The sequence below is a fragment of the Protopterus annectens genome, chromosome 4.part0 (genome assembly GCF_019279795.1).
Source record: "Protopterus annectens isolate FY-2018-M chromosome 4.part0, PAN1.0, whole genome shotgun sequence".
NCBI lineage: Eukaryota > Metazoa > Chordata > Ceratodontiformes > Protopteridae > Protopterus > Protopterus annectens.
In genome coordinates this window covers 1983872794-1983944882 of record NC_056733.1, presented here as the reverse complement: position 1 = coordinate 1983944882, position 72089 = coordinate 1983872794, and positions in this window count along the sequence as shown.

Sequence of the window (72089 nt, the reverse complement as noted above, 5' to 3'; positions counted from 1 at the left end):
AGTCTAGCAACTGCCTCATGTATACAGACAATCCTCTACTACTGCCACCTAGGAACACAATTTGTGAGAGATGCAATTACATTAAGAACCTAGAGTTAATGCTCTCTCCCTCACAACCCAGGATATCTGGCATTGAAAAGGTTATCAACATAAACACCACACCTCAAACACCACCCACACCCACACAACACACACCCACATATGCGGAGGTCCTAAATAAAAACATACCCAAATAAAAGAGACCTCCGAGGCAGAAACACATGCAGACTTCACTGCCAACCAAACCAAACCACACATAGTCTACACACCTGTGTCTCACAGCCACTAAGGCCTAAATATAAACCCAACATATTAGTCATAGGAGACACCATTGTGAGACACACCGATGTGGCCCTCAAAAGGCTGGATAATGAGAAAGTCACAGTTAGTTGTTTGTCAGGTGCCAGAATCTGCCATATCACCCATGCACTCAAGTCTCTCAACAACAGGTACTGTTATGACTTTGTCATAGTCCATGTTGGCATGAATGACTTGAGATGTACCTCCCTGGCTACATGAAGAGAGATGCTTGAGCTTACTGAATATGTGTCCCAGGCCTTTGTTAGGCAATGCCATGAGGTCAAAGCTACCAACATGAAAATTTTATCAAAACGCAGACTAAAGGTCATGCTGCTAAATGCTAGGAGTTTAAACATGAAACTGAATTAATTGCAAGCATTCTTAACCCTGGAAGATGCTGACATTTGTACAGTCACAGAAACCTGGTTTAAAGCTGCAGAGAACACCCTAGCCATACCAGGTTACTCATCCTATCAAACATTCAGATCCCACAATGTGGGCAGCAAAGCAAAAGGAGGTGGAGTTGCAATATATATAAAAGACATAAACACCTCCAGGCTGGTCAAACAGTATGACACACAGGAGACACTCTGGGTGCAGTTAACCATTGACAAGACCCTTATTCAAATCATAGCTAGCTACAGGCCCCCAACTTTGACTAAAGATGCCCACTCCACCTATCTGGACCTCTTCATATCTATCAAGATTCAACCCTTTACCGTGATCCTGGGTAAATTTGACTGTCCAACCATAGATTGGAAGAACTACTCATACCAAAACACAAATGCCCAGATATTCCTTCATTTTGTGAATGCAAAAGCCTTGGACTAGCTGACCCCCCCCCCCCCAGCTAGGGTCAAACAAAAAAAAACTTCTCCAAAGCTGATTACAACCTCCTGAGGGAAGGTATAAACAGCTTCACAGCCCCCTCCCCCACTGTAGGAACTGGCACATATGTCCAAACCTACACCAAAATACTATACAAGCATTTATATAGCTGGGTGGAGTCAGGAATACCCAACAGGACAAAATCATCCTCCTCAAGGAAGAGTAACCCTATCTGGTGGACATCTGCAATAAATAAACTCTATAATAAAAGGAAATAATAGCTGTCTAGGAGTACGAAGAAGCAGGTGCCTAATTGGAAGCAATCTCTCCTTAGCCTGAACAAGCAAATAAGAGCACTAGTGAAATACTCCAAAGCAAACTTCGAGTCCAAACTGGCCACATCTACTAAAGAGTATCATAAGGCCTTCTTCACATATGTCCTCAATCTCAAAGGAAGCCCTCAGATCTGCTCAGAATTGGTGGTCAAGGACACCACATACACAAACGCTGTAGATATAGCCAACCTGCTGGCAATCAGGTTCAGTGAAAACTTCTGTTAGAAAAATATGTATTTGAACATATATAAAGTGCTAGTTTAAAAGCAAATAGTATATAATGCATTTTATTCTATTAACAACATGGCAATAAGAATGATTTTCCATGTAATTGCTTGAAGCTTTGGAACTGCAGTGTATTTGAACTCTGACCCTGGCAGTAGCCAGCTCAGCAAGCTTATGTTTTTCACTAATGATTATCTGCTGGGTCAGGAAATTAAATGTATAAAGCATTGAAAATCTTCTTCTCCTTCCTCTGGGACAATTGGCCTTGTAAATGTTACCAAGATAAGACACAGCTGCTGAGAAAATGTTGAAAGAAGAACAAAGAAGTGTATTACAAGACTGAACCAACTATTGTATTTGAGCAGGCCTGAAACCTTGAAGGAGTAACATTTACAGAAAGACATTATAACTGACCAGGTGCTTTGCAAGGCTGTATTATTCCCAAGGGAAAGCTTTTTTAAAAATATAGCATCAGCAATCCTTATGAATAGAATACTGTTAGTAAAAGTGATGTAGATGCCCTGTGACTAACCACGTCAGTAAGGTGGGCAAAACCTGAATGAAAATACTATAAAATATTCTGTACTTCCTGCATCATGTCAGACAAAACTCTGTACATGTATGTTTTTTTGCCTCCTGGTGTACACTAGTAAACTTTTGCATCTGAGCCTCCTGTGTTGTTATCTTTGTTTTTATTTAACAGTTTGGTCCTTCATGAATCGGAAACCCTCAGACAGCTACAGATCAGAGTGTACCGGTGGTCAAACACTGCGCAGGAGAAGCTACCAAAACGGTTCTTCTTGAAATACAAAGACCTCCGACTGAATTGTCGTTTTAAGAGGCTGGCCACTTTCTGATCTGCGGCCGAAGAGCGGTCTCGAACTGGTCGACTCAGGAGGCTCAGGTAGGAAAATATTTGCCTTTTTTCTGTTTTAGATCAGGGACTAGGTTGCAGTAAATACTATTGTCAGAAGATTTGTTATACAGATCAGGGACAAAAGGAAATTACTGTATATTTTGTCAGGGATCAGGGAAACAGAATAAGGTAGGCAGTTATTCTAGATAAACTGTGTAAGGAACTGAAATACCACGTGGTGAAAAGGGTTACGTAACATTTTCTTTTAGTATGGGAAATCAGTGCACTAAAACATCGCGAGATCCGGCCCTAACTGAAGACGCAAAATATATGCAATTACAACGGGCTGATAATGTAAGGTATTATACAAAATGGGTTAATAAATACGGATTTGATGGTAAATTAGATAAAATTTCATTAGTTAAACTTTTAAAACAACTTAAATCTGACGCAGAAGGTCAGGCAAAAAAACAACAACTATTAGGCATTCCTCAGGCACACAGGTGGATTGAGGAAGTAAACCGAAGGGAACAAAAAACTAAAAATGCTAAAACATTATTTTTAGATAAAGAGGATAATAATACAGTAATAGCGACGGCTCCTCCTCCCCCGCCCCCTCCGATGCCTTTTTCAGGATATGAAGCAGGAGGACAAGCTGGTCCACCTCCACGTTATCCTGATGTCACAAGAACACTAAAACCATTTGTTAGAGATCCTATAGAAACTAGGTCCCGGACACGTAAAACACTTGGGGACACAGACTTGTATCAAGTAGGGAGAAACACACTAGAGGAGAGTGAGGAAGAAATCTGTCCACTAATCGAGGTACCAAATCCTCAGGCAGGACAGGAAGGGCAGGACCCAACTATTCTAGTATACAGACCATGGACACCGGAAGATATTCGAAAGCTACAGAGGAATCCCTCATCCAAAAGTTAATTACACAAAGTTTTTACAAGATTTACAAGGTATGAGACTAAGTTACCACTTGAATGGGGAAGAAGTAGAAAAGGTAGTTAGACAAATTGTGGGTCCAGACTGGCACATGATTTGTGGCACCTGGAATCCTCGTAATGCAGAGCTTAAACCACTTCCACATAGTGACGCAGAACTAGACAACAGAGTGAAAGGTCTTACAGACCGAATTTCCGAAAAATGGAAACCTAGAGCAGATTGGACTTGCATTAACCAATGCATACAACAAGAGAATGAAACTGTAGATGGGTACTATGGTAGATTATTGGAATGTTTCAATAACCATAGTGGTATGGCTATTCCTGAAAATCAGACACATGATACCTCGTATGAACAGCAACTGAAAAATGCGTTTTTGAAAGGTTGCATTGCACCTATCAGTAGCTTTATTATGAAGCATATGATAGATCATCGAACAAGCAGGCTACAAGCCTTACTTGAATATGCTAGACATGCTGAAAGACACTTTAATAGTAAAAAGAAAAAGAAGACACAAGTCTTCACTGCTGAAGACGGAGCTGAGGTTTTTGCAGTACAGTCCGGTAAAAAGGTAAGAAAAATGCCCAGGGAAATAGACAATCTGACAAAAGGTCAGAAGATTTTGAAGAGAGAAAAAAGAAAGGTGAGTGCTTTAAGTGCGGAAAGAAAGGACATTTAGCAAGGGATTGCAGGCTAAATAAAAAGGTGCCTACAGAAAGCAAGGGTGATGAGGACTGACTATATGATAGTGATGAAAGTCAGAAATCATCAGGAAAGGCAAACAAATAAAGGACAAATGTAAATGTAGTAGAAGGAACAGAGGAAGTGCAAGCAGATGTAGAGGATGAAGAAAGTGAAATTTTAGATTTGGCATTACTGAGCTTGGAGCTCTATCTGGCAGACACAAAACCGGAAGTTACACTTCTGGTGGAGGGAAGGGAAGTAAAATTCCTGTGTGACTCAGGAGCGTCACGAACTTTGATACACCCCTCCAAGTTACCAGAATATTCCGAATCACCTGATTATATATTAGTAAAAGCAGCAAACGGACAGCTATATAGGGAACCACTCTCCCATGATTTAGCAATAACTGACCCTGTTTCAGGTATGACTCAGAAAAATAAAATTGTAGTTTCTGCAAAATGTCCAGTAAACCTACTGGGAAGAGATCTTATGCAGATATTTGGCATAGTGGTAGTTCCCACTATGCAAGGTATGGAGGCACAAAGACAAATGGATACTTTCATGGTGCGACCGGAGGGTGAGACTTTTTACTGGTACAGCCAAGACCTAGTTACGACTGGTCCAGGGGCAGTAACCGAGGAACTGATGAATGTAGCCATCAGTAAGGCCCCCTCCCTTGACACTGACCAACAGCATTTGTTACATTGTACTCTATACTACTGTAGCATGCCAGGACCTGATAAGGAATATGAGCAAGAATTATTCAAAAATCCTGCTAACAGATTAGTATTATGAACCTTGTATTGTGATACTGAGGGAAACAGTGTGGTAAGCTGTTCACTACCTCAGGAATTCATGACACTGTACAAATCTAATCGACTACCACATGTCAGCTTAACAAAAAACAAGAGTATGAAATGGGCAGACTTAGGAGAAAAAGTAACAAGATGGGAAAAACAAACTGATTTAGAATTATCAGAGCAGGGAATACAAAAACAGAAATTGAATTGGCTAACACAGACACATCCAGCTGTACACTTACAAACTAGTGAAGACAGCTGATTAGCGTTCTTATTAGAAGAAGAAGAAAAAGCCTTGTGTGACATACCAAAGATTCTTTGGTCAACAGGCAAATCAGATGTAGGACTTATTCAAACAGCAGGACCAGTTACTAGTACACCAAAATCAGCATTTAGACCACAGAAAAGACAATACCCCTTGAGGAAAGATGCAGAGCAAGGAATCAAGCCTATAATAGCAGCATTACTCAAGGAAGGAGTACTGGTAGAATCTCTTGATTCACCATGTAATACCCCTCTATTTCCTGTTAAAAAAGCAAACGGGGAATGGCGGATGGTACAGGATTTACAAGCTGTAAACAATGCAATAATACCTAGAGCACCTACGGTGCCAGACCCACACACCTTGTTGAACGATTTAAAGCCGCAACAAAAATATTTTACTGTAGTAGACATAAGCAATGCTTTCTTTTTAATACCTATACATCCTGATAGCCAGTATTGGTTTGCATTTACATTTCAGGGTAAAAGATATACCTATACTCGGCTAACGTAGGGATATTGTGAAAGTCCAACGATATTTGCACAAGAAATGGCAAGCAACCTGGCAGGGTTTACCCCACCAGGAGGTAGTCAGATTCTACTTTATGTAGATGACATTTTGCTAGCAGCCCCCACCCAGCATCAATGCAGGGAGGATACGATAGCATTATTGAAATTTTTAGCAGCACAGGGGCACAAAGTAAACAAAAGTAAGTTACAACTTTGGAGAAAACAGGTTAGATACCTAGGATATGTAATATCCAATGAAGGTAGAATATTAGACGAAGACAGAAAAACAGCAATTTTACAGGCACCTAAACCAGCAACCAAGAAGGAAATGATGTCCTTCTTGGGAACGACTAATTTTTGTCGAAGCTGGATATCAAACTATGCTTTAGAATCTGCTCCACTGGCTGATTTAATATACAAAACACCAATGGCAGCACAAGATGTATTACAATGGACACTTGAAGCAGAAACAGCTTTCTGCAGACTAAAACAATTGATAGCTTCTTCATTAGTTTTAGGACTTCCGAATTACCACAAAAGATTCTTTCAGACTGTAGATTGTAAACAGGGATACATGACGTCAGTTCTGACGCAACAGCATGGGGATAAGCAATGCCCCATAGCTTACTATTCATCACAGTTAGACCCGGTGGCACGATCGTTGCCTCACTGTGTGCAAGCAGTGGTCGCAGCTGCAATGGCAGTACAGGCTTCGGCCTCAGTGGTGTTATTCCACCCTCTCACATTGAGAGTGCCTCATGCAGTCGTGATAATTTTACTACAAGAAAAAATAGCATATCTTTCTCCTGCTAGGCATCTTTCATGTATGACCATACTGCTGAGCCAACCTCATATGGTAATTGGACGTTGTACAACACTAAACCCGTCAACATTACTTCCGACTCCTGTGGATGGCACACCGCACAGCTGCCTGCAGGAAATTGAGCAAATAACTTTGCCCAGACAAGACCTCACTGATATGCCCTTGGATGATGCCAAGGTGACATTTTACGTGGATGGCTCATGCAGAAAGGGTCCTACAGGGAAAAATCTAGTAGGGTATGCAGTAGTTACAGATACAGAGATCTTAGAAGCCCAACCTTTACAGCATAACCTATCTGCTCAAGCAGCAGAATTGATAGCCTTAACATGGGCTTGCACTCTAGCGAAAGATAAATGTGTGAACATATATACTGACAGTCAGTATGCTTTCTCTACAGTGCATGTTTTTGCGCAACAATGGAAAAATAGGGGAATGATAACATCTACTGGCAAACCGATTAATCATGCGCAACTTATTTTGAACTTATTAGATTCCATTCAGTTACCTACTAAAGTAGCTATTTGTAAATGTTTAGCTCATACAAAACAACAGGATAGAATTTCAAAAAGAAATGCAAAAGCTGATGCAGCTGCAAAGCAAGCAGCCTCAGACTCAGAAACTTTACTTTTAACCGAGGAATTACAACCCTCTGAGATTTTAGATCTAGAGATGTTAAAAACAATGCAGACACTAACTACGAAATCAGAGAAACAAAAATGGGAAAAACGAGGTGCAATCCTCGAAAATGGACTGTATGTCTCCAGAGAGAAAAAAACAATACTACCGTCTAATTTATTTAGATATGCAGCTTTGTTGAGCCATGGGGAGTGCCATGTCTCAACAGGGGGATGGTACAGTTAGTAAATCGAATATTCCAAACATACGGATTCATAAATTACACAAAAAAATTTTGTGCATCATGTCATATTTGTAACAAACATCATACACAAGGGGCATTCAAACCCAAGCAAGGGAGTTTTCCTACACCACCATATCCGTTCCACACTATTTGTATGGATTTCATAGAATTGAATAAATGTGAAGGGAAAAAATACTGTTTAGTAATTATAGATATGTTTTCCAAATGGGTAGAAGCTTTTCCAACTAAAAATCCGGATGCAGCAACCGTGGCAAAAGCCCTAGTAAAAGAAATAATTCCCAGATTTGGCATACCGGAAAGGATTTATAGTGACAATGGGACACATTTTGTTAATCAGACGATTCACCAGCTTGGGAGATTCTTTGGAATATCCTTAAAGAATCATTGTGCTTACCACCCACAGTCTGCAGGACTGGTGGAAAGGTACAATGGAATTCTAAAAAACAAATTGAGGAAGCTAGTGAGTGAGACACAGAAAAACTGGATTTGCTGTTTGCCTTTGGCACTGCTGAGCATGAGAACAGTTCCAAATGTAAAGGGTTTGACTCCCTTTGAAATGATATTTGGAAGGGCATATTATGTGCCACAGTGGAAAGCTCTCATGCCTGCAGAACTAGAGGCTGACAGCTCATTAGCTAGCTATATGAGAAAACTATTAACAAATAAAACTGTTTTGCAGTTGAACTCTTTTTCAGATAAAAGACAGACCCGACCGCTAGAAGCAGTGCTGACTCCGAGGACCTGGGTTTGGCTGAAGGTTACGAAGAGGAAGAATTGGGCGAGTCCAAAGTGGGAAGGACCTTACCAGGTACTGTTGGCAATGCCTACTGCAGTCAAAGTTGCTGAGAGGTTGTCCTGGGTCCATCTGACGCACTGTAAACCGGTAAAGAATTTTCAACTTGATAAACATTTTGGGACTGATACACAACAAAGGCAGGATGGCCGAGAGCAAAACGAGTAAAAATACAGATCAACCCCAAAGATGTTGCTTAATCATCTTGTTGACTATGCATTTATTGACTATGATTGTGATGACCTTCCTTTTGTTGTGGTTTTTCCTACATGTAACCACACAAGTGGATGTGGAGAGACGTGATGAACTGTCTATAGACTGGCATCCAAACTTTAACACGTACCTAGCTATGAAGCGTGTATATGTAGAGACTATGAACATTTCAAACTGCTGGGTTTGTACTGCTATACCAACAGCATATGGAGGACTGTTAATGTCCGCTGTCCCCTTGGGGATAAATGAGACATGGGAGAATTTACTTTTTGATACAGGATCTGTAAGATCACAAGACAAAATTGCATTGTATTTGCCTATTACACAGAAGGGAATTGTATGTTTTTATAAGAATGATACATTTCAAGTGGGTTGGAGTAACTGTAACATAACTATATCTTATAAATGCTATATTAAAGTTAAAGATAGAGGCACTGTTTGTAATAAGAATTATGATTCATATTTGAGTTTAATGAAAACAACATTAAGTGATGTGCAGAGAAATCCTGTTTTGCATAAACAACTGTCTATTATAGACAAGAAAATGTTTCATTCAGAATTAACCCGCATCAGTACTAAAGTAGAAAACTGTTATTTTGTTTATGGGAAAAAGGCATACAAATGGCTACCTGAGAATTGGTCCGGCAGTTGTTTTTTGGGTTATCTGGTTCCGGCCATAAGACATACTGCAGAATTACCTCTAGGTAAGATACAAAATGTGAGAGATGTAGCCCGGAAACCTGAAGGTCCAATCGGAAAACCTGTAAATCCAGTGGGACAAATCAAAGCTGGTTGGAAAGACCATCATTCCGTAAAAAACAAAGAAAAATTGACTCATATGGACTTGAGTGACAGTGTAATATCCTGGGCTGGAATACTTCCAGCATATGGAGCAGTCAAATCGATCTGGGAGTTGAGAAAGCTGTCGAAACTTCTCGAAGTAATGAGTAATGCAACTTTTTCTGCTCTCGAACTAGTGACTGATGAACTTAATGCAATGAGAACTGTTGTGCTACAAAATCGAATGGCTCTTGACTTCACCCTAGTGGCGAGAGGTGGTACGTGTGCGCTTATCAAAGAAGAATGCTGTGCGTTTATACCAGACAATCGACATGAAATTAATGACCACCTAGAGGTAATACAGCAGGTATCGGCCATGACTGAACCAGGCCCAAACCCACTGACGAACTTTTTCCAGAGTCTGTTTGGTGGGTGGGGTTCTATCCTAATGAACATCTTGATTGCTATTTGTGTTGGTCTGCTCCTATTAGGAGCATGTGTCTGTTGTGGGATTCCCTGCATGAAAAGATTGATCAAAGATTTTATTGATATATCTGTAACTGAAACTTTGTACCGAGACATTGAGTTAGAAAAATTAATTTCAGATGAAATTCTTTCCGAAGTATAAACTAAATGACTTACCTGGTTGAAAGTCCTTAAAGGAGAAGGCCAGGGGATGAAATGACATTGTTTATATTTCAGAATAGAAAAAAAGTATTAAAAGGGAGGAAAATGTTAGAAAAATATGTATTTGAACATATATAAAGTGCTAGTTTAAAAGCAAATAGTATATAATGCATTTTATTATATTAACAATATGGCACTAAGAATGATTTTACATGTAATTGCTTGAAGCTTTGGAACTGCAGTGTATTTGAACTCTGACCCTGGCAGTAGCCAGCTCAGCAAGCTTATGTTTTTCACTAATGATTATCTGCTGGGTCAGGAAATTAAATGTATAAAGCATTGAAAATCTTCTTCTCCTTCCTCTGGGACAATTGACCTTGTAAATGTTACCAAGATAAGACACAGCTGCTGAGAAAATGTTGAAAGAAGAACAAAGAAGTGTATTATAAGACTGAACCAACTATTGTATTTGAGCAGGCCTGAAACCTTGAAGGAGTAACATTTACAGAAAGACATTATAACTGACCAGGTGCTTTGCAAGGCTGTATTATTCCCAAGGGAAAGCTTTTTTAAAAATATAACATCAGCAATCCTTATGAATAGAATACTGTTAGTAAAAGTGATGTAGATGCCCTGTGACTAACCACGTCAGTAAGGTGGGCAAAACCTGAATGAAAATACTATAAAATATTCTGTACTTCCTGCATCATGTCAGACAAAACTCTGTACTTGTATGTTTTTTTGCCTCCTGGTGTACACTAGTAAACCTTTGCATCTGAGCCTCCTGTATTGTTATCTTTGTTTTTATTTAACAACTTCACTCCTCTGTTCCCAGCATCAGTAAATCAGGACATCCCCAGCACCTGCCCCACTCCCCTTATCTCTAGGGAGCAGGTCACCACTGCCTTCTCAAAGGCAAAAAATACAGCTTCCATGGGATGCAATAACATCCCAGGCTGCATCCTACATGAAGTCAGGCAGGAACCTCCAGCACCATTAGGCACCCTATTCAACCAAAGCCTGAGTACCAACTTTGTCCTAGCCAGGTGGAGGACAGCCACTGTCATCCCTTTACCAAGGTGGAGCATCTACTGATCCAGGAAATTATAGACCATCAGCCTAACTAGCCTGATCTATAAGGCCATGGAGCGGATTATCATGGACCTCATTAACAATGACACTGGCAACCTCCAAACACTCGATCCCACACAGTTTGGTTTCATCAAGGGGAGGTCATGCCTGTTAAATTTGGTCAACTTCTTTGAGACAGTGACCAAAGCCATGGATGAGGGGAAGATGGTGCACATCACCTACCTTGCCCTGGCCAAAGCCTTCAATACTATTCCCCACTTGGGTACAATAGATAAACTCTCTCAACTAGGGCATCAATCTATATGTTACCAGATGGGTAGCAAACTGGTTCACTGATAGAACCCACCTAGTCAAAATTAGGGACACCACCTCAAGCAGTAAACTCATAATGAGCGGTGTACCCCAGGGATTGGTCCTGGAGCCTCTGTTATTTGGGATATACTTTTCTGAGGTGGAGGCTAAAACCAGTGGGTTATGCTGACCAAATTTGCAGATGACTGCTAGCTTGGTGCTGTCAGTCATTTCCCTAGTGATGTGGACATCCTCCAAGAGGGTCTCACCCAAACAAATGACTGGTGTCAGAAACATGGCCTCAAACTGAATGACAAAAAATGCATCATCATCCCCTTTGGGGAGAGTGATGTCCCCACAAATTATCACATTAATAACAAGATCCTAAGCACACAATCAGTCGTGAGGGACTTGGGCACCCAGGTTGATAGCAAACTGACTTTTGACCACCATATTGCCTCTGTTGTACAGAAAGTTTTCTACATGGCCCACCTCATTATTAAGGGTATCTCATCCAGGGACAAGGTGGTCATAACATCCCTGTATTCCTTCCTTATAAGACCCAATTGGAGTACAATGCCCCCTTTCGGCATGTACTTTACAAAGCACATGCAGTAGCTGGAGAGACCAGAGAGGTTCCTCACCAGGGGAATCCAGGGCCTCAAACATCTACCCTACAGAGATAGGCAGAAGGCCCTGTCCCTCTACTCAGTGTCATACAGAGTCCTTAGAGGTGACCTCTGTCTGGTACACAAAGTAATCCCAAACCCCACCTTGATGGGACTGCTGCATATCCACAAGTCAAGCTCCACTCGAGTAACCTGCACTTGTAACCTCAAATTGGTCAATGACATCAATAGGACTTGTTGGTGGGACAGATTTGTTTCCCAGAGACTTCCCCTTTTGTGGGATAGACTCCCACTTCGCATCAAGCAGAGTACCTCATTAACCATTTTTAAGTAAAACCTGGATAACTGGATGGGAAACAGAAATTACACCCCTGGGATCCCACCTGTCTTCCTGCTGGACAGGGGCATCGGGTGCTGACTTGTTGGAACATGGGTTAAATTCTTGGCTAGGCTTGTAAGTGCCTTAGGGCTGATAGCTTAGTAAATTCCTATGATCCTATGATCCTATGCAGTTCTCCTAGTCACAAATAGTTAGTGCAGGCATCCAGCCACCATCCCATCAGCTCCCCCACCACCTCTGCCAGCTGGCTGTAGGTGATAAAATCACCATCCCTGACAGAGAAACCAGAGTGACAAACTATGTTGGTGAAGTACTAACAGGGGCAGAAAAGGATGGCATTTTACTTTCCTCCAAATGCTGCCATCATGGTGGCAGGCCTTGCTTTATCAGGGGCAGATGCAGGTGCTATCTGAAGTCACTGGAGCCAGTAGAACTAGGCCTAGCCACTGGCACTACTGTGGCAGCTGATGTACATAATTGCAAATTAAAGGGATAGAAATAACATAAAAATCATTGTAAAATATTTCATAAAGAAAGAATAGTGACAAGAAAAAAGGGGAGGAAGATGGAGATATTGCATTAAATAAATGTATAGACTGCATAACAGGACATAAATGACTAATTATGTGATACAAACTACAAGTGCAGCTTCAAAACAAAAAAATCCCCAAGGAACAGTGCTGCTGTCTGAGAGATGAAGGTTGCTATGCTGTGATGTGCTATCTAACAAGGTACTCACAGAATGACCTTTGAGGGTGTACTACAACCACGTCCTATTACTGACATGTTTATTTTGGCTACTCTGTCTACAAAGGACTTGAACATTATTCTGTCCATATGACCAACTGCCTTTCGGTAACTGTTATATACTTGCACCAATGGTATTTATGCTCAGGCTTGCAGGCTTACAGATAGAATGGGTTCACATACACTCTTCCTTACTAACTGGTATGGCCAGGAATTTCATAGATAGCACTTGTGACTCATAATAATCTGATTTGTTTCATGGCTATTAATCAACTTATAAGAGCCGGTCTCATTTAACAATAAAAGAACTGCTTGGCAATACTTATCTTTATCCATAATAAATGTCATGCCACCTTTATCAACACCAATATTTTCACATGTATACATTACAAGCTTCCTACATGTAGTGTTTACAGATATGAAAGCAACTATTCCAGGAGTGATAAAGTAAAACAATTACAGAAGCAAGAACATCTCAATATAAATGTTATAGACATACACACCCCCTGCACCTGGAAAGGCAGTCCATCCTCTAGCAGAATAGGATATTATTTTCCTTGATAGATTCTTTAGCTGTGGTCTGTGGAGAAAAATGTAAGCATTTACAGACTTGCCTTCAATGTATTAATCAGAAAACAATATCAACACAATTGCACAGAGATACAATACTTTCAGATGCCCTTACTCCCACCTCTTCTTCTCATTAGCCTAGATGGTGTAGTTGATGACTTTGCAGGTAGTTATATCTTCGCTGCTCACCAGAGAGAGGTATGTTGGTGATAGCAATGACAGCACAGCAAGACAGTGCCAGGTATTAACCTTATACTGGGGACCTTCAAAGATATCCTCAAGCAGGAATTTCAGGTGGTCCCTCTGCAGTAAGTGCAGGAAGAGCTTAGAATTGTGACTGCACCACCAGATTACTTTGCCAGATCCATGCTCCAGTTCTATTTCCAGTGAATAATGTCTGGTGTCTCAAGGTCATGCCCATTTTCAAATTCACTAGTTTCCATGCCGCACAAGGCATCTCAGTAGTGTGATTTATGGCAGGGTGTGAAACAATGCCGCTAGTAATGGAGATGATAATTGTCTGAGGGACCTGAGAAGTGGCAGAACACGCATGCATGCAATTCTCTATATGAAGAGTAACTTTGAGTTCACCAGTAAGCTTTAGTGCCTCCATTTGTTTCAGTTGTAAAACACGCTATACAAATCCATATTTTTTGTCATCAACCTGCTCACGCATGCTTAGTGCACTCCAATGCTGCTCATGTAGGTTCACAAGACTGTATGAGAAATTTACTGTAGTAAGACTGTGGGAAAGACAGATTCTGAAATATTCTTGAACTGATTCTGATATGCATAATCATCAAGCACATTGTCAAACATCTATGCAATGTAAACCCTGGTGGTGGCAGAGAACCTCATTGTACTATGGAATAAAATATGGGAAACCATTAAGGCAATTTGCTACAAGGTTGTTAGGAAAAAGGAGATCAGCATTGCTGGCCTTGTGAAGTAAGATCCATCTTTCCTTAACTTTTATCTTTGCTGGTCTGTCTTCAGAATAGTTGGCTTATAGAAATACCCAAAGAATATGACTTTTGAATGTATTGGTAAGATTTTAAACTACTGCTGCAGCAATGGTAAGGCTAACTAAGGTCACACTACTTGTGAAGAATGATGTCAGCATTTAATGGTGCAAGGGTCTATACAATACAATACTTGGCAATGGAAAGGTATGTAAATGCAAGTTCTTCCATGTGGAGAATGAAATCTTGCTGTAGGCCCTCCAACTCCATGGCTGACAGGATGTTCATCCTGGAGAATTCTGAATGGTCCTACCATGACAATGGATGGCAGGATGCTGTAAATAACATAAACACAGTCAGTGGCAAAGGATTAATGTGCCTGTCTATGGGAGATACCTTTTCTCAAGGTGTCACAGGCAGTAATGAGTCTTTGCATAGAGGTAGGTGCATTGTATAATCATGAGTGAGGTGCTTTACTAGAACATAGACCTGGGGCACCTACATGATAGGAGAACTGCAAAAGCATACTGCCCACGTTGCACTAGATGGTTGGGTGGCAAGGGTCTATATTATAACATTGAAGTTTTAAAACTTCAAATGTTATAATATTGAACCCTTTAGAGCAAAAGCTGACAATAGCAAAGCTCAGGACTTCGAAATGTTACCTAGGGTATGGTTTCGGTGGTCCGTTTTGTGGCTTCACTATTTACAGCACTGTGGTGCAATGGTTATGGACTGGGTTTAGAGAAGTGAGTGAACGGAGGTTACAGATTGGGTTCAGGTAAGTGTGGTGCGATGGTTACGGACCGGGTTAAGGTAAGTGAGCGAACAGTCTGGGGTAAGGTGAGTGTGTTAGTTCGGGACTTTAGGGTTAGGGCGCAGGTGAGGTGAGTGTTCGGTAGTGACAGACTTTAGGGTTAGGGGCAGGTTAAGTGAGTTAGGGTTAGGATGCGGGTCAGGTAAATGTGCGATTGTGTGGACGTAAAGGTTAGGGTGGGGTAGGTGAGTTAGGGTTAGGGAGCGGGTAAGGTGAGTGTGCGATAGTTAGGGACCTTAGGGTTAGGGTTGGGTTAAGGTAAGTGGGTAGCTAGTGGTGTATGTCTGGTTTAGTGTAGGGTTTCATGAAGTGTATGTGTGTGGATTATTTATTTGGGTGTGCTTGAGTTGTCTGTATGTTTGTCGGAACAGCAAATTTTTTCCCTGGGAAATAAATTCGCTATTCTGACTGTTCGGTTTTCTGGTGTTTCGATTGAATAGGTTCGATATTATAACATTCGATGTTTTTAGACTTCGATGTTATAATATAGACCCAGGTGGCAAGAGGTGGCTTGTCAGTCAAACCATAATTAACAGAGACAGAGGAGTTTCATGCCTATCTGCATGGGAGATAAGACTTGTCAGTACCTTATTTTGCTCTGTTGGAAATTGCTATAGAACTGTAGCATGTTTCTAAAATCTCCATTGGCGATGCCCCAGGTGTGGTAAGTGCATGTTGCTCTACTGCTTAGTTTAATGCATATGAGCAAACATTGTTTTCTCTGTTGTGTAGGAACATCAGTACTGCTAATCTCAAGAGCACCTGCACAAAGTAAGGTCTACTTTTTATGTCCTACCACTATCTGTCTGAACTTGGATTAAAGTTAAGCTGATGGGTCCTACTCATAGTGATTATTTTATTTTGGTGTTTTTCACAGGTGATATACTATATAGCCTACATAGCTCCATCACTGTGGATATCTCATTACCTAATACTGGTGATAAGTCTGAGTCTGATTCTGAAAGTGATAGTGTTAGACAGCTGGCATGGTCAGGGAGCACAGCGTCTGTGTTGGATACAGGGAATGTGGATTTCAGATCCCCTATCCAGCCAGTCAGTGGAAATGACCTCTGTTCCCATGGAATCCACACAAGATGCTCAGATTACTATGAAGGCTAGGTTGATACTGACAGATTTAAGCTGGAACTGAAGTTTTTCCCTGTGACACCGCCCTTAGCATCTGCTGCAAGTTCCAGAGGTGATGAGGAGGACAGCGTTTGTTGGTGTACTGGTGGCTGTAGATGCCATGATCCAACTTTTCTGAAACTAGCTGTCTCAATGTCTGCAACCCAGCAAATGTACTGGGCCATTGTAGAGGCAGAGGTCAATAACACCTGAGTCTTTGCAGAAATTGTAAGTGTTTTGCAGAGTATGTTTGATGAACTGGGAGAGTGCATGTTCCATATATGTGACATCCTGGACATCTTACATCATCTGCAGGCACAACTCACACTCTCTGTTGCTCAGAGGATGCATGTCAGTAATGCATCACATAACTACATCACATCCAACACTAGTACTGATAGCTGCCATGGATGTGAGAGGTCTATGTCAGGCACATGCAGTGTTACCACTTGTACCCCAACGTCTACTGTGGAGATGTGTACAGGCAGATGACAACATCCATGAGGGTGTGGTGCTTGTGCCAGTGACACATCTAATAAAGCACATCATTCATGTTTACACAACACACCTACCTCTAGGAAGAGACTCATTACTGCCTGTGACAACCTACGAAGAGGTAGCGCCCATAGGCAGGGACTGTACAGGATGCCTGCATGTCTTCCATGGGTTTCACTGGCCCTGTCCATAAGACTGTGAAAGGCACTTCACACTTGTATTCCCACTCTATTCTTGCAATTGATGTTACCTGTGCCCTGCTCTCTGTTACTTGGGTTGCCTATGTCTGCTGCATAGCATTGTCAGCCTATGCTATGGTAAGCATAGTCTGATTGTAGGTTTGCATTCATTACTTTTACTATAGTGTATATGCCTTAATTTGTCCAAAGCTATAAGACAGCCACTGTATCTTAGCCAGTGCCATTGCAGACTGTGACCACTTTTGTCTAGCATGGCCATCGTCTGCTGCTTCATCTTCACTGACTCCTCATCTGACTGGCCCTCCACTGCCTGGTGTGATGTGGGATGTTCCAACTGCATGTGCCCTCCCTGCTGCAAATTTTTCCTCAATATTATGTTGTGTAACATTACATGTACTTAAAATATCTTTGTACATGTGTAGAGGTCTTACTGCAGGGTACCATCAGATACATCCAAGCAATGTGTTTCAGCAACCAAACACATGCTTGACAATGACCCAGGTTTATAAAAGGGCATAGTTTTATCTATGTTCAGTCACACTGTGTGAATTTCTGATTGGTGTCACCAACCATGGTTTCAGTGTATATTAGACATTGCCAATAAGATGCCCCTGGGGAAAGTCACCCTTCAAAAAACATGGATACAAGTCACATGGGTGCCATATGTGGGAGTCATAAGTACTACTTGAGTGGCTGCAGACACATTTTAAATTATACCATAAGCATTACAGACCACTTAGCAGTTAATGGAATGATAATCTTTATGGTTAATGTATCTTTGTCCCAGCTCATTAAGCGGGGCCTTTATTTCAATGTAGGTGCAGTCAATAGTCCCAAGTATCTAAGGGAAATGAGCTTTATCATGAAAGTCCTGGACAGGAAGACCATTGATGCCCTGGTTAATGACATGACATATGCTTCCCCATGTTCAGTAGTATGGCATAGAGGAGCTGGGGATTTATCCCTGAGGCAGATGAGATACCATCACTGTCTACCCTATTAGTCTGAAAGATCCCTGTACGTAGTATTCTCAAAGCCATACATACTTTTGTATTCACGGGGATAGATAGTCTATGACTCCCAGAGGCCTGCAGATGAGAGCAACACATATCAGCCAGTTTCTGCATAGTAATTCTATCCATATGGTACCATTCTATAATGTCAGTGTCATAAAGTCTTTGAAATGTTAAATTTGGCTGGATGACACTGTGCCTTGGAAAGAGACAACGTGCAACATAATGACTGCTAGTGGCAAATAAAGCCCACGGCATATACACATTTTCCAAAACTAGGTATTCATAACATTGTTCCCCTATTCCCCTGCTGTAGCACCAAGATTTTGTGGTGGTCAAATTCACGGGTGGTAGTGCTTCCAGTCATGAATCACTAAGCTTTATTATTTTCCCCATATAATAATACTGTTGCTCATTACCATGTGATTATACCACCATTAGCATACATTGTAAGCACCTACGTTGCTCGCCCTCCCTTGCTCATACTCAGTCTCTCTATGAACTCTCATGAACAATTATTGATTGCATCATGGCTGATGTTTTTGTGTACCAGCCAGAATGTTATTTATATGGCACAGTGCTAATCATGTCTACCATTCTATGTAGGTACATTTAAGAGACTCCTTAAAGAAAGTATATGCAAACATTATTATTTATTTATATATTTGTTTATTTGTTTACCAGGGTAGTGCGCTGATTAGCCCTGACCATTTTCAAAGTGCAAAATACTTCACAAATGAAAAAGGCAAAAATATAAGAAACAACAGTAGCTAAGATTAATTACATAGATAAACCTGTATGTTTACATTATAGCAAGCAAGCAGAGTGGAAAGTACAATATTTACATTATTTTCTAAAGCTGCGTCATCCTTCAATAATTCTGTGAGAGGAGAAGAGAAGTGGAAAGGAAACAGGAATAGTGTGTACGGTGGTATGTCCTGTTTTGGAAGCTTGAGCATTTGGCTTGGCTGAAGGTATTCTATATGAAGCTTGGATGAAGATGTGCTGTATGATCTGCGTTTTCAATTTGGAATTGTGTTGATTTCCTTTTTGTCAGTGGAGAGAGCTTGCCAAAGAGTAGGTGCCTGAGAAGGCAGGGCACGTGCATTGCTGTGGAGTTTGGATGTAATGGTAATGAGAGTTGGTGTGGCTTGTGGGTAGTGTCTCAAATTGTATTAGGCGATTTGTTCATGACATTTAATTGCATGGAAGTAAATGTGTGGAGGTGTAGTAGTTTGTAGAGCTGAGATCCTAACAGTAAATCATATCTTTGTTTTGGCTTTCTCTAGGGTGTTACAGTAATGCTCACAGAGGGGTGAGTTTGTAAAGAATTGGCAGATGCTGTTGTCGTTTGCATGGAGTTTAGTGATGTTTTTCTAGGAGCTGAATGTGAAAATGGATAGCCTATATCCTAGCTGAGAGAGTAGAACTCCTTTCCTGATGGCTGCTCTGGCTTGCTCTGATAATATTCTTATATTAAAAAGAAGGTGGCAATAAATGCTGCGTATAAATAAGTGTCAGAATTTGGAAATGATCATGAATTTCTATTTAGTGTACTGCAGAGTGAAATGTACAATATATAGATTAGTTTCACAAAATGTTCAGAATGGAGACATAATGAATATAAGAGTTATATGAATAAATGTATCATTGAGTAGAGAGCAGTCAGAACCCCGGTTCTAAATCACATATCAGCCTGAAGTCAGTGTGTGAATCCTGTGCTTTTTAAGAAACAGTAATTTCAGTTAGTAAGTCATATGACTTTTAGGTGTTACATAAGCACCTTGTTCTTTTTGAGATGTTTTGAAAAATCACTTCTATTTGTGGAATCGTGTTTTATTTAAAAAAGGTTATTTGAGGTCCTTTGGATCCTTGTGAGCCAAGACGTTTTGCATTTTGCTGTTGGATTATTTCTCTAACTTAGAAGTTACCCTCTTGCTAGTTTATTTTATTTGTTTTGCAGGCTAGAGCACTGATCTACATGAACCCTTTTCGCACTCGGCCTAGGAGTAGTGTCTGATTAAGTGATTTGCCCAGAGTCACATAGTTAGGTAATGGAGACTGAGGGAATCAAACCTTGCACCACCAGACACAGGAAAAAGCTCATTAATCCTCTAAACCAACTGCTAAATGCTGCTTGTTTCCTAAGATTTCCACATATGGTATGCAAGTCATCTCTACTGAAGCTTCCTGCATTATGATATCTCACAGGGAGACCAAGAGGTATGTGCAAGCAGACTGATACACCCACAAACAGTACATACACACCTCATTCCCTGTGTGTCTACCCCAATGTCTCTAATCTGCTGCAGTTTATGCAAGATAATCCCTGGTATCCCAGTTAATAACATCTGTACAAAGCCTGGCTAAACATCAGTATATATACACCGGTAACTAAACCAGGGATACTGTAGAGCATGTGTTTGTCCTGCTGAAAACTTGCATCTACTACCTAGATGTGTCTGGAGTATACCCCTTCTATACTCTCTCAGCTGACTGTACTATAATGCATGCTACATAATTTGATAGTGAAGATGAAGGCAGCTCAGCAATCATGCGTCTTAACCTCAAAATGCAAGAATTTTGGACAAAGCCAAATATAACGGAAGGTAAACCAGGGACAGATTTTAAATATTGCTCTTATAAACGTAATAGAGTTGCTAGAATAACAGGCTTGCATTAACATGCATTTTATGCAAGATATGAAGTCTGAAACTCAAATGTTTGTCATCATTTAGTGACTTCAATCCTGAATGATTGATTTTCCAGAAAAGCACACATTTTATAATGATCAGACCAAAAATATGAGTCAAAAATCTGGACTTTCTGCAAAATTCCGGATAGTTGAGATGTATGCCAAACTTAGTTACAGGGACCCACCACACCCACAACAGCACTGAAATCTCCACCACAAAATCCTGCAGTGATGATACTGATGGTGACAGTAACCAACAACTGCACCAAACCCCCAGATGGCATCATGCAAAGTATATGGCAGTGCAGATGAAGGATCGTCATATAGTTTACCTCTTATCAGCTCAGTTATGTATGCATTGGCTGTCTATTGTCACACACAACAATACAATATATGTGATGATCAGTATGAGCTATGCTGGACAGTACAGGGTTGAGTCACACTATGCATTAGACAACTCCACATACACCATACAGAAAGGAGAGTGGTGATGATCACATCAGTCAGCATTTGTATAGGTGCCTAGGAGCAAGCAGTCACATGGTTGTCTACAGAACCAAAAAGTGGTGGGTCATTGGTCAGATGAGGGGGAGATGTGAGTCATATCTGAAACAGAGGAACTTGAGTTAAAGGCTTTTTTTGTCTGTTTGTAATAAGGTGCATGAGATAAAAAAAGTATGATAAAAGAAATGTTTGGATAGGGGGGTGGGAGATACGGATGACACTGGATGTGTGAGGGAAAAATGCAGCATATTTCAAGTGTAATAACTGCAGATGTAAAATGAGGAACATTGAGGTATTGGGGTCAATATAAAGCATGTATATTTTTGGTTATGGACACGAGAAGCAAGAATGTAATAAAAGATTTGGTTAATACACCACAAAAAATGAAGGCCTAGATGTAGAAAATGCAATGCATTTGGACATTTTTGGTTTGACTATCCTTTACTCGAAAAAAGAAAGATTACAAGAAAAAGAAGAAGAAAATAATATTTGAAAAAAACACAATCTCATGATAATATAACTGAAGATATCGGTGGAGAAAGCATCATTTGGAGATAATTGAAGAAGAAAATATAATTAGCATGGAGAAGTTTAATGGGAATTAGGTAGAGAATATTTTACAAAGAGAAAGCATCAGAAGGTAGCGGAAGGTCAGGTTGGTTTAGGGAAGTGAGGTGTATTTTAGATTTAGACAGTGATCAGGATTATAGGGGTAGGGATGGAGATGGTGATTTTACATTTTGGAAGCAATCAGAAATTTAGATTTAGGGATTAGTTAGAGTTTTCACAGTCACAGTCAGAGTTCCGGGAGGTATAACTACCTTTTGGTAAGTTCACAGGATTGAGTTAGTAGGACTTAGGGCATTTACCAACATGAGCAAGTGGCAGCTGGGAAGTGTGTTGCAAGATAATGATAACGAGCACTTGTAGTAGACCCATGGAGAGCAGCTACCATCATTGCAATGCGTAAGGGAGGTGCTTTCACAGACAAAGGCAATTAAGAGCTATATGTCTGACCAGCCTCATATGCAAAGCCATAGAAAGAATAATCATGGAACTCATCAGTAAGGGTACAGGGGAACCTCCAAACACAGCCTCCATCTTAATTTGGATTTGCCAAGAGCAGGTCATGCTTTTCAACCTGTTGGAGTTCTTTGAAAAGGTCACCAAAGCAATGGATGAAGGTAAGATGGTACACATCATGTACCTCAACCTGGCTAAGGCTTTTGACACAAGCATCCTTTTAAGCATAATAGAAAAACTAAATAAACTGGGAATAAACCCTTATGTCTCCTGCTGCATTGCCAGCTAGTTCACAGATAGGACACAGGAGATCAAAATATGGAAACTACCTCCACAAAAAGGCTAGTCATCAGTGGAGTCACCCATGGTTCAGTGCTGGGACCTTTCCTGTTTGGCATCTGCTTCTCTGAAGTAAAAGCCAATACTAAAGGGATGTGGCTTACTAAGTTTGCAGATGAATGCAATCTAGGAGCTGTTATTGAATCCCCAAATGACTTAGCCATCCTGAAGGAATGTTTCTCCCAAACAAATAACTACTATCAGAATCGTGGACTGAAACTAAATGGCAAAAAATGCATTATGGTATCCTTTGATTCATGGAATTGGCATATACTATGCTAATTGTGACAATGTGAGGTATTGTCAGCAATGCAGGAGAAGTAGGGCAGTAGATGTGTAACATATGCCAACACAGCTAGCTGGAAATTTGTAAAGAATTATATGTCATTTGTATATCAAACTGATTTGTACAGATGTTTGTGTTGAAAAATGTATTTCAAAAGCTGATTGTGTTAAATATAGACCAACAGTGGGTACTAATTGTATTGTAACTGATTAAATGTATATGTTTTAACAGAGGATACAGGAAGAGAAGAGGTTAATTTCAGTCCAACTAACTTTGAAAAATAGTAAGACATTAAATTACCTGGTTTAGGCTAGAAAGATTGTATCTTACAGTTCTGATTGCAGCCAGAAACTAAATGTCTGTGCCAGAGAATGGTTTATTTGCTCCTGTAGGGAATGTTATGGTTTTATAGCTTCCAGATGCTATAACACGTCTCAGCAAAGCTCTATCTGTCTGCATGATAACAGATATGTGCTAAAGTTTGGTTCAGGTTCTAGCAATGGGGGTAGCATGGGAACCAGAAGTCAGATGACCAGATGTATGTGATGTCATTCTGTAATCTTGGACAAAAATGATATTTTGATACCAAATGAAAGATAAGTCTCATCTCACCTACTTCATCTTGCCTTACTCTAGTAAGTGACCAGGGAAGAGTAATTATTTAGATCAGTCAGGAAAACATAGTGAGATTAGTTAAGTATTATGTTTTTGTATCTGTGTGAATCTATTCGTCTGTGTTATTTAAATATTTCCTGTGACTAAAACTCTGGTGTTTACTGTAAATAGATATTTCATATTTCATATTCTCATGTTCTTTTTTATTTATTATTAAATATATTTAAACTTTTCACTGTGGTTGGTCCTTTAGAGAATATATTAACCTTTGAGAGTACTTATATCTATTTGCTGACTCTGTGTCCACTCCTGAAAGCCTTACTGCATTGGCCAAATACTACCATTGGAATTAATACTAATTTCACTCAGTATAAATGGGTACCCTTTTAAGAGCCTTAGAGTAGCTGGCGTTGGAGTGTCTGGTGGCAGTAACTATCTTATAGTTGCAGAAGGGGGCATAGCTACTACATCTGTTTTCCCAGATGTGTGTGTGTGTGTGTGTGTGTGTGTGTGTGTGTGTGTGTGTGTGTGTGTGTGTGTGTGTGTCCGCGTGTGTGTGTGTGTGAAAATCAAATCTTAAGGAGTGTGTGTGTGTTTGCTACTTGGAGCAGGGACACAAAGCACTGGTTTCACAGAGAGGATGCTGGAGGACTTGGCTTGGACAATTGGCTGAAGATTCACCTCTACAGTTATGCCAGTGGGGAGTCCTACTGGGTCCTGCAGAGAGAGAGAGAGAGAAAGAGAAACACAGACCCCAGACTGAGTGTGTTCCCTGTGTGCTCTTAAGGGAAATTGTGCTTGATGCAGACAGCTGCATCTGAGAATACTGTGTGTATCTGTGTTCCAAGCGAATGTCCCTCTCTAGTGTCAATGTTGAGGATTCAGGCTCCTTGATTACAGCCCCAGAGAGGGGATGTCACACTGACAACCATAAGGACCTTTTTAATCCTAGCCAGCAAGTTTGGGAGTTATTGTTTGATAAGTTTGAGATTATTTGTATGTGTATGTGTAAGCTAAGTCGTGCATAGTCAAACATTTACAGGTTGCCTCTATTCATTGGTGATACAGGTGACAGACACTTCATAAATTTCCAATTTTCCATTCATGTTATAATTAAATAGGGTTAGGGAAGAACTCTGTTCTCATGGATGGGAGGCCTGTTGTAGAAAAATGGCATACTCTGAGACACGCACCTGCTCCTCCAACATGTCCTATTTATGTTGCAAGCAAGGTTTAATTCCCTAGATTTGCAGCTATGATGCTCTTTGTTTTGCAGATATGCACAAGGTCCATCATAGTGGGAAATGGGATGCCTTGTATACCAGACAGAAGTCACCCCACAACATTCTGTAGAAGACAAAGTATACGCGTAGGGCATTGAAGCAATCCGCACAAGACATGTTGTTAACACCCAGTATTTTTTGAGAGGAACCTCTGGATGTTGCAATTATTGCATGTGCCTAGACAGATGCATATGAAATGGGGCATTGAACTCAATGATGGGCCTGATGAGGGCTGTGTACAGTGGAATGATGACTTCCTTGGACCTAGATGCCAAATACTTGCTTACCAGCTCATTGTCATAGAATGATTTCCTTTCTGCTTTAGACACATGTTGGTCAAAAGCAAAGTTGCTGTCCGTAATATGTCCCCAAATCCCTGACTACTGGGTCTACTCTCAGAGTTGTGTTATCAATGAGGTACTTTCATGGTGCAGCTGACTCCCCAAAATATGCTGTTATACATTTCTTGGCAGTGAGTTTTAAACTGTGTCTAATGCACCAGTTACTTGTCAGTATTAGCCCTTCCTGGAAGATATTAGTCTGTAGGGGGATTCTATCACTGCTTCCAGTTTGCAATCATCTGAAAACTTGGCCAATCAGAGACCCTTGACATTGGCTTTAACATCCATGAAGTAGATGACAAAATGGAGAGGACCCAGCACTTAGACCTGATGGACTTAGCTAGTGACCATCCTCTTTGTGGAGCTGGATTCCCCTTTCCTAACTTCCTGGGTCCTATCTGAGAGCCAGCTGGCAATGCAGCAAGTAACCTAGGGGTTTAGGATTAATTTCATGAGTTTGTTTACAATGCCCTAGTTGGGTATTATATCAAATGCTTGGCCATGTCAAGTTAGGCAGTATGCACTGTTTTGCCCTCATTGCTTGTCTTGGTGACCTTCTTGAAGAAGACTATCAGATTGAGAAGGCATGATCTTCCCTTGACAAAACTGAACTGGGTTGAATCCAGTGGCTGGAGGTTTCCAATGTCATTATTAATCATTTCCATGATAAATCATTCCTTGGCTTTGCAAATTGATCAGTCATTGGAATGGTTCTGTAGTTTCTGGTGTCTGTAGACGGTCTGCCTTTATGTAGAGGGATAATAAAGAAACACAGTGCTGAACTATCAAGGATACTGAGTGAATCAAAGACAAAATATAAAACAATTTTCAGTACACCTCCATGGCATTGGTTACACTCTTAGTAAAAACTAAAACAAAAAATTTTTTAATGAAATCTTTAAAAACACTAATCTGATGAGCGCTTTCAGCTGTAAGCCTTCTTCAGATCATGATCTCTTGCTGCTCTCCTCTCAGATTAAGAAACAAAAGTTGTCCAATTGGCTCTAGGGTTGATAATAACACCTACTAGCTATCCAATCAAGTATAACCAATAGCAGGTCTTTTATTCACCAGTCTCTTAAACTGTACCAATAGATAGCCTCCTATTCTTTAGAATTGGCTTGAGTGGCACTACAGTGTTCAGACCAGGAAGCCGATCAGCTCTCAAATTCACTCTCCAGCTTGTTTTGCATATTCACATCACCTTCCCTAATGTTGTAAGGCACACTTTGAACAGCTTTGAAAACAAAGTGTGTGTAGGATGCATCAACACATGAAGTGCAAGTGCATTCTTAAGATCTAAATTGTGAATATCCCTTTGGTGGCGAAGTATTCTAACTTTCAAATGCTGGTCCATCTTGCCAACGAAAAAAGCTTCACATTGTCAACAAGACGCAAGGTACACTAAGTGTCAACTGTTGCAGTCTGCATACACATTAAATGTGTAGCTGCTATTGGTTTTTGGATGTTTAAACATGTTGCTACTATCAATCCATGTACAGACTTTACATCTAGTGCATTTGAATGTCCCTTTTTGATCAGACATCTTTTTGCTATTAAATCCATCTTTATTGCACAGCAGTCTTTTCACATTCTTCGTGTTTTTGAAGGTGAACCTCAGCTGCTCACCTACTATATCTCTTATTTTATCATCCTCTGTAAGTATCAGCCAAAATCTCTTGATTATTCCACGTATCTCTTTATTGTCAGTACTAAAAGTGAGTGCACAGTTCAGTGTGTTACCCTTCTGTTTCTTTGGATTGTCATTGTTGCTGCTTGGTTCCTTCCTTACGTTGTAAGGTCTACCTTTCCCATTTCTTAGTGCACTATGATCAGATTTAATTTTCAAGTCATTCGTTTTGTATCCTCTATCCTGAAGAATTCCCTCAAGCTGTGAACACTCTTTTTTAAAGTTGGCATCATCAGTACAAAATCTAGAAGTCCGTAGTACTTGGTTCTCCATGATGTCCTTAAATATATGGCTGGGGTGCATGCTTTGGTGATGAAAATAGTGATTCTTCCATGTGTCTTTTCTGTGCAATTTGGTGCTGAGCCTCCTTTGTTGCAATGATAATTCGACATCTAAGACGTTGATTGCTTCCCCGGATGATTTACCTTTAAATTCCAAAAATGTGGTGTTTGTGTTCAAGAATGCAGTGAACATTACCAGTTGTTCCTCATTGCCTTGCCACAAAATAAAGATACTATCCACTAATCAGCCATAGGATATAGTACCTGTGAATGCCATGGATTGTCATCACTGAGAACCTTACTTTTTTTCCCAATAGGCTAGTACTAAATTAGAATAACTATTGGCACAGGGTGTGCCATGGCTACACCCCATGTCTGCCAATAGTAATCTCAACCATAGACAAAAATATTGTTTTCTAGGATGAACCCCAGTAGGGAGCACAAAAGATCTGCATGAAGCCCAATACGATGGAGATATTCATGAATAGTTTTGATCCCATAGCTGTTAGGGATCACTGTAAACAAACTATTGGTGTCCATCGTAACAAGAATGATATCAGTGGTGCTGGTCAGATTTTCTGTTTTATCAAAGAGGTACAGCAAAAAACTACCTGTGTCCTTCAATACTGAACCCACTTTAGGTAGGACTTTTTTCAATTCATTTTCCACAAAGATCGAGAGGAGTTCAGTTAGCCAGCCTCTGCCAGCAACAATAGGTCATAGAGGTGGATTATCAAGATTTTTGTGGATCTTGGGTAGACCGCTAATGCTCGGAATGGTTGGTTGTGTAACTTGAAAAAAGTCGAGTAATTCATTGGAGATGCATCTTTCCATGAGCACTTCACCCTCATTTCCCTAGGGATTACTTGATGATGTAAGCTGGCTTCAAGATGGAACCACTGGCATTGCAGCCTTTTTAAACAGTACACTGTAATATTTTCATAATATTACTTATCAAGAAAAACAAGCACTTTTTCAAGTTAAATTTATTTATTTTACATTTGTTAACCAGGAAAGTCCGATTGGACACATGTCCTTTTTCAGTGGGGGCCTGGGGAGAAAAGCTCCATGTACACAGTAAAATAATACATTAGTCAGTTGATATATAGTTAGATTACATGCAATCATATATAGTAGCCATACACTTTTTCTATTATTAATGCTGTTGAAAATTACTACCTTAAAAAGGAGTCAAGACATCAAATACTTCAAAGTATTTGGGAAAAAAAAGAAAAAAAAGAAAAAAATATCTCTTGTTTTTCCTGCTTTACTAGTTTAGTCCAGTTTCAGAGTTGCTGATTCCTGGGCTTTGGTTGTAGTTCCTGTGTACTGTTTCCTTGCCTTATTTGGGGGAAGGGAAGCTACCTTGCTTACCAGTGGGAGTGGGAAGCATTGAGCTGCCTTTTGTCCAGTTTTGTGAGGTTTCAGCCAGTAACTAGTAGTTTATTGGTCGTTTTGGGCCAGTTTCTAGCTTTTTCCAGCCCCCTGGTATAAAATCGCTAAGCGCGTTAAGCGATTTAAGCGATTTAGTGAGCTGCCACTGTTGCACACTAGGGCAGTGCCGGTTAAGCAGGTTTAAACTATTCGGCTACCTAAAGTCCACTCTTCAAATTTTCCCTTAAAACTACCTTCCTCGAACTATACTACTGATCAAATCAGCGTATCCTATAACTAAAAGATCATCTCTACTTGACTCCAAGTAGACTATTCTCTATCTATTAAACCTAGCACTTGCTCCTACAGTACTTATTACCTTGATACGGCACTCTTGTCATAGATAGTACCCCAAAAGGCAACCCCCTTTTCTCGGTCACCCACGTCCCGGAATCTTTTTAAAGTTTTTCGTCTACCCTTCTAGCATGTCGAGGGATCAGTTGCTAGTGTCCTCTCCTGCTCAGCTGGTGAACCTGGGAATATTGAGGCAATGTTTCAATTGCCTCATGTACACTGAACAACCCTCTCCTCCTCCCACAAAACACAAATACATGCGAGAGATGCAACTATACGGCCAAACTGGAGGCTGAGCTCTCTCAACATAGGACTGGCAAGACCAGTCAGGAGGAGAAGGTTACCACACACACTATAGACCCAGTCTCACATAGTACCATTACAACCTCAAATCATACACATAAACACACAAAGACATACTCGGAGGCTCTGATCAAAAATCTACCAAAACAGCAGAGGCCACCAAAGCAGACACCCAAACAACCACCACCTCAGAACACAACACCCGCAACACATAGACCTCACAGTCAGAGTGTCAAACAGTCACAGCTCTTAAGGCCAAACACAATGCCAGACACACTAGTCATTGGTGACTCCATAGTCAGACACACTGATGTCCCGCTCACCAGACTGAGTAAGGAGAAGGTCACAGTAAGCTGCCTGTCGGGCGCTAGAATCCGTCACATAACGCAAGCACTCAGGTCTCTCAACAGCAGGTACAAATATGACTCAGTCATTGTCCACGCTGGTGTAAACGACCTGAGACGTACCTCCTTGGACTACATGAAAAGAGACATTGAGGAGCTCTCTGATTATGTAGCCCAGGCAGGTATGACCCTGACCTTGAGCAGTATCCTACCTTCACCAAGAATGATGCCACAATACAGAGATAAGATGATCAGCTTTAACAATTGGCTTAAACACTGGTGTCATTCAAAGGGGATCCAGTATCTGTCTGCCTGGGATGACATGCTGGACAAGCCATGCTGCTTTGCAAGGGACGGCTTGCACCTGTCACCCCTAGGATTCCGGATATTGGCAAAGGCTCTTGCCACCCCCATAGTGCCTTTTTTAGGCAAGGCTCAAATTCTAAACCTACCACCCTAGAACACAAAAAAGGAAAAAAACTAAGGGTAATGCTGCTCAATGCCAGAAGTCTAAATCTCAAAATGCACGCACTCGAGGCCCTTCTCAGTATGGAGAACATCGATGTCTGTGCTGTGACAGAAACCTGGTTCAAGGCTCCTGAGAGCACCCCAGCGCTATCAGGTTTTACCTCATATCATGCGTTCCGGCCCCAAAATCCGGACAATACCAAGAAAGGAGGTATCCATATTCATCAAGGACACCCACACCTCAAGACTGGTGGCAATGCACGATGCATCGGAGACCATCCAGGCGCAATTAACCATAGGCAAGACTGCTCTGCAAATTGTAGCATGTTACAGGCCACCCTCACAAACTCAGGAAACTCACATGGCCTTCCTGAAAACACTAGAGGGGATAAATGTATCACCAAACACCATCATACTAGGTGACTTCAATTACCCTAATATAGACTGGGAACACTACTCAAGCCCAAACACCCTAGCCCAAAAGTTCCTGGAATTCATAAACTCAAATGCCATGGAACAACTAGTCACCATCCCCACAAGAGGAGATAACATACTTGATCTCATCATCACGAACATGGGAGCACAATGTTCAACACCGGAAGTATACCCCTCACTGGTGAGATCAGATCACAAACTAATCTCGCTGGAGGTCCTCATCCTACCCCCACCTGAAATAAAAAAGACCACAGTAAAGAACTTCTCAAAAGCCGACTTCACACTTCTAAAGACTAGTGTGGTCTCCTTTCAGGCCCCTGAGCCGGCGGAAAACAATACTCAAGCCGCTGAATCACTTACAAACGCCTTCTACCAGCACCTGCAGGACTGCATGGATAAGGCAATCCCAAGCAAAACAAAGACTCTTTGTACCAAAGGCAAGCGTCCAGTCTGGTGGACCCCAGCCATAAACAAACTCTACAACAAAAGGAGGAAGCTACTACAAGATAGAGCAAAATCCTTAAAAGGTAAGACACCCTTGATCACTATAAGTAAAAACTAAGAGCTCTCATAAAATCATCCAAAGCAAATTTCGAGAGAAAAATAGCTAAAGACTCAAAAGACAATCATAAGGCCTTCTTTAGCTATGTTAGAAACCTAGGAGGAAACTCCCAGATATGCTCAGAACTAGTTCAAAATGATGTGAAGATTACTGATCCTACAGACATTGCCAACATACTGGCTGACAGGTTCAGTGCAAACTTCTCCCCCTCCCCCAAAAGGAGAGATATCTATACCAAATGAGTGCAGCCCCCAAACATCTCCAGCGCCCAAGTGAGAACTGCTCTCTCCAAAGCAAAAACACAGCATCCATGGGACCCGATGGTGTCCCCGGCTGTGTGCTCCACGAACTCAATGAGGAATTAAACCCACAGCTAGGACAGCTGTTTAATCAAAGTCTTACCTCTGGATACGTACCCAGGGAGTGGCACACTGCAACTGTGGTCCCACTTCACAAAGGCGGTGCCTCCACAGACCCTGGAAATTACCGGCCCATTAGCTTGACAAGCCTTATCTGCAAAGCCATGGAGAGGATCATAATGGACCTCATAAATAAAGACATAGGGAATTTGCAGACTTTGGATCCAACCCAGTTTGGCTTTGTCAAAGGCAGATCATGCCTTTTAAACTTGGTTGACTTTTTCGAAACAGTCACCAAAGCCATTGATGAGGGAAAGGCAGTCCATACAGCCTACCTCGATCTGGCTAAGGCCTTCGATACAATACCCCACTCGGGTATCATTGAAAAACTCATCAGCTTAAATGTTAACCCATACATCACAAGATGGGTTGCAAACTGGCTGAGTGACAGAACCCACAGGGTCAGAGTTGCTGGCGCCATGTCAGACTCAAAGCCTGTCACAAGTGGTGTCCCACAGGGCTCCGTCCTGGGCCCACTCTTGTTTGGCATCTACTTTTCCGAAGTACAAGCAAACACAGGAGGGTTATGGCTGACAACGTTTGCAGATGACTGCAAACTGGGCCATAGTAGAAAACACATCTGACACAGATATCCTTCAGAAGGGTCTCACAGAAGCGGATAACTGGTGCCAGAGCCACGGCCTAAAGTTAAATGCCAAACATGCATAGTCATACCCTTCGGGAAAAACAAGGTTACCCCTAGCTACCAAATAGGTGGCAATCCACTGAGCACAGAAGAAGTTATCAGGGACCTGGGGACCCAGGTTGATAGTAGTCTGTCATTCGACACCCATGTAGCTAAAGTAGTTAGGAAGTCGTTCTACATTGCCCACCTTATCATGAAGGGATTCTCATCTAGATCAAGGGAGGTCATAGTCTCCCTTTACTCATCACTCATCAGACCAATGATTGAGTACAATGCCCCATTCGAATGTATCTGACCCGACACTTGCAGCAGCTGGAGAGGCCACAAAAGTTCCTCACCAAAAGGATAAAGGGTCTCAAAATCTGTCCTATGCTGCCCGACTGAAAGAACTCCAGCTCTATTCAGTCGCTTACGCTGCTCAGAGGTGACCTTTGCCTAACATACAAGGCCATGTCAAACCCAGATTTGATGAATATGCTTCACCTCAAAAATCTAGATCCATCAGAGCCACAAGGGCGGAGACTTAAACCTCGACACAGCTATTAATAGGACGTGCTGGAGGGATAGATTCATCACCCAAAGACTCCCTATGCTGTGGAACAAAATCCCGGTACATGTGAGGCAGAGCACCTCGCTGGCCTTGTTCAAGAGAAATCTTGACCAATGGATGGGAGATCGCAGATATACCCCAGGAATTACCTCAGTGTCACTGCTCGACAGAGGCACAGCAAAATAATGGGTATAGTTCCCCATACTAAAGGGGTGGCGTAAGCCACAAAACGATGGGCTAGGCTTATAAATGCCCTCGGGCAGATAGCCTAGTATGAACCTATGAACCTATGAACATTATAAAATAGCTGGTAGGATGAAATATGTATAAATGATAGATTGGATAGGAAGGGTTCTGGGGAGAGAGGATAGGTATAGATAGGGAAATACTGAGTTGAAAGTGGAGGGGCTGATAGAGACTAGTAGGTGGTAAGGTCTAAAGGTAGAGTAAGCAGGAAAGTTGCAGACATATAGAGGAAGAGGAATAATTCAAAGGGTGTAAACAATAATAGTATTGGTACATAAAGTCAGTTGGATATAGGAAAGGAAGATGACACTTGGAGAAGCAGAGAGATGCAACAGGAGAAATGATACTGTGAAGTAGAGCAAGGAAGGAGACGTAGTGGGGTGGGAAATAGAGATATATATTGGTAGGCTGAAAGTACTGGTAGGAGATTAGTCTGGGTTGTTGCAGTTACTTAACCAAAGATGCTGAAGATGGGATTTTATGTTTTTTAAAGGGGGTGAGGGTAGTTATAGCTGTGATATTGGGGGGGGGGGCTGTTCCACTGCTTACCAACAGAGTTGCTGTAGAGGGAAGTGCCAGCAGACTTATTGGTTTTTGTTACCTCTAGTAGGAGTTTCTGATTTGATCATAGAATTCTAGCTTTGGTGCTTGGGTGAAGAAGGTTTTGTAGAGTGGGAAGGTTGGGGAAAATTCAGGTGGAAAGAAGCAGACTAGCTAGAGAGAGATCCAATTAAATAAAGCAAATATTTGGAGTTCTGTGACAGAACCTGTATCAAGTCACAGTTCTCTTAGTCTTGTAGATCAGTTACCCCTGGTATGTTAGAATTTCAGAAACCTTAGCTTTACAGTTGGTAACAGGAAAGAACTGGAAGTAATCAGTAGGCGGCAGTACTTAGTGCATCAGTGATGGTAGGGGCAGATATAAAGAATAGAGGAAAAGAGTAGGAAAGTAAATAGAATGGCACTAGAATGCAACTTTAAACAGTAAATGATAAGCAGAATATAAGACTCTTGGAGAAAAACTGGAATGTAAACAGCTGTCAGAACAGTGAAGCACAAATCCTGCAGCAGAATGTATAATACAGCCAGTACTGTAATCCTACTACATCCTAAGGCACCAGCCTATGTAGAAATTTGCCATTAACACTGCTTATGAAAAATGCAGTGAAAAATAACTAAATGCAGCTCATATCTGGCAGTAGTTCACAGTTCTGCCACAACTGTAAATGTAACTACAAAACTAAGGCCCCAGAAAGGGATTAAAAATAGAAACATCTAGCTTTTACAAGTAAGTCAACTTATGGAGATAGAAGTGCAGAATAATGTATAAATGATGCTAAGTTCTTATGGTATTTCACAATTTTTCCACAAATGCAAATTAAGCTACAAGACCAAAGTCCAAGATCAAACTAAAAACTGCAATTTGGGAAGTCATCTACCATGGGGAACTACCTCATTGACAATACACCCTGAGAGTTGACCCACTTGTTTGAGATTTGAAAACTTTTGTGGACAGGGACATAGTATTCGAACAACATGTGCTCACTGCCATAATAAAGTTCTTATATACTGCATAGCTTATAAATAAATGGATTGAGGCTAGACCCAGAGATGTCTTTGCTTCCCTTTATTCAGCTCTCATTAGGCCAATCATTGAGTATAATGCCCCTTTTGGCAGATATCTGTCCAGACACATGCAATAGCTAGAACACCTACAGAGATACCATACAAACTGCTAAGAGAAGATCTTTGTCTGGCATATAAAGCATCCTCTGTCCCAGTATCAATGGACCTCTTCTGCAACATCAACAAAATGGCTTGAAGGGACAAGTATATCTCACAAATTATAACACTGCTCTGGAACACACTATGGTTCCATATAAAACAAAGCTCATCCCTGTCTATATTCAAGCACAACTTGGATATATGAACAGACAATAGAACATTTACTCCAGGGACTGCTCTCTGTATTACTAATGCACAGAGACAGCTCCTAAATGCATTACCCCCTACATGGATCCACCAAATTATCTATGGTAAGATCCCAGTTAATCTCACTAAGGGTGATATATATTTATCAACCATGGGATGGGTAAGGCCAAACTAAAACCAAACAGAATATGTTAATTCAAGCATCAGAAGGGAGATTGGCTTAAAATTCCCTGAAAGGGTAGCTAGCCTAGTACTTACCTCGGAACCTAGAAAAAACAGACTTTTTTTTAATCTAGACTGTGAAATAGCACTGGTACTAAATGAGCCAGCTACATCGCTGAATATGGGATCAATTCAATTTCTACCACATTTATCTTTATTTTTTTCATTTCAATCAATTTCCTTCTCAGTCACCTAAATGACACCCCTATATATTCTTGGAAAGGCTATGGCAGACTGACTATAATACTGTTGATGGAAAATGACTAAAGGTGCTGTACTGTTATATTTTTATTTCCAGTCAAATGAGCTATTATTGTTTGCTTTCCTGTGGGGTGATTGGACAATAACACCCAGCTTGCAGTCATCAGCAAACTTAGTTAGCCATAGGTTTGAGTTTATAGTTAGGAGGTAAAGGTAAAGGAAGTATATGCCAAAAGGGAAGGTTCCCATTACCGGCCCTGAGGTACACTGCTAGATATAGTCTTACCTTTCTGAGGAGGCACCTGCCAGTTTAACTATGTGGGTACTGGCTTTCAGTCAATTTACTATCCACCTTATCATGTAAGGCAATACATTTAGATTTCTTAGCTTATTTTTCAAAACCAGTAAGGGGAGGCTGCCAAATGTCTTTGTTAGTTCCAGATAGGATGTGTAGACCAAATGACATCAATTTACTGAGTCTGTCACCTTCTTGAAGTTTACTAAATTAGGCATGACCTCCCCATGACAAAGCCAAGCTGCTTGGGATTCATGTCTATAAATTTACAGCATTCCTACCAAATGCCAAAAATCTGAATCTAATTCACAAAACCAACTTGCAGTGAACCTCAGAAGCTTTGATGGTGGAGGGTAAGCCTGCTGAATCTCCATTTGAAAAGAATCAACCCCACACACCCTGAATTGATGTATCCACACTATGAGGTTATACAGTGTACTGCAGAAAGAAGTCAACTCCAATATTGAAGGAAGTAGCTTTGGTAAAACTGATTCAGAGTTTCGGCATTCACTTCGAATTTTGTCATTCTATTGACATCTTCCCACCGATTAAGGTCTAGCTGTAAGATGTTTTTGATATTTCAGTTTATGAAGTCAGATACGGTGCATTCCATGGCTTAGCAAATTAGATTATTTTGTATGATGGGTTTATAGTTCCTGGTGTCTGTGGTAGGGCTCTCTTATGAAAAGGCATCATAACAGCATACTTCAGGGACATACCCTGTGGCTAAACTTAATTAAACAAGTTCAGGAGGAACTCAATGAGAGCATGTTTGACACTGTTTATTTGGCATTCACATAAATTGTCTGGAACCATGAAGTGGTAACTTTAGTTTTTGGGAGCACTGTTAAGTCTGTGGTGCAATAGGTACCACACTCACTTTTGGTGCAGAAGGCTGTGGACTCTATTTCCACACCATGTAGATAGATTGTTGACACTGCAGTGCAGCATAAGGGGGGTGCTACACTCCTGAGTGTGCCATCCTTTGAATGAGATGTTAAATTTAGGCCTCATCTGGGTTGGTGGTAGCTCAGGTGGATGTAAAAGATCTATCACAAAGAGTAGGGGAAGTTTCCTGATGCTCTGGACAAATTTCCTTTAGTAATATAAATACTACCTCAGGTTTCCACTGAAAAGAGGCTAATAGCCTAGTGGGACTAACCAAGTCAACAAAAAAAGTAATAAATAAACCGATAAATAAATGTTCCTCAATGATCTTAGAGGCTGTAATGGATTTGTAGAATTTCAATAACTGGTTCATTGGTACAATTATCACTAAATTTATCTGCAAGTATAATACTTTTGGGTCTGAGTGGATGATACTGTTTTGGTTTCTATCAGAACACTGATGGATGTTACATCTTAAATTTTCTGCTGCATTTAAGGAAGGATTTATTATATAAGCTACAGTATGCCTTTCGGGTCAGAGTGGGTGATCCATTTTGGATTAGTTATGATAGCTGCTGGGTATTATTTCTTAATTTTCTAATATAATTTAGAAAAGATTTACAATTATCGTTGTTTTGAATTGCTAATTTCAGTTCATGTTTGGCTTTGAGCTTCCTGATCATAGCTTTTAGTTCTTTGATGATCTTTTTAGTACGGTCTTTAATGTGTATAGATTTTGATCTCTTATAGAACTTTAGAAGTTTTTTCTTTAGTTATAGAGCTTATTTATACTAGTTGACCACCAGAACAGTTTTTTAAGAATTTCCTATTACATTTTGGTTTTAAATGTGTCTGCCAGACGTATATAGTTTTCTTAGGTGGGATTACAACATTGTTATATAAGTGGCAGGTATAGCTGCATTGAAACTGGTGATAATTACAAGTAAATTTCAACAGTTCATCAAAGAGTTTGAGTAAGTTTGTCCATTGGAAGTCATTACATTTAAAACTGTTTCTGAGGTGCTGTTGGCGACTTTAAAAAAGAACATCACTAGTTTGTGGACAAATTTTAAAAGTGATGGAGATGTTTTAAGAATGATACATGTAGGGATTATGTTTGTAAGGACAAAGTCTATAAAGTATAACCTCCTACCCCATTTGACTGGTTCACTCTTTGTTCTAGAGAATTATAATTTATTACATTTAGGAATTTTTAGGCATGCCTACATTTTGAGGTGTAGGTGCACCAGTTTATTGATGGATAATTAGTACCACCCATAATAAACATCTTTTTTTGTTAAAGGTACTTCAGAGAGTATATTTAGGAATCTCTTGTGGTTGTTTGGGGATATAAATGGTGTCCTATAGCAGGATATAAGCAGACAATGTGTTTTGCTAAAATTAAGTTGGAGTTTGATGAGTTTCATCTGTGTCTCAGGGAGTCTGCCTAGAGGTGAGATGGTTTCTGACAAATATGGAATTATCCCCAGTTTCCCCGAGGTTTGAATGTATGGTACATGCTAAATCAAGATAAAGAGGAACTGCTGTGTTTACACTGAAACCAGGTCTCAGTTCCTACACAAACGCAGATGTATTCAAGTTACAGAAATGCCTCTAGATCAGGTAATTTGTCATTAAGACTACAGGCATTGAGAATAGCAACCCTGATATGGTTAAAAATGGAATTTGCAGTCATTTTATTTGCTATATTGAGATGTGCAATAGGTAGGCTCTGCCTAAAATGGCACTATGGTGTCAGCAAGAGCTTTGACCAGTAAGTAGAAGCCATGAAAGAGAGGTGCAAGCCATCTGTTGTAAAGCATGTTACTTTGTCTATCACCTCATCCAAAACTGACACCTACTTGACCACCTCCAAGAGTTGCACCAGTTTTCTCATCAATTACTGAAGCCAATTATCCTTTCTGTGCATTTAGGCATCATTCCGGGTGAAAATAAGATTCTACTCAGGACCAGAGTCTTTCTTGCATTTGACATGTTCATAGGGAGATCCATCATGTCTGTCCCTCTGCATGTCACACTGGGTTAAACACATCACATCATTCATAGCAACTTCAGCTACCACAAGGTCATACAGACATATCCTGGGTGGAGGGACTGAGGATCTCTTATAACATTTTGGATCCTGGCATTGGACAAACAACGGTCACTCTGTCCTTGTCCAGCCTCATAAATATGGAGCCAGCATGCCTGACAATATAGTGACTTGCTAGGACATTTTACTTGTACTGTACTTATGGATGTAGTAGTAATAGTTAGTTAACAGTCTGCAACCTGGTGACCCTTTACTATATTTAAGGTGATTATGTTGTGTTTATAGATTTTTGATGAGATGCTATCTCCCTTGTTCTGTGAGATGAGTTTTTGAAAACGTCAGCATATGTTGGTTTGGTATGGTGTGAAGAGGTGTGAGTGGTAATACGTAGTGCTCAAGGACCAGCTTTTTTGGTGAGATGGTAGACTCCATGTTATATAAATACTCATAATTCTCACAGGTTTTATAATGTATGTCAAGTAATAGTTCATAGTGTTTGAACATTTTGGCAATTTCTACACTGCAAATGAATACCAAGTGCATTGAGACTAGCAACAGAAGGGATATAAATTAATTGGTTATCCATTTTGGTAAGGTGTATATATGCTTTATAAAAGTGTAAGTGTCCCATGATTAAAGGCAGTAGATGTCTTGATAAATGCAAAGCATTGTAACTGCAAGATGCCACAACAACCAAGGTAACGGCAATGGCAGCAGTAAATAACAAATCATGCAAGAAGCTCTAGCAACAAATAGGTTAATGAAAACAGCAGTAAGTGTGGGATAATAACACAAATGTTACAACAGTAACAGTAATAACAACAAAACAGCTAAAAGCACAGCGGCTAAGGGCAACTAATAGCAGTCCAGTTTCAATGAGGATTTCAGAAAAGCAGCCACTGCTTGTTATATACTGAAGTGCTAAGCAACGCAGCAGAAATTATAGCAATGGATAGGCGCCAACAGCCAACTGAAACTCACAATGCTAGCTCACTTCCAGCAAACAGTAACTTAGAACACTACAAATTCCATGTCTCTCACAACAGAAAAAAATGCTAAAGCAGTTCTAAACTTTAAAATACTGCTGGGCAACTTAAGTCTCAATATTAGTTATCCGTTGCTTTTTTTAAAGCTGTCTCGCTATGTTAAATGGGTTTAACATAGCGAGACAGATTTAAAAAAAGCAACGGAGAAAGGAAGATCTCCGTTGCTTTTTTTAAAGGTATCTCTCTACGTTAAACCTGTTTAACATAGTTTGACACTTTTAAAAAGCAACGGAGATCTTCATTTCTCTGTTCCTTCCACACGCAGCTCTGATGTACTGCGTAAGCATATGCATGCAGAATACCAGACAGCTGCGGAAGGGCAGCATGGAGGCATTATACAATGCCATTATTTAAGAAAAGTAAATATTTTTTTCTTAAATAATGTAATTGTATAATAGCAATAACCCACTTCTGGGTATGGGTAATGCTGGATTTACCCATGGTTGTCTTTGTTTGGCCACTCAGGCTTCGCCCTCATGACCAAACCACACCAACCATGGGTAAATCCAGCATTACCCACACCCAGGCATGGGTTATTTCTTAAGGAACCTCTCTTGTGAAGTGGGAATCAAATCTGTAGATGCTTCCAGTGAATAAGTCTCTCAGGGAGCATAGTCAAGCAACATTATTCAATTGCAATCGTCTAAGCTAATAACTTCAATGCAATGCTTATTAATTAATGACACAGTATTCAAAACTGAATAATTTATTTCTAAGTCTAAAACTGCAGTTAGATATGTGTCGTCTCATGCAAAACAAAAAGCAGCAAGTAGTGTGTTAATGTGTTTCCCATGTGAAGAGTGGGGGTCATATTGTTAAGTTCTATTCTATAAACATTGAAGAGAACGCTATTAATATAAAAACTGAAATGTATGCTTAAAAGGAAGTTGTTCCTATAAAGTATAATAAAATAACATTTAGAATACTTGAGTCAGCACTATGTCATTGTGTAACAATCGTGCTAGGGAAGAGTATTGTGTTTTTAGAAGTGAGAAAGGTTTAAGCTCTGTTACGTTCTTTGTCAAAGATCCCCTGTTGTGTGAGCATAAGATTAGTAACAACCAAAAAGTGTAAGTCGTATGCATTCATGATGACAGAAAAAGCAACTTACACAAGTTGACATTCAGAGAGCTTTAAGAAAACTTACATCTTGTGGCTGTGACATGATTTGACTTATGATGTGATAGCAGGAAATAATTTTAACCATTTTAAAGCACTGGAGCATTGGAAATGTGGAAGGAGGAAGAATGTACAAACGTAGTGTGACATACTGATATACTTTAAAAGAAAGAAGTAGAGTAGGAGCTTGATGTACCCATTCAGTTTAAGAACAGGGGGACACCAAGACAGTGACACATACACAGGTCCAGAATCAGAACCAGGAGAAGGGAATTAACATAGAAAATTCAAACATGGATAGAATTGGGCTGTGATTAGGCAATAAAAATATCCTTGTCAGAAACATGTCCCAATGATTGGGCAATAAAACCTCAAAAGTGTAAGGGAAATGAAGGTGAACTGATAAAAAAACTGAAAAAGAATCAGACAGAAGTCTGCAAAGAAACAGAAGGCAAAAGTAAAAGAAACAAAGTACTTATGTGATGACCTTCAGAACAAAGTGAGGACTAAAAATGATACAGATAGGACGTGCAGTGTTCTGAAAACATAAGTGTAAACCATAAAAATCAATAAAGTCAGACTAAGCAACATATACCAGTAATTAACAAAGGAATAAAAATTTAAGGTATTTTTTCTTAAGTATCTTTTGCAGAGGAAGTACAACATGAAAGAGAAAAGTGAGACAGTGGTGCTTATTCACACTGACTTAAAAGAAAAGAGAACACTCATGAGGCTTGTACTGATTGTAGAGATGGTAATGCAGAAGATGATTTTTATTTAGAAAATGTGCTTTCTGGAGGGAAACAGAAAAAGCTGCAGTGAGTTTTCAGTACAAGAAGTTACACCTTCCATCTCAAGACAAGCTAGTGCAGTAAGTCACCCTGAGTTTGTGAATTATTAGGTAAACAAACTTCAAAGTGCAATCAGAAGATGATACCTTAAGTAGTGCAAGGCAAGCTATAACTAAAGCTATAGGTAAGGATACCAAATTAATACTCCCACTATTTCTTATCCCATTTTGAGTAAACGACCTCTTACATACATTAAGTCAAGAAAAGGCGAGAATTATTCATCGATTCAATGCAAAATCCTTACCAGACATTAGTAATTAACCTAGCCCATAGTCACATGTTAGAATATTACTTATGGATGAAAAAATAGGGTAATAGTTTTAGCCAGATTTTACTGGTTAGGCATAGTGAAAGAGAATAAAAAACTTCATTGCTTCATGTCTGGAATGCCAGAAAACTGCCATCCTAGACTTAAGAATACATTGATCTAAATGCTTATTGCAGTGGTTCCATTTTAATGTATTGCTATGGACATTTGGGGACGACTAGTAAGATCAGGCAATGGGTATCTGCACCTGCTTGTGATAACTTACTGAGCTCCAAAATTTGCTGAAACAGTGTTGTTACTCAAAGTTAATGCTTAGGCTATTGCTTGACCACTAGTACTATCGTTGTCCAGAGTGGATATCTGACCAAGGCACTCCTTTTATGTTGTATCAGTTACACCAGTGTTTTCCAGTCAAGACATTACTAGTGGATAAGTTCAATCAAACACTGAAATCCATGCTAAGGAATTTTATTGATACATACAGTAAGGTCTGGGATCATTTCTACCCTGATTACTTTTTTGCACTACATGAAGTGCCAGAACGTTCAATTGAGTTTAACTCCATTTGAACTTTAACAAGGTAGACATCCTAAAGGATTGATTGATATTGCTAAGGAAACTTGGGAAAGATAGAATATGCCATTTAAAATGCAATAGAGCAATACTGTTAGTTTGCAGGATAGACTAAAGCTGATATTGTTCATAGCAAAGGTGCACATGCAGAAAACCCAGAGATGCAGCAACAAGTTTATACTAAAATGTTCAACTTAAGAGAATTTAACCCAGAAGATCATGTCTTGGCACTAATGCCTTACACAGAATGCATATCTCTGGCTAAGTGGCAAGGACCATTTCAGACATTTAATAAAATGAATGCAATGATCTGCAAGTTTACATAGCCAAGAAAGAGAAAGATAGCACAGACCTAGCATGCTAATATACTGAAAACATGGAAATAAGTAGAAAGTAGAAAGTACTGTTGTGAGCTTAAATGCTAAAGTTTATATAGAACAGACCAGATAATCGCTACCTGAAGTGCAGTGAGAAGAATGACTGTCAAGAGTACAAATGCAGGAAGCAAGACAATTACTCTAAAGATAAAAAAAGAGTGTCCTCAGAAATGCCTGACACAACCAAGCTGACAGAGCATAATATACAAACACCAGTCATTGTCCATGCTGGTGTGAATGACCTGAGACGTACCTCCCTGGACTACATGAAAAGAGACATAGAGGAGCTCGCTGAGCATGTGGCCCAGGCCGGTATGACCCTGACCTTGAGTAGCATCTTATCCTCACCAAGAATTATGCCACAATATGAAGACAAGATGATCAATTTCAACAATTGGCTTAAGTATTGGTGCATTCAAAGGGGATCCAATGCCTGTCAGCCTGGGATGACATGCTCGACAAGCCACGATGCTTCACTAGGGACGGCTTGCATCTGTCACCCCTGGGCTTTCGGATATTGGCAAAGGCTCTTGCTACCCCCATAGTGCCTCTTTTAGGCAAGGCTCAAAAGACAAAGCCACCTCCATAGGTATCACAAAGGATAAGAAACTAAGAGTAATGCTACTCAACGCCAGAAGTCTAAACCTCAAAATGCATGCACTCAAAACTCTCCTTAGCATGGAGAACATTGATATCTGTGCAGTAACAGAAACGTGGTTCAAGGCTCCCAAGAGCACCCCAGCACTACCAGGTTATATTTCATACCATGCTTTTCGGCCCCAAAACTTGGACCGAACCAGAAAAGGAGGAGGAGTATCAATATTCGTCAAAGATACCCACACCTCCAGATTGGTGGCACAGCACGAAGCATCAGAGACTATCCATGTGCAACTAATAGTGGGTAAAACTGCCTTCCAGTTTATAGCCTGCTACAGACCACCCTCCCAAACCCAGGAACCCCACTCGGCCTTCCTGAGAACACTGGAAAATATGAAGGTCTCTCCAAACACCATTATATTGGGCGGCTTCAACTATCCAAACATAGACTGGGAGCATTACTCTAGCTCCAACACCCTAGCTCAAAGGTTCCTAGAATTTATAAACACAAATGCTATGGAACAACTTGTTACCACTCCCACAAGGGGGGAAAACATACTGGACCTGATCATCACCAACATGGGGACTCTATGCTCCAGACCAGAAGTGTATCCCTTACTGGTAAGATCAGACCATAAACTAATCTCACTGGATATTCACATCCCGACCCCACCCCCTGCCCAGAAAACCACAGTGAAAAACTTCTCTAAAGCAAATTTCACACTCCTCAAAACCGAGGTGGAATCCTTCAAAGCCCCCGGGCCTGTGGAAAATATGGCCCAGACCGCAGAATCCTTTATAAACGCATTCTATGAACACCTTCAGGAATGCATGGATCATGCAATCCCAAATAAAACCAAGACCCAATCCTCCAAAGGCAGACGTCCTGTCTGGTGGACCCCAGCCATAAACAAACTATACAATAGAAGGAGGAAGCTACTACATGATAGAGCAAAATTCCAAAAAGGGAAGGCATCTCTGATCAGTGTTAGCAAAAAACTACGGTCACTCAAAAAATTGTCTAAGGCCAGCTTCGAGAGAAAAATTGCACAGGACACTAAGGATAATCACAGGGCTTTCTTTAGTTATGTTAGGAACCTGGGTGGGAATTCCCAGATATGCTCAGAATTAGTCCAAAATGACAAAAAATACACTGAACCCGCAGACATTGCCAACATCCTAGCTGACAGGTTCAGCGCAAACTCCACCCCCCTCCCCACCAAAAGGGCAAATATCTGTCCCAGCAGAGTGCTGCCCCCTGACATCTCAGATGCTTAGATAAGAGCCGCCCTCTCCAAAGCAAAAAACACAGCATCAATGGGACCAAATGGTGTCCCGGGCTGCGTCTTACATGAACTCCAAGAAGAGCTAAACCCAAACATAAAACTACTGTTCAATCTCAGCATTACCACAGGATATGTACCCAAAGAGTGGCGTACAGCAACAGTGGTCCCTCTCCACAAAGGTGGTGCCTCAACGGATCCTGGAAACTATCGCCCTATAAGCCTGACTAGCTTGGTCTGCAAAGCTATGGAAAGGATCATCATGGACCTCATAAAAAAAGATATTGGGGACCTACAGACACTGGATCCTACCCAGTTCGGCTTTGTTAAGGGCAGATCCTGCCTCTTAAACCTAGTCTATTTCTTTGAAACAGTCACCAAGGCCATTGACGAGGGGAAGGTGGTCCACACTGCCTACCTGGACCTCGCAAAAGCCTTCGATACAGTACCCCACTCGGGCATTATAGATAAGCTCACCAGCTTAAATATAAACCCCTATGTCACTAGATGGGTTCCAAACTGGCTCAAGGACAGAACCCACATGGTTAGAATTGCTGGAGCCATGTCAGACTCCAAGCCAGTTACAAGTGGCATCCCACAAGGCTCAGTCCTGGGACCTCTCCTATTCGGTATATATTTCTCGGAGGTACAGGCAAACATGGAAGGACTGTGGCTGACCAAGTTCGCAGATGACTGCAAACTGGGCACTATAATTGACTCTCCAGCTGACACAAGCATCCTCCAAAAGGGCCTCATAGAAACAGACAACTGGTGCAAGAGCCATGGCCTCAAGCTAAACGCCAAAAAGTGTATAGTCATCCCCTTTGGCAAAAACAAAGTGCCCACAAATTACCACATAGGTGGTAATTCATTAAGTACGGAAGAAGTAATTAGGGACCTGGGGACCCAAGTTGATAGCAATCTCTCATTTGACAACCACGTGGCCAAAGTGGTTAGAAAAACATTTTATATAGCCCACCTAATCATGAAGGGATTCACATCTAGATCAGGGGAAGTCATCGTGCCTCTTTACTCATCCCTCATCAGGCCCATAATTGAGTACAATGCCCCTTTTGGGATGTACCTTACCAGACACCTGCAGCAACTGGAAAGACCTCAAAAGTACCTCACCAGGAGGATCAAAGGGCTCAAACAGATGCCATATGCTGCCCGGTTAAAGAAACTCCAGCTCTATTCAGTGGCATACCACCTGCTCAGAGGCGATCTGTGCCTGACGTATAAAGCCATGTCCAACCCGGAATTAATGGACATGCTGCACCTCAGAAAATCCAAATCCCATTGAGCTACGCGCTCGAGAGACTTGAACCTCAGCACTGAAATAAATAGGACATGCTGGAGGGACAGATTCATAACCCAGAGGCTCCCTTCACTCTGGAATAAAATCCTAGTCCAGGTTAGGCAGAGTCCCTCATTGACTCTCTTCAAGAGGAATCTTGATGAGTGGATGGGGGATCGTAGGTTTACCCCGGGTATCACTTCTGTGTAACTGTTAGACAGAGGCACAGTATACTAACCTCGAAAAAGGGCATAGCAAAATTAATTTTAAAATGGGTGGCGAAAGCCAAACACACTCTGGCTAGGCTTATAAATGCCCTAGGGCAGATAGCCTAGTATGAACCTATGAACCTATGAACCTATGAACCTATGGATGGAGGTTTGGGTGAAACTTTACAGAGTACCAGAGTCACAATAACAGTTTGCAGGACAAGACAATCTCAAGCTAAGAGTGATATATGAGGCACAAAGTGTCTGGTATTGCCCGGTGATGCTAGTTCCAAACACTTATGGAAGCATTAGATTCTATATCAACTTAATGAACTAACATTAAAAGGTATGATAGCTATCCTGTGGCAGGAACTGATGAGTGTATAAAAAGAAACTTACGAAAGTCCAGATACTTGACAATACTAGACGAAATGAGTGTATACTGATAGATACCACTTACCTTCTCTGTCAACAAGAAAACAAATCTTGTAACCCCCAGTAGTCTGTTTTAGTACCTGTATTACCATTTGGCCTACAATGAGCTCCAGCTATACTTCAGGGGCTGAAATTAAAAATAGTGAGGTCTCACTCTTGATATGCTGCAACATATCTTGATAATGTGATCATTCATTCAGGGACATCGAGTCTCAATTACCAAACTTGCAGGCTGTGTTAGAATCCATAAGACAGGCAGGCTTGACTGTGAATGCTAAGGAATGTAAACTGGGTAAGGTGGAAGCCAAGTATTTAGGATACCTTAAAGGAAGAAGGGTGTTAAGGCCAGAACTAGAAAAAAGGCAGAGCCAATAAAAGAATTGGCCTATACCCACCACTAAAAGACAAGTAATGACGTTCTGTGAACTAGCTTGGTATTACAGAAAGCCTGGTCCTAATTTTGCAACTATTGCTTGTCCTTTGGCAGATACCACAAAGGGGAAATTCCTGTGAAAGTGCAATTGTCTCTTGAAGCAGATAAAGCAATTACTTAACTCATCATTGTTTAGTTCCAACCTGTGTTAATATATTCTGCTCTACATTATGAGTAGTTCCAGTTTCTATTTGTCACTGTGTGTTTACACTTGCCCATGAATATGTATAAGTATGATGATATTGTTGCATCTCCTGGAGCTTTTGTACTTGGACCACCTCTGAGAATGGGTTTGAAGCTCAGTCTGACTTTCCCAGTTATCAAACGGAATAAATAAATGAACTAAATAAATACTGAACATATATTTCAACTTAGTAACTGATTATGCCCCTTTATAATGACTGAGTAAGCCGACAGATTGAAATACCAAATTGTGCCAGTGGGCACTACACCTACAACCCATCTATTTCACAGTGACCCACATGCCTTGAAGAGCAAATCAGAATGCTTATAGGTTGTCCAGGTCCTAAAACTCATTGTACTGAGTCCAGAGAATATGATTTTATGCCGGAAGTGGGTAGTTTAACATATACTGAGAGTAGTAAATGTGTATTATGGTTTTAAGCACAGAGCAAACTGACTAATGTGTGAGAACATTCTCAGATAAAGTTAGTCAAGAATTTGATTTGCATCAGCTAGTAAACTGCCACTGATGCCATGTAACAATAGAGTAAATTACCATAATAATTCAGGAAGATAGTTTGTCAAGGGGAGGATCAGCAAAGATGTAAGTAGGAGCTTTCCTGAAGACCCTGGATGCGTTGAGTATGACACCCCAATGAGGGCTTGATATGGAGTTTATCAATTAGGAGTACCTTTATACAGAGCTGAAAGGTGGGCCATCAAGAGGCATGCAGCCTTGGCCTTTTTTTTTCAAGAGCAGCCCATTTGCTGTAAGAGGTCTATAAGATTGTGCTTATAGTATCAAAAAATAATATACTTTTATTTTCATTGTGTTAAAAAGCCACTTGGGCTGCATTCATTTTGTTTGTACTGTGGAATTACCAAGTAAATCTGTACTTTTATATATCTAATGCCTCTGGTTGTTCCTTCAGCATAGAATATTTTTACTGAATGTATCTATTCCTGAATGGCCATTGTCCCCGTTATGTAGGGTTGATATCTTCATGCTAGAGATTGGTCAGATCATCCTGCACATTCCTTTGATTTACTGTCAGTTCCCTTCCATTCATGCTCATTCCAGCTTTGTCTTTCTCTGCATCAGCTGCCTCTGACCAACCCAAACAAATATTTGAGCTATATATTTCTCATGCTTTCTACTCACATTAACTTCTGTTTCTTTCAGCTATTGATCATGACAGCTTGAAAGCTTGAGTAACTGCAAACCTATGTTGACCCAATAAAAGGTCAAAACAAATTCTCTTGAATGCCTAACCATTCCAAAACACAGGACAACAAACACGAAAAAGAAGACCAGGAATGCAATGTCCAAAGGATTTATTTAAAACAGCAGCAAAAATACTAAAAGGCAAAGCTTTCAAGTTAGACTCTTTCACTGCTTCTTAAATAATCAGATCCTCTGGATACCACCTTCCAGTCATCTGGTATTCCAGCTCAGACATTCCCTACTAACTATGATAATATAACCTACAATGCTTTTCCGAATGACCTCTTTCTTTGAATTCTTAGGATATCCATTATAAGTTGTGTTTTCCATTTCATCTCTTTCTTCCTATGCAGTCTTTCTTCCTGTGGTGTTTTATTGCGCTCTGTATGGGCCAGCTCTCTTTTTGAGCCATGTTGCTCTTAGGCTGTAAAATCTGAATCAGAACTTTTGCACTTTATAGTAGCTGGCTCCAGTTCCATCCCCTTGCTGCTTCGTTCATTTTTAATTGGATGTTTGCTGCTTTTGTTTTGAAGTCCCTTATATAATTCCAAACATCTATTAGTAAAGGTAAGTTTTTACATCTAGTTTTTGGCTATCAATGTGCTTGAGTAATTAATATATGTTTGGCACCCTAATGTAGCCAGTTCATCCCTATAATCAGTCATTTTTTTTCCTGGATTAATCAAGGGGAGAAGTCGGAACAATTGTTATCATGCTTCCTTTTCCCAGTCTTACGTTGCCCTTTTGTGACTTTAGTAGCCACACCATTACCTTAAAGCTATGCATGTTACAAAGGGCATATTTGGGGAGTTTCTTGTGTGTTTGTCATTTCTCACTCTATAAACTATTTCACTTATTCCATCCACATAGCTTGGGAAACCCAAATGGCTCAGAACACAGTCTTAATGTATTCCTCTAGCTGATCCTCTGGGACATCTTCATTGATTCTTATCATACTGGGATTTTCATTCCTTCCTTCCTCTGTTTTCCTGATCATCCATTTTTATATTTTTTTCTGTTGAGTTCCATTTTATAATGTTAGCCCCATGTAGGAAAGATGTTAGTTCTTAAGTGGCTTTAATCTGGTTCTACTCCCTGCTGCTTAGTCCTCTAGCCTTGCTAGGGTGCTTTATTGTCCATCCCCTGTTTGAGAAATGCTACTTCCTGAATTAGCCCTTTGAGCATTACCAACATTCTGTCCATGGTGCGCTCACAGCCCTCTTACGTTGCAGCCTTGAATTTTTTGTTCTGTTCCTAAGTCTGGGGTACTGTCACTGTAGAAAAAAATCACATGCTTAAAGGTCAGATATGTATCATAACAAATTCTGACATAACTTGTGTAAACATAAACTTCTAGTAATGGGTGATAATTACTTTTCTTGATCTTGAACTGGCATTTTTCGAATAGATGTACAAATATCTTTTTTCATAGATTCATAAGCTGTTACTGGGCATATAGTCCAGGATTTTAGTGAGGATCCTAGCCCAGTTTTCCACATGCCCAAAAAAAACAAAGAAATGCTTGGTTAAATGACTTACTCAGAGTCATATTGTAACAAACCCTTTTTCATGAAGTTGAGTGGGAAAAAGACCTTCACATGATACTATATGCAAAGTTATGTAAAGTTAAAATACAGAAACTTGTTAATAGGTCTTCAAAGAAATTCATTCGCTGTATTTACTTAGACTGTTCTTTGCGTACCATGGACCATGGATAACTCTTCCATACCTTATAGAGACTGACATATTAAATGCATTTGTCTCTAGATTAAATACATTCTAGCACCGGAATGAATTTCCTAATTGGCAAAAAAATATGTGTCACAACAAGAAGGAGCAGAAACAGTCTGAAAGTGTGATGATAAGGTAGCAAGAATGCCAGAAGAAATGAGGGCTCCTACAAGACATTTAAATGACTGATAACTGTTAAAAGCCTAAAACAATGTTTGGAGTTAAGAATGGTTCTGGAATAATGCTATTTGATTGAATGGTGAAAACGAATGCATTTAAGACAGTCAGTATAAACTGCCGATCAATGGAGTTAGAGGGTGAGTTCAGAATATTATGTCATTTGCATGTCTACACTAAAAATGGTGGGTTTAATAAACAGTGGAATAAAATCTGCAAAGCATTACACAGCCAGGATTCAGATATATAATACATCATGTGCAGTAAAGATGTGTATATACTTCAAATTAACATATGTAAGTTTTGAGTGATGTAATGATATACGTTAATAAAGCAGGACATATGTGGCCAAATGCAAAGTGTATGTATGCTACCTCAATGAGAAAGGTGATATCTCAATATTAAAGTTAAATTATAGGACACAGTTCAGAAACAGACCAGTGTGATAACAGTGGACTAGAGTTACTGAAACAGTCAAAAGAAGCAAATATCAGTAAACTGCGCAAAGAAGTAAAGGAGTGACAAGTCCATAGCTTGTATCTAAGCCATGGATTGGGTAGCACAATGCACAGCTGTTATAGCCCTTTAGATAAGAGACAAACAACAAGGTATAAGAAGCTTTACAAGTCATAGATTTTACACAGAAAGGCTATACCACTCCTGCAGGAGATACCTCCTGTTCACACTGAAGCACAGGATATGTCATAGATACCTAGATTTCTGATTACCTTGTGACAAAATATTACTCAATGCTGAAGCTTTTAAATATATGCTAAAGTGCCATTATGCCACAAAAGTTGCTTGATAAGTGTGGTTCCGACTATGGTGAACAGCTTTCTAATCATACAAGAATGTGTTAGCAGTAACAGAACAGGCATTACATTGATCAGATAGAGAAATATGGAGCACCAAGGATCTACTAAATTCAGCATCAGCAAAAATCAGTATCCACAGAATTGCAAGTAACCAGTTATATGTATACGTATATGTGTATGTATATGTATATGTATATATTCTATTGCTAAAGCTGCTACTTATGCCTCTGACTTCTACTCTCACTTAAATAGTTGTATTGAGAAGGCACTTCCCATCCACAAAAAATATAATGAGAAGCTTAAAAACAAACCCCTGTGGTGGAATACTTGTACAAATAACAAGAGAAGGAAACTGCTTAATGTTTATAAAAGATCTCATTCGATCAAATGTAAGAGCACACTTAAGGAAACTAACAAAGAGATTAAGTTTAAAGCTGAGTATCAACTGAAAATAGCCACTAAAACCAAATATAATAGCTTACTAATGCATGCTAATCCTAACCCTGTTATTGTTATTAACCTCAAATTGTAGGGGCAAAGCTCCTCTGCCCACAACACCTTACTAATGCATGCTAATCCTAACCCTATTATTGTTATTAACCTAGTACCTCACCAAGAGTATCACTGGCCTCAAACAGATGGCCTATGCAGCTCGAATGAAGAAACTCCAGCTGTACTCGGTTGCATATCGCCTATTCAGAGGTGATCTCTGCCTGACATACAAGGCCATGTCCAACCCAGAATTGATGGACATGCTCCACCTAAAGAAAACCTTATCACCTCGAGCCACACATTCTAGGGAATCTAAACCTCACCACAACAATAAATAGGACGTGCTGGAGGGATAGATTCCTGTCACAGAGACTTCCCATGCTTTGGAACAAGATTCCAATCTACATTAGGCAGAGCTCCTCACTAGCACTCTTCAAAAGAAACCTTGAGAACTGGATGGGAAACAGAAAGTTTACCCCGGGGGTCACTTCAGTGCCTCTGCTGGACAGAGGCACAGGGAACTAATTTAAGGGGGCGGTGAAAGCCAACACATTCTGGCTAGGCTTATAAATGCCTTCGGGCAGATAGCCTAGAACTTACCTATGAAATGTAGGGGCAAAGCTCCTCCCCCCACAACACCTTACTAATGCATGCTAATCCTAACCCTGCCATTGTCATTTACCCCAAACTGTAGGGACAAAGCTCCTCCCCCCACAACACCTTACCAATACATGTTAATCCTAACCTTGCCGTTGTCATTAATCCCAAATTATAGGGGCAAAGCTCATCCCACAACAGCACCTTACCAATGCAATCTAATCCTAACTCTGCCATTGTCATTAGCCCCAAACTGTAGACCATACCTTAGAAACCCCCCAGCTGTAACATTATCATTACACAAGACAATCACACACATCATGTATAGTGTACACATACCCTACATAGCCTTACTCTAACCCTAACCCATGAGCACTTGCACATACACTCACATTCATAATGCAAACATTTTCTGAACATCCAAGTCTCAGTATTACGATCCCAAACTCACATTTACCTTACCAATAGATACATTTGATCATACTTGTTTTGACATGTCCTACACGTTACAAAACATGCATTCAACCACTTTTCCAAGCACTTCAAGCTGCCAACAAGAAATTGCTGTACAAATTGATTGATATTTACAGAGAGCGAGATAGAACAATAGATAGATAGAGAGATAGATAGATAGATAGATAGATAGATAGATAGATAGATAGATAGATAGATAGATAGATAGAGCGATTTAAACAAGCTACCTGAAGCAACTTATATACACCAGAATGGGGAAGGAAGAAAAAAACTGAACTATTCAAAGTGGTCTTAGACACACACAGCAGTGCTGCACACCAAAGAAAACAATAGGCGAATGTTTTAGGCAAACTACAGGAAAAGTAATATTGACTGCTGTGGTGGTGCTGCGGTAACATTGTTGCCTCACAGTAAGAAGCTGTCTTGTTCGATTCTCAGCTAGAGTGTCTTCTGTGTGGAGACATGCGTGAATGGGCGTACCTTCGTTGAAGTTTGTGCATCAGGGCCAGCAACTCGGCATGTAAAAATCTTCTGCCAATCATTAGCGGACCAGAGTTCCGCTGTGGTGACCCCTAACCGGGAAAAGCCGAAAGACACAACAACAGGAACAGTAATAGTGAGGAAATGCAGAGAAAATGACCACATTTTCCATGATGATATGTAGGGAAACTGGTTATGGGGTAGTCAGATATGCCCTTTACAGTGAAGTGGGTACAAAATATGCCTTTCTGATTTTTGTAGGTATGAAGTGATCAAATCTAAAATTGTTTTCTACCATTGTCACAAGATCTGTAGTGCCGGTGTCACTATTTTTTATGTGTTGTTCATTTATTTTGTATGATCTGTTTGGATTTACTGTGGATGTTTTGTTTGTATGCAGCATCCCATATATCAAATTCCCACAGAGTGTTTTACTGCCAAGGGATAATATTATTTATTTATTTTTTTTTTTATTTAAATTTGTTTATCAGGAAAGTGCACTAATCCAAGTGAACCAGTTTCAGGCTTAAACCACTCAAACTGCATCATATTACATAAACTAACAAAATTATTAAGAAGAAATGCAGTGTAAGATAAGAAATAACATAAAACAGAGCAATAGCAGACAAGTGTAAAGAAAATGACAGGTTACTGACATATTGTAGTTTGTACATTACTTATTTAGTTTTTAATCTAGATTGGTAACATTGCTAGTCAAGCAGCAAGTAGCTCATATAATTTAAAAGATTACCTAGTAAAGGCAACTAGAAGGATGGTGTGTTGCGTGTTGAGGGTTATGTGATATAAGCAATGTGTACATAGATAAGTAACACTAGATATTGTTTACCAGTTTTTGTGTGTGGGGACGGTATAAACTCCTTAATCTGGTATCCCTGAACCCACACCATTTTTTAAAAATATACTTCATATAAGATCACGTCGTTTCAAATAAAAGTAAAATAGAATTTGCTCTTTTCTTTGAGACAGTGAATGTTTATAACTGGTATATTTAGAGACAGTGAGAGTAACGGAGCTTTGCTGCATGTGTAAATACTAGTTAATAATTAGAGCTCTTTATTAATACCACAGTGATAAAATGTTTACCAGGATTTTGGTTACTGCAGTGGTGCATCTGAGCAAGTAGTCTACAAAAACTTCAAATGCACCTGTTTTGTAATCATAATTTAAAGTTTTTTTGCCAACTCATGTGATACTACAGGCCCAATTCCAAAAGACTTGCTCTCAGTCTAAGTGACCACTTACACTAAGAGCAGACTGGGAGCAATGGTTTTAGAATCTGGCCACCAGGTAAAACCTGTTTATAGATTGGTCTTACAGCAAAGTAAGTCACTTACACTGAGAGCAGTATTTCAGAATCAGGGCAGACCTACACTGAGAGCACCTCTTTTGGAATCTAGTCCTACATTTGCTGACAGTAAAGGTAAGATTATTACTACTGCATAAGGTATGCATTTTCATAGACCATCTTGGAGAACGTTATCATCTTTTATGGAAGTAACTATGTTATCCTCTGTTGCTTAACCAGTATTTTACTAATTGAGTTATATATGGGCTTAAATTAAGGGTGTTTAACTCATCCAAGTTTATAGTGCCTTTTTTCCAGTTAACACCCATAGTCTGTTATGGCATTCAGATGTTTTTTTGGGTCTGTCTGCTTTAAGTAAGTGACTTACCAAATAATAATATGCAGTATTAGAAAGGTCAAGGAATAAGTAATAAAATGACAGTAAGTTTGTTAATCTATGATGTCCTGAAGTAGAGAAATTAATCACTGCTTGCATCTTATTATTCATATTTTCATACTTATGTTCATATTTCCATATCTGAGAGACCTTGAGGGTTGTGTTGTGAAATCCCAGTAGTGGGAACCTGGAAAATGAATTGTCAGTGTCTGTTAATATACTTTACTGAAAATATTGTTAGTTGTTTGTTACTAATTTAGGTATTTAATATTTTAAAAAAAGTGACTTGAAAAAACATTGCGTGGCATCAGGTGAAACCTTAGATAATGTTGAAAAAACTGTCATTGATATTTGCACTTAAGTTGCACATCTTGAAGGTTATTCAGTGTTAATCATGCAATTAAGCATATATTTTCATATTTCTGTAAATAACTTAATAAACAGGCACCCACCGAGGAATCTCTTGTTGTCATATGAAAGCTTAAATCTGGTTAACAAAAGTGTCTAGGTTGTACTGTTTCCAAGATATGACAATTTGTTTGTGAAAATTTAGCAAAATCTGGGTTTGTATGCATTATAATGTATTACAGTAATTATGGAAATTCTCTGAATTCACCAGTTATTGTCATTGTAAGGGATACTTTCTACTGATAACATTTAATTTGAGTTTTATTACCTTTTGTCGTTCACAAAATATTTACATTTGTATATTTTACACTTTTTTTAGTTGATTTTTCAGAAAATGCTCTATAATATGAGGGTGTGTGTAGGCTGCTAGAATGTGACATTTCACAGCACATAGATCTTAATGAGACTGACAATCACTTCCTTATGTTGAATAGTGTTGAATGACTTAACAAGTTAAGTTAGGAAATAAAAAGATTATTCCCCTAACTTAGCTTTTTGACTTTGGTACCCCACACACTGGGGCTCCCATGCTTGGCTGGTATTAGGTCCTCTAACACCAAGGGCCCTGTAAGGTGTTTATTTTCCTTTAATTGCCTTAACAAGGTAAGTATAAGCACAGTGTGCTGTCAGCAGCTCATGAAATACTATTAACTCTTCAAGGAATCCCACCATACCGCTCAACCTCTTAGAGTAAGGAATCTGGACAAAGCCATAAAAAAGTAGTACAAATAGGGACAGTTCTGAAATATTGATCTTACAAACTTAGAAAGTTGATAGAATAACAACAAAATAAATTAGCATGAACTCTCTGAAGGGTATGAAGTCTAATACTCAAATGTCTGTCATTATTTTCCAACTTCGGTCTTTAATGATTTGTCACTAATTTGCCAGACAGCAGCAATTTTATGAAAAACGGACCAAACATATAAGGCAAAAATCTGGACATTCTGCAGAAATCTGTACAGTTGAGATGTATGAATCCCACAAGTTTCACAGGCAAGATTTCTACTTAATGAACTTATCTTGTCACAAATCAATCAGAAATAGACCTCGTGTCATTTTGGATAAGATCCATGATTTTACATAGAATACTGGTTAGATTAAATGGCCAAACATTGTGTGATTCTTTCGTGATTTTACTTTTGTAGAATTGCATCACTACAGCCTATCACAACAGGTAAGGGATATGTCAACATGTTAATATTTTCTTTAGTACACCTAATAAGGTTTAGATTTTCACTGAATCTGAAGTAGTTTACTTCATTTGATCTTCAACTGTGGGTCTCAGATCCACATCGGATCCAACACGGTCACAGTTTTCAGCTATGGATCCGAACTCCAGACTCATCCCCTTACCCATAATGCCCCCCATCTACCTTCTCCATTCAGATCTCGCTTGCCACCATAGTGGTTACAAGCATGGTTTCTGAGCTCCAGCTAGTTAGTCATGTAAGTGAATGAAACTCTAGGTTTTCTATCCGATTTCTTCCCCCAGACAGGATACACAGTTTAGGATTACATGTGTTACAAATTTTTCATGCTCAAGTCCCTACAGCCGAAGCAGTTCTCAGGGCATTGGGTTCCAAGGTGGCCACGATCAATCTCCTGCCGATGGCTCATCTTCATATGAGAGTTCTTCAGTAGACACTTGTGGTCCAGTGGTCCCTGTTAGACCTTCCTCTCTCCTTTCCAGTGAGAATCTCAAGGGTATGCAGGGACTCCCTTCAGTGGTGGATTTAATCTCCAGATCTCCTCAAGGGACGTTCCTTTCACCCTGCCTTTCCCAAAACCATGGTGACCACGGATGTCTCCCAGCTAGGGTGGGGGCAGCACTGCTCAGGAAGGATTATCCAAGGCACATGGTCCCCCTCCGAGACCGAGTTGCATATTAACGTTTTAGAGATGAGGGCGGTTCATCTGGCGTTGCAGGCACTTCATGCCCATATTCGTCTAGGGATGTTTGCCATTCAGACAAGCAATGTGTCAGTTGTCTGGTACATCAACAAACAAGGGGGAACCAGATCTTATCCCCTCTGTTGAGAAGCAATGAGAGTGTGGAATGGGCGATCTCCACCGGCTGCTTTCTAGTAGCAATGCACATTCCTGGGCCATCCAACATTCTAGTGGGCAGGCTCAGCAGATCTATCCTGATGCCTTATGAGTGGTCTCTGAATCATTCAGTAGCAGAACAGATCTTTCTACAGTGGGGTCGCCCTTGCTGCGATCTCTTTGCATCTCCTTCCAATGCAAAATGCAGTGGGTTTTTTGCTCTGAACCCCCTGGAGGGGTAAGCCCCGAAAGACACACTGCTTCATGCTTGGCCTCCCTTTCTCCTCTATGCTTATCCTCCGCTTCTGCTTATGTTGAAGTTTCTTCAGAAAGCTTGAAGGCTGGGGAGCACTGTGATCCGCATCGCCCCATTCTGGCCTCAACAGGTTTGGTTCCCCTCACTGTGGTCTCATCTAGTTCTTCCTCCATGGACATTGGATCCAGTTATGGATTTTCTTTCTCATCCCTCAGAGATCCCTCACCCAGATCTGGACAGTCTGAAGCACACAGCTTGGCTGCTCCGGTTCCCATGATTATCAGGACTCCCGGATTGTCATCCCCTATAAAGTTCATTTTAGTTGTGGCTCACAAATCTTCCACCAGAAATGTGTATCATAGTAAATGGAGACATTTCTCCATATAAGCCACACAGTGGGCTTTGGACCCTGTCACAGCACCTCTTTCAGCAGTCTTAGATTTTTTTGGCAAGTATCTTTCATCAGGGTGCTACTTCCTCTACAGTTAAAGTGCAACTGGCAGCTATTTCTAATTTCCATGTGGGAGTGAAGATGTCTTCCCTGGCTTCTTCCAAACTTTGTAAGACCTTTCTTGAAGGAGCTTTTCTAGTTTGACCTCCGGTTAAGGACCTTAACCCTCCGTGGGAGTCTTACCTTAGTGTTACAGACATTGGTTTCTGCATCCTTCAAACCTGCAGCATCAGTCGATTTGCAATTTTTGACCTGGAAAACTGCTTTCCTGGTGGCCATTATCTCAGCCAGAAGAGTGTCTAAGCTTCAGGCTGTTTCTATTAAGGTGCCTTACATTATCTTTCACAAAGACAGAGTGTCTCTGAACACTAAACACCAACACCAGCACAAAGAAAGTAGCAAATCCAACACACAAATCCAGCACTAATTCACCAGTTTCTGCTTTATTGCTTAAACGATCTGGTACCTCGGCCTTTCGCCTTCAATGGATCACAATTAATGTCTTTTTCACCAAATATATATATACACATTAATTTAATATACACATTAATTTAATAACAATTAGCACAGACAACTTCATTAATCCATCAATCTAGTTAACATTTAAAGTGACATTTTCAAAAAATCTTTTTCTCCACATTCTTGTAAAAAACTTTGTTGTAACTTTTTTTATATATATAAAAAACTTTTTTTAAATTTCATCCATGAATAATTATAAATATTAATATTAATATAACATATGCTCAATCCATTCATTACAAAAATATGATCCAATTAAATACCCAATTCAAGATTAAGTCCAAATGGCTTCAATGTCTTAAATTTCAGAATTATTTTAGTTTCTAACTCAAGTAATTTATAAGAATAATCCCCACCTCCTTCCATACAAAATGGCTTCCCAAATACACAAAACTTTAAACTGTTGGGTGAGCCACCATGTTTTTCATGAAAATTTGTCTCTGAACACTAATCTATCTTTTCTTCCTATGGTGTCCTCAGAAGTCAATATTAATCAGACTATAAATTTATCAGTTTTCTTCCCCAACTTCCAGAACAAAGGGAAATACAAGCTGCAGCTGCTTGATGTTCATAGACAACTGAGAATTTATTTACACAGGATGAAACCCTTTTGTAAGTCTGATCAACTATTTGTGTCTTATGCTAAACCTTTTTTAGGCAAGCCAGTTTCCAAGGTTACAATTGCTCGATGGATTTCTTTATGCATTGCTCAAGCCTATGCTGTGAAAGTATGTCTCTGCCAGGACAAGTGAAGGCACATTCCACCTGATCTATGGCTACTTCCACTGCCTTCTGGTCTTGGGTGTCTCTGGACATTATCTGCTCAGCAGCTACGTGGTCCTCATCTCATACCTTCATTTCTCATTACAAGCTGGACATCATGTCTAAGAACAGAGCATCCTTTGGCTCTACAGTGCTCCAGAATATCCTTCCATGAGGGCCACTCAGGAATTTATGGTAGCTGGGGACTCTGTCCCACAGGTTGAAGATCAAATGAAGTAAACTACTTTAGATAAAGTTGTGTACTCACCATAATGTTCCATCTTAGTAGCTGTACTTCATTTGTCTTCAGCCTTTCCCCCCCTCCTTCCCCCTGACCTTATCATTGATGCAGTCTGCATTTAGCTTTGCATAAAGTATGTGACCCTTGACTCTGTCTAGGCCTGGGAGTGTCATGGAGATTCTTGTTATGATAAGGTGATATTGGGTCAGGTACCTGATACCTCTTAGGCAACAAACTCGATCTGAAGGGAGAAGGGAGATAGGGGGGATTATGGGTAAGGGGAGAAGTCTGGAGCTTGGATCCATAGCTGGAAAATGCGGCTGTGTCGGATCTGATGTGGATCCGAGACCCACAGGTTGAAGACAAATGAAGTACAACTACTCAGATGGGACATTATGATGAGCACATAACTTCTTTTTCTGTGAAGGATAAAACAAAATACATTGCCTAGTCACATAGAAATTGAACTTTTAACTTTACCTGAGTGAGCAGTTAACATGTCTGTAGTTATATCACAGATATCTCTCCTTCTCTTTGTAGCAGTCTGTGTTTAGCTTGAAATCTGAATTACAATTTGATTAAATCACTCTGGGTATATTACATGGCTATGTAAACATTTCATTGTTTACTAATAACACAACATTCACACTCTAGGTCAGAGATGGTGAACCTGTGACACGCGGGTCAAAGGTGACACACACCATAACGTTTTTGGGTGACACGTCAGAGATCACCAACACCCAAGTTACCAAAGACACTGCTTTTGCATTCATTGCTCATGTGAAGTGCACTGAATGTGCCAGGAGCTTTTGACTTGCCAAACCCATAGGGTTCACCATCACTGCTCTAGGTGGTGCCTATAGGGAAAAAAGTTGTGTAGATCAACTGCTTTAGGCATCATCTGCATTGTATAGTATCATCTAGCTGGGAGAACACGGATCATAGACCACATGCCACATTAGGTCTAGCCATTCAATGACGCACACAATTGTGTCTAGGTGATTTGGTCATGTTGACTAATGTTGCCAAAAATGGGCATAGGTACTTGGCCTGTGCTGGCCAGCACACCAGCTTCCCATGTTAATGGTGAAAGGAGTTTATGTGTCTCTTTTGGCCATTGTGTGCCCAGCAGCCCTGGGTCAATAAGCTACAGGCTGTTCAGTGCACATTTACCTATCTTGGTCTATCTCTGATAACTCTATTGAGTGAATGCTGGGCATAAAACTAACTTGCTAAAAATGAACTAAAGATTGCTAGACTGAATATAGAGTCACTGATGTAATGCAGCTTAGAAGTGGATGACATGATAATTAAGAGGAGACTGGACATCCTGTGCATCTAAGCGACACGGTGGAAGCACAATGCAGCAAAGATACTTAGCTTGGGATCCAGAGCATACTACTCAGGGGGAGAACAGACTGGAATTGTTCAGGAAATGTGGTGAGGGAGAGTCTCCTGAACACTGTGAGGGATGTCATCAGAATTAGTGACAGAGTTATGGCAACCCTTCTCCAGTAAAGGAGGACAATACTACCTGATAGGTCACTTTGGGACAGACAGAACATAACTACTGGGTTTATATGGATAGAGCAACAGTAATAAAGAAAGATATCAGACAGATCAGTTGCCAGATGAAGATACTTTGAAGCCTTCTATAGGAAACCAGTACAAAAGTTCAGTTGGAGTTGCACAGTAAGGGAAGGAACAGGAAGCTGTGGCAACTCTGACACAGTTAGTGTTGTGGGGTGATAGGCCAGTGAGTTCCCATATGAAAGAGTAACAGATGACAGAGGATGAAACTGAAGAGAATGTGACACTACCTCTCAACCTCTTAGTTCAAAAAATCTGGACAAAGCCTAAAATGATGGGGGACAAATAGGGACAGATTTTAAATATTGCTTTTACAAACTTAGAAAGTTGATAGAATAATAGGTTTTGCATTAGCATGAATTTTCTGAAGCATGTGGAGTCTTAAACTCAAATGTTTGTCATTATTTAATAACTTCAATCCTCAGCTATTTGCCAGAAAAGTACAGATTTTAAGAGGAATACACCAAAATATGAGGCAAAAATCTGAACATTCTGCGAAAATCTGTACAGTTGAGAGGTATGCCCACTGGAAGATGTTCTGAAACTTTTTGTAGAATGCCCACAGCAAATGGAGAACAAAGAATGTGCCCTCAGTTTAGAAGAAAATGATCTAAGAGAATGGTTGCTTAATTTAATAGAGATGGACAGACATATTAAGATCAATGAAAGAAACAGACTACAGAAAGTCAATAAAATTCAAAAAAGTTAACAATTTGATAAAACAAATGAGCACAGTAATTAGAACTGGTCATAGAGATTTATGTGATAGAAAGGAAGTAAATTGTATATATTATTGTGCAGATAAATTAATAACACAAACAAATAAAACAAAAACACAGGGCAGTAAGGGAAAGGTAGGGGAGAAATCAAATGCTATCATGGAAGTACTGAATAGAAAAAAATTATGAAGCAATTAAGACAAGAGGTGTCACTGTTAGAAGAGTATAGAAGAGGTAACAGATCAACAAAAATACTCAGAAAGATAGACATAATAAAAGCAATGCACAGTATCAGAACAGATCAGGATCTATTGCACTCTATTGCAAATATGCAAATAATAATCTAAAGATATCAGCAAAGGCAAAAAACTTAGAAGATATGCAGATAAAAATAAATGAAAAGTATAAAATAAGCAATTTATTAATGACTCAAAAAAGTTTTATAGAGAATTAGGAAACAAGGCAAAAGAATTGAAACACCACCAAAAAAAGGGAATAAATAGATCAATACAAACCCTGGGAAACATAACAAAGATGCTAAATAAATAGAAGAAGTAAAAGAAAGAATAAGAATTCAAATGTACGGGATATGAAATGGGATGAAGTAATGGACAGAGAGAGTGAAACAAACTTAAGAAACACTCCTAATTGAAAAACCCCAGGCCCAGATGCAGGACCTAACTTCTGGCTAAAAATATTAACATCTTTACTTGAAAATTTAGCCATAAGTAAGAACTATTTGTATGCGCACCCCGAACAGACATCAACCTGATTAACAACAGGAAAAACAATGCGCCTACTTAAGAGCAAACCTGCAAGCTGTCCTAAAAACTATAGACCAATAACTTGCTTTCCAATGACTTATAAACTATACACTGGAATTGATATAGAGTTTATAGTCATTTAGAAGAAAACTCAATCATGGCAATAGAACGAAAGGGTACTAAAAGAATGTCAAATGGAAATAAGGATTATTTGTTGTTAAATAAAGTCATAACAGAGAACTGTAAAAAGTGGAAGAGTCTAAGTATGGCATGGATAGACTACAAAAAAGCATTTGACAGTATCCCACATTCATGGATAAAAGAGTGCTTGAAAATGTAAAAGATACAGCCTACCCTGATCAATTACATTACAGCAATCATGAAACAGTGGTAAACGACTTTGCAGTTTAACCACGATAAAGGACAAATGATTATTCCAGAGATAAAAATCCAAAGGGGGATATTCCAGGATGACTCTGTCACCACTGGTCTTTTGTCCTGCCCTTAATCCATTAAGCTGTCTACTTAACAGATTAGGTCATGGCTACAGTTTGGATCCCAGAAAACAACAAAGTGTAAACTTTTTGTGGATGATTTAAAACTATATAGTTCATGAGATGAGGAAGTGAAAGCTCAATTGCAAGTGGTCAAAACTTTTTCAGATGATATAAGAATGTCATTTGGTCTGGATAAATGTGCAAATGCAACATTTAAAGCAGGAATGAAGAAAACATCAGTTAGGGACAGGAATGTAATATAAAGGAATTTGAGCAAGAGGGAATGTATAAATATTTATGAATTGATGAAGGATCAACAATAAAACATGACCAAATGTGAATAAAACTTAGTAAGGAATATTTTAGAAGACTTAAATTAATACTGAAAACAGAGTTGACATCTAGGAACAAAGTCCAAGCTATAAACCAGTTTGCTCTTCCTGTCCTAACATACAGTTTTGGAGTGACTGACTGGCCCCAAAAGGTGCTGGATAGCTCGGACAGGAAAACAAGAAGGATGTTCATGCTCATCAAATGATTTATAAAAATCAAGGCATACCAAGACTATATATTCCCCGTTCTGAAGGTGTGGGCCTCTTCAAAATTGATTGCATGTATAGAGCTGCAATTGTAGGACTGCATACAGATCTGCTGTCCTCATGAGACCCAAATATAGTGAAAGTTTTAAAACATGAGCATTACCAGAAGCATATCGGTATCAAATGGGAATGGAAATCAAACCAGAAGTAGATAAAACTCAGGCAGCAAATAAATGTGCCAAAAATAAAAGAAAGAATATAAGGTGAAGGATTAGATGGAAAGATAAGAAATGTGGAAAATGCATAAATATAGTTGCAAGTATAGAAGGCTCTTGGAACAACCTCATGTTGATCAGGATCGAATGCAGAAATGCTTAAGGAGAGATGAATTTAAATCAAAAGAGAAGGTTAATATTGTCCCAAGATAGTGGACTACATACACATACAAAGTCCATTGAACATGTGGGCAAACAGACAAATGTAGGTTTTGTAAAACAGAATTGAAAACAGTTGCACATCTTTCTGCTGGTTGTGATATACTAATGGCAGAAGGACTATATACTGAAAGTCATAATAATGTGGCAAGACTGCTGCATTGGGGATGACGCAAACATTATAATATTGAAGTAACTGAAAAACACCGGAAACATGAGCCACAAAGCATTCTAGAAAATGATAAATTTTATATCACATGGGATCACCCATTACCAACAATTAAAAAAATAGATGCGAGAAAACCAGATATAGTAGTCCATGAAAAGAAGACAAAAGTAGCATTCATCACTGAAACTGCTACACCTAGTGAAAACAGTATCTTACACACAGAGGGACACAAAGTTATAAAATATCAGGATTTTCAGGCAGAAATGAGGGTAGTCTGGAAGAGGGATACCCAGACAGTTTCAATAGTAGTAGTAGGAGCCATGGGTATTATAAAAAAGAATTTACAATGATACTTAGATATGTTAGCAATACATGTGACTCCATACGGATTGCAGAAGGAGTCATTACTGGGCTCATTGCAGATGCTGCAAAGAGCACTTCTGGCTAACATAAAGATTGAATTAATAGTAAATTCATGAACTTTAATCATACTGTGACTTAGGAATGGGGTCTATTCCTTTCATAGTGTTAGAAACTCAAAAGACTTGGAGAAATTAAAATTAAGAAAGGGAAAGATTCCATTATAGACATCAATCTGACAAATATCCTGATGGTGTCCAACACATGATTTGCCAAGAGAGACAATCATAAGATATGCAACAATGGTTAACATGCCACACAGACAGACTTCTTTCTAGTAATGATTGGGCAACTGGGTAGAATCAGAGATTGCAAAGTCACCCCCCCCTGAAACAGTTGTTCCACAACATAAACCACTGATGGCCACAATCAGCTATAAGGATTGGTCAGAGAAGGCTCTAAGGTCAACAGAGACTAGGCTGAAGACCTGGAAATGGAGTTGACTGAAAGTCCAGGAGATCAAAGAAATGTTCAGAGCTTTAGCACCTCAGTAAGAAGAGGAAATGAAGTCAAAGAAAAAATGACAGCACCTCAAAACAGCATGTGTGAAAACTATATAACAAATATTTAGAGTCAGGTATGGAAATAAGATATGTAAAGAAAACTGGTGGTAATGCACAAGTCCAAAATGTTATCAAATTAAATAAGGAGTTCATGAAATAGTAGGAGATAGAAGAGACAGACCAAACTAAGAAACAATACTAGGCTAACAGCACAGCACAGCAAAGAAAAGGGTATTAGAGGCACTCTACCAGATTCTGGAAAGTGAGTCAGCAGATGGCTCAAAGAAGCTCTATTAAGCTACAACACAAAGAAAGAAAGATAAAGAAGATAGTAGTCAGACACCCTTCATAAAAGATGACAGCGACAACCTACTCATCATTCCACCCAGACATCAAAGGTGGATGGAAGGAGTACTTTCATCAGCTTCTGAATGAACGAAGAAAACCCCACAGACAGTGTACTATCACATACAAAGCCTATGATGAAAGATGAGGAAGAAGAATCCACCTTACAAGTGAGAACTGCACTAGGGAAAAGAAAGTAAGGAAAAGCAGCAGGTTCAGATGAAGTCAAAGCAGATATAATCAAGATAATGGATGAGTTATGGCAGAGATGGTGCCTGGAGGTGCTCATAGCAGTTTGGAGAGAAAGGTATATCCCATATAACTGGAGAAATAAACATTCTAGTGCCAGTGTACAAGAACAAAGGGGACATTCAAAACTGTGGGCAGTACAGAGGTATTAAACTCCTATCACACTTCATAAAAGTGCTAGAGTAGGTGATTGATAAACAAAAATACATAGTAGAAAGTAAGATGGCAGATGAGCAACCTAGTTTCAGAACAGGACGCTGCACAACCCAGTTTATGCAATGACACAGATGGTGGAGAAGAAGCTGGAGATGAGTAAAGGGTCCAACTGGGCATTTCTTGACTTGGAGAAAGCATATGGCAAAGATGCCTTGGGGAGTCCTGCAATGGTTCAATGTCCTAGAACACTGGTAGAATTAGTGCAAGCTATGTACAGGACCCAGTGACATAAGTACAAAGTGTTCAGACTCACAGATGGGTTCCTAATGAGACTATGTGCATCAGAGTACAGCCCTGAGTCCACTGCTATTCATACTGGTAATGGACTACATTAAGAAATAGGTTGGAGGGGACAGATCAGCAAAGCTGATGTATACAGATGATGTGGCATTACAAGCAAACTCGGAACAGTAACTTCAACAAATAACAGGGGGAAAGGAATGTAAAACTGAAGGCACATCACTGAGTGCAGGCAAGGTAGCTGTCATGGCAGTACATCGGGGAATCAGAAGAAGGTGAAAATCTAAGATAGATGGGAAAAAAGTGGAACTGGGTGTTAGTTTCAAGTATCTGGCAGGGTGGATGAGTAGAAGAGATCTCCAAATAAGGTACTCAGTGCTAAAACTAGAGGGGCTGCAGTCAACTGGCACATAGTGCCAGGGGGTAGTACGAGGCAGAAGGATGGCAAACAAGTTGTAAAGAAAGGTGTGTAAAACAGTGATGCTTTTGGATGGCACAGTGAAGACAAAGCAGTTGAGGAAGCTAGAGGTGATGTAGATGAAGTGCCTGAGATGGGTGGTAGGATGCACACTGTGGGATAGAAGAGAAATGATAAATCAGAGCAGAAGCCAAGATAACTCCAGTTGCTGAAAAGGTAAGAGAGAACATAGTATGGTGGTCTGGGCACATGTGCGGGAAAGCAGAAAATGATTTGGTGAATGAGATATGTGAGAGACAGAAAGAAGGTAAGAGGAAATGAGGACATCCAGCCAAGCAATGGAAGGTTTATATGAGAGAAGTGTGACAGTTGGGCATGATTGTTGAACAAGGTAGGAGAGTAGCACTGAATCAAGAGAGGTGGTGACAGCTGATGTGTCACTCTGGACCCATGTAGGAAAAAGGGGAAAAAGGGTTGATGATAATGATGATTGTTGCATTCAAAACTTTCTATTTCAGCAGTGGCAGCTCATGCTATTGGACTGCAGGACTGCAGCCTCTCCAGTTATACAATGATAGCTGCGAGTCCCGGAACTGTGCATGTGTGATCAGTGAGTTCCTATGCTGTTTAACCAGTCCAGATCAGAACTGCGCATGCATGCTCATCCGGACTGCCATTTCCCCAGTCTGGATTAAAAGAGAGACATCTGTACACAGATGCCCAGAAATCTATGGGGTTTGTAACCACTTAGACTGGAAGGAGATTGGACTGCAATGTTTGCAGTCACATAAATGAGAAATCATCTGCTGATTGGCTCCCGGGAAGGAAGGGAAAGGGATTTGTATTTGGTGGCGTGTATATATGTGTGTGTGTGTGTGTGTGTGTGTGTGTGTGTGTGTGTGTGTGTGTGTGTGTGTGTGTGTGTGTGTGTGTGTGTGTGTGTGTATGTGTGTGTGTTTGTGTGGGTGCATGTGGGTGCACCTGTGTGCGTATGTGTGTGTGTGGGGGTACAGGTAGCAAGACCCTGAATTCCGTACCCACCACCACTTGTGAAAACTGTTGAGATTTTTGCCTCATATTTTTGTTCCGTTCCTCATAAAATCTCTGGTTTTCTGGATTTTTGTAATCAATGAATGACAGGCATTTGAATTTCAGACTTTAACCTTTTATTCTAGCAATTTTCTAAGTTTATAAGATCCAATATTTGAGCGTTGTCGCCTCACAGTTAGACATTGCCCGTTCGATTCTCAGTTAGAGCATCTTCTGTGTGATGACATGCGTGAATGGGTGTTCCTTCATTGAAGGTTGTGCATTAGGTCCGGCAAGACAGCACGTCAAAATCAACTGCCAATCATTAGTGGACCGGAGTTCCACTGTGGTGACCCCTAACCGGGAAAAGCCGAAATAAACAAACAAACATAAGATCAATATTTGAAGATTGTCCGTATTTTGGGGGCTGTATTCCCCCATTATTGGCTTTGTCCAGGTGTTTTGTGTAAAGAGTTTGAGAGCTATGGTGAGAACTGAATTCACTAAATGATAGCCATTTAAGTTTCATTCTTCCCATCTTTCAAGCCACAGCTGATTTGACATAGTGATATGTTGCTCTGACTGTAGTGCATAGGGACTTTGTTCAAGACTTGGGCAGTGCAATGCATGGTGGTAACATGCAACATGTTATTCTAGCAACTTTCCAAGATTATACAAGCAATGTTTAAAATGTGTCCCTGGTTTTTGGGCTTTGCCCCCCCCCCCAATACATTTTAGCTTTTTCCAGATTGCTTGTGCTGCAAAGTTGAGAGATACAGTTGAGTGCTGAGTGCATTTTACAAGGAGCTGAGAGCTTCAGGGGAAGAGAAGTTTAGTGCTGCTTATGCGGTCTGTGTGCATTGTTAATAGCATAACAGGTTGAATGCTTGCTTTTGATGCAGAATTCTGTTCTACTCCCACAGTATTTAGATGTATTGCTGATACTGTGCTGTGTTGTACTTTTAAAGGGGGTGGATGCTGCAGTCCTGAGAATGTCCTCTTTGGCAGAGAGACCTAGTAACTATGAACTTGTTGTCAGTTTGCCATCCATTCTCTATTGCAATATTACTAGCTTATCATTTTTTTTAATCTGACATAGGCAATTTATTCCTCAAGGGCAACAGGTACTTTTTGTAGATGAAATAATGAAATATAAAATTGCTTGCTAATAGCAACCTCTTTATTAGTTACAGATCTCTTTAATGTGGAATTACTTAGATGACTTTTACTTCTGCAGAAATTGTGCATATTTACTTATACTGGTTGAATGTAGAAGTTTGAGTAGACGTTTGTGATGGAAATGTTCTGAACTGGGCAGTTTTGTCATTAATGGTGCATGCATTTTGTTTCATTGTTTACTGGAAAAATGTTCAAACAATACATTTAAAATGCCCTCTAACAACTGTACTGTATTATACAAGGAATATAATTTAATACAATCAGGAAGGTGTTTATTGATTATCTGATCAGCTCAGGTACGCCCCCCTCCCAGTTCTTGGCTGGATGTGTTCGATTAGGAACCAGTTAAATCAACTGTCTACAAGCACAAACTTTTTTTATTGACTATTTTCACTGATTGTGTCTGAATGCTACTGAAAGTGATGAAGACAGATTGAAGCAATCACTTCTCTTAGATCTTTGTTTTTTTTTTTGGGGGGGGGGTGTACTTATTGTCCACACCTAGGGAGCTAAGTCCGTCATGTGGGATTTCTGTCACACAATTCTCCCGGCTGAACTATACCTCTCAATTGTCCAGATTTTTGCAAAATGAATAGATTTTTGCTTCTTATTTTTTGGTTTGTTCCTCCTAAAATTTATGGTTTTCTGGCAAATCATTTAGGAATGAAGTCACTTAATAATGACAAACACCGAGTTTCAGACTTCATACCCTTCAGAAAATTCATACTAATGCAAGACCTACTATTCTATTATCTTTCTAAGTTTATAAGAGCAATATTTAAAAAGTGTCCTTATTTTTTGGCCTTTGTCCTACTTCTATTTATGCCATGCATACTAAAGCAAGATCTGTTATTCTATCAGCTGTCTACGTTTATACAAGAGCAATTTTTAGTACTGTTTGTTTGTTTCCCCAATATATTTGGCCTTATCCAGAGGTTGAGAGGTATATGCAAATAAATCACTTTATAGAATTAGGTATATCCAAACCTCTCAACTGTCCCTGATTTTGGGTCAAAATGTTGCTCTCCCCCTAATAATCCCTCTGCAAAATGGCAATTTTGGAAGAAATGTGGAGGGTTTACAATTAATAAATAATTGTAATGATCAGAGTTACAGATTACTTTTACTTTAGAAATGCATTTAGATTCTCTTACTTTGTCAGCTGCTCAACTTAACAGTACTAATATTAAAAAAGTGTCCCTTCTTTGACAGGTTCCCAGCTGTATTGTGTGGCTATTTTATATTTTTGCATCACATTTTCAGTCCATTTTTTTATAAAATTGTGGTTTTCTGGAAAATTAGTGGCAAATCATTAAAGACTGAAGTTAGAAAATAATGACAGACATTTGAGTTTCAGATTTCATACCCTTCAGAAAATTCATACTAATGCAAGACCTACTATTCTATTATCTTTCTAAGTTTATAAGAGCAATATTTAAAAAGTGTCCTTATTTTTGGGCCTTTGTCCCACTTCTATTTATGTCTTTTTCCAGATTTCTTGCTCTGAGGTTGAGAGGTATGGCAAATGTGTCAGGGTCATCACCGTCAGCCAGAGACATTTCAAATTGTGACATACTTGTACCCCACCCCCCATGCAGTGACTCTGGATGTGTCCAAGCAAGGCAAGGAGCAGTTATGCAGTGTAAGTGTGCAAAGTATCCCCCCATCCAAGGTAGGCACAAGTACTACAGTGGCTTTTCATCTGTCCTTGATTTTGCAGAACGTTCTGGTTTTCTGCCATATTTTTATACTGTTGATTTATGCTTTTTATTATTCAGAAAATGCATGTCATTACAGTGCCTGTTGCTCTGTGTTTAAGTAGCAATACTTTAATGATCATCAGGTAAGCTTGTCTGAGATTGTAAGATGCAAGTAAGTTTTAATACGTATACTGTTAAAGAATTACCAACATTGAAAGCCTTTTTGTTGTTGCCATGCAGAGAATATTTACATAACTAGATAATGTGTAAGCCTTAAGTATTGAAATGCATATGTCAGTATTTGTAATAAAGGACAGGATGACAGTATTTTCAGAAGCTCATTACATTTGTTGGAGACTTGCAATCATCTTTGTAGGCTTTACCCTTAAACTAAACAGAATGCCAATCTATCATGTGTGGTCCATAACCTGTGCAGTAATCCTTTAAGCAATTTATATTGAGCTTGTTTGTTGTTTGCTGTGCATTTTTTACTTTGATCATGTTTTCCCCATGAAACAAGTAGATAGTTGCTGTCAGGCAGCAGGTCTATTTTGGATAAGAAACATTTTTACAAGTGGGGGTAATCAGTATCACAGAGATTGCTACTTTCAGCATGTTACTTGGTACTTTTATAAAGCTGAATATAAATTATAATTAGAACTGCAGTGCAAGGAGAAGTGTTTTGAGTTGAGTGGTGCTTGTTTTTTTATACTTGATTTCGACTGGCATTCCAGTAATGTATTTAAAAAGTAATTTATTTTTTCATGCCTCACAACCTTTTTGTTTCCATTTAGATATTAAGTAAGCTGTCATGTAGCCAATGCATTTAAATATTGTTTTTTATTCTCCACTTCATTTTGTCTTGATTGGACTCTCATAATGATGGTTTGGCACTCAGGGCAGCATATCTAATTAAAGTCCCAGTTTTTCTGGTTTTGAGCATAGCTGCACCCCTTTTATAGTTGGTCACACCTCTTCTTATTGACTCAACCCATCCATCTGTCTTTTGCAGCACCCCTATGATTTGAAGTCACCAGCCACCACTGCATTTCAATTTCCTAATGTAATTGAAGAATACTTTATTGTTTACAACCTTTGAGATAAAGCTGAGTTCACAATTAAATCTGGAAGATTAGCTATGAAAATTAAGCAGATTTAAATATGTAATCTAGATGTGTTTTAGGAAAGGATATATTTGAAAGTTAAATATTACCTCTTTTCCTGTTGTATATGCCTATAAATGTGTGATTCCAGCAAAGCTTTTTGGCAAACCTTTCCTCTATATGTATGTCTTACCATTATATGATCAGGAATGAAGAGGTTAATAATATTGTAGAACTCACTGGAATTATACTGTTCAGATTTATTTTGGGTACTATCACAGTTTGTTTTCAGAGGTGATTATATCATAATTTCCACTTATATAGTCTAGGAGGGATGATTTATTTATTTGTGTGTTTGATTTTACTCTTAGTTGAAAGGTGACAGT